This window comes from Buteo buteo, chromosome 1, assembly GCF_964188355.1.
Source record: "Buteo buteo chromosome 1, bButBut1.hap1.1, whole genome shotgun sequence".
Taxonomy (NCBI): Eukaryota; Metazoa; Chordata; class Aves; order Accipitriformes; family Accipitridae; genus Buteo; species Buteo buteo.
The window spans coordinates 27,493,783-27,565,871 of NC_134171.1; the positions used below are offsets into that span (position 1 = coordinate 27,493,783).

General features: G+C 38.9%; 1 protein-coding gene across 1 annotated transcript; it reads left to right on the forward strand.

The window, feature by feature from the left end:
• Nucleotides 1-9,638: 9,638 nt before the first annotated feature.
• On the forward strand, nucleotides 9,639-50,354 carry GRXCR1 (glutaredoxin and cysteine rich domain containing 1). Its single transcript, XM_075041300.1, has 6 exons — nucleotides 9,639-10,034; nucleotides 12,815-12,828; nucleotides 30,477-30,481; nucleotides 39,056-39,279; nucleotides 46,839-46,904; nucleotides 50,175-50,354. The coding sequence occupies exons 1-6, from the start codon at nucleotides 9,639-9,641 to the stop codon at nucleotides 50,352-50,354; spliced, it is 885 nt and encodes a 294-aa protein (XP_074897401.1).
• Nucleotides 50,355-72,089: the final 21,735 nt, after the last annotated feature.

Consider the following 72,089-nt stretch of genomic DNA (forward strand, 5'->3'; position numbering starts at 1 on the left):
GGGAGGAGGTGCTCCAGGCACTGGAGCAAAGATTCCCCTGCAGCCCGTGGGGAAGACCCTGGTGAGGCAGGCTGTCCCCCTGCAGCCCAGGGAGGTCCACGGTGGAGCAGATCTCCACCTGCAGCCCATGAAGGACCCCATGCTGGAGCAGGTGGGTGCCTGAAGGAGGCTGTGACCCCGTGGGAACCCTGCGCTGGAGCAGGTTCCTGGCAGGACCTGTGGATCTGTGGAGAGAGGAGCCCACGCTGGAGCAGGTTTTCTGGCAGGACTTGTGACCCTGTGGGGGACCCACGCTGGAGCAGTCTGTGACTGAAGGACTGCAGCCCGTGGAAGGGACCCACGCTGGAGCAGTTTGTGAAGAACTGCAGCCCGTGGGAAGGACCCGTGTTGGAGAAGTTCGTGGTGGACTGTCACCCATGGGAGGGACCCCACGCTGGAGCAGGGGAAGAGTGTGACGAGTCCTGCCCCTGAGGAGGATGAAGCGGCAGAAATAACGTGTGAAGAACTGACTGTAAACCCCATCCCTCTGTGCCACTGGGGGGTAGGTAGAGAATCCAGGAGTGAAGTTGTGCCTGGGAAGAAGGGAGGGGTGGAGGGAAGGTGTTCTGAGATTTGGTTTTACTTCTCATTACCCTCCTCTTGTTGATTGGTAACAAATTGAGTTAATTTTCCCCAAGTTGAGTCTGTTTTGCCCGTGACAGTAACTGGTGAGTGATCTCTTCTGTCCTTATCTTGACCCATGAGCCCTTTGTTATATTTTCTCTCCCCTGTCCAGCTGAGGAGGGGAGTGATAGAACGGCTTTGGTGGGCACCTGGTGTTCGGCCAGGGTCAACCCACCACAGGGAACTCATGGCTATTAAACTCTCCTCAGGGGCACACAAGACAAAGCTGATATGTTTCTGTTATCCTGAAGGCTGTATGAAATGCTACCCTTCTCTTTCCATCTAGGATTTAATACATTTGTATATACATAAATATTTCCTTCACCAAAACTGATATCCACCCTGTCTTAAATTAAAAATAGCACAGCAATCCAGGGATTGGATGACTTTTCTTATCAGCTAGTAGCCATAAGGGAAATCACAGTATATGCAGATCATCTTCCTTATACAGGAGTCAGTCTGCTGTTACATACATGAACAGCAGTTGGAAAAAACCCAACTTCACAAGATTTTGGAGTCTTTCTTTTCTCAGCAATGATCTAAAGACATGGAGAACAAAGAGCATCTAAGGATTTTTCAAGTTTTGAATAAAAGAAACCCACAGAAAGAATACTAGTGGTAACATTAGCCAGTAACAATGGAACTAAATGAAAGTCCTTTATCTTATTTTCATCACTTTTATTCCCATGTGTGAAATGAGAGCTAAGCTGCATTATTATATGTTATTATCTCTAGAGTATCTACTGTCTACAATAATGATGTGGTTTTCTAAGGAGAAAAAAAATGATAGGAAGAAAACACTGAATATGATTTTCTTCTGTGAAAGCCAGAGATGCAAAAAAAAAAAAAAAAAAAAATCACTAGTAGTCATATTTTTGGCTCAAAAATATATGTCAAAAATACTACATAGTGGAAAGTTTGAGACACACATGCAAGATCTGTGCTTCAAGTCAGATATAGGGTTTTGGTAGACATTTGCATGCTCAGCAGCAGAATTTCCATACAGTCTGCAAGCAGTAACTTGTATGTACTCCCACAAAAGAATAAATCTGACTAAAAAAGGGCTGCTTACATGTTGTTAGCATTGATTCCCTCAGAGCCAAAGTCCCAAAATAAATATCACCCATCCAAACCCCCAGGTTGGATATAAACAGACCTGAAAAACATTTTCATAATCTAAGAATAAAATTTAAAAAAACATAAGCCTACTCACAGTACTTATAAATTCTTTCTGTTTCTTTATAAGAGTCTCAGAGTAATTCCAGTAAAACTATATAATTAAATCTTTCTTGTCTCCAAGGAACATTTAAGAGATGTGTTTAAATAAGGTCACTTGCTAATGAAGTGTTGACAGCTCAGAAGTAGGACTCAGCAGCAGGACTCAGCAGCTGTTTAACAGAACGTAGCAACGCGAAGGGAAGACCACCACATCCAAAATTTAACAATGCAGCATTCAATGATCTAGTTGGGATTTGTCCAAAATATTGAAAGCAACATGCAGGCCTAACATACCTAGCTTTTAAAAAGGGCTATAAGGATTTTGTGTCTGGTATACATATGAATATAAGTATTTATGAGTCAGAAGATGACAGTAGTTTGATAGAATTTGTTTTAAACTTTATTTAGCTGATATTATCCAGAGATGCTATCTGTGAACATGGATTGGCTTGAAAGTGTACTTGGGGTACTTAACAAATCGTAATGAATCACATGAGGAAGAGCAGTACTAAAGTGAATTTCACTAGTGTGTTAGCTATTTCTACCCATTTTATTCCAATATAACTGAATGCCAGATCCTTTTAATCCCTATACTTGTGTTATTTTCATTTTTCAACAACAGGCTCAACACAGAAAGATGGCCTGTGTGTCTAGTGGGAGCTAAGAGAAATAGATGTATGAGGAATCTCAGGACAGGGTTCAGGTATCGCTGCTGCTGCTGAGGCTGTTCCATGTGGAACTCTGAGAATGGAAATGGCTCTCTGAAACTTTCATGTTGATTTTGTTATCTTTGTTCACAGTGAAGAGGGACTGTTTGCAGTCCCTGAAAATTAGCCTTGAAAACTATCATGAGTCTAAGTATCGTTTTTCTTTCCAAGTAAAGAACAAATCTCTTTTAAAAGTTCCGGGTTGTTCCTTTGTCACTGAAACAATGTTAAATGAAGTATGGGTGCAGGAAAGGATATTCTTCCTAGTGAATCAATGCTTACTGTAGCAGGTTCTTCTTCCAAATCTTTGGTAATATTTGGATTGTGACATTTGATGGAGAAGGACTATCAGATTTTAGACCAGAGTTCAAACAAATGTGTTATAAACCACACCAAAAAAAGATGGGAGCACATTTTCACATTTAGGAAGTTTAAGCAGAACTTACAAGAAATGTGTACAAATATTTTCCTCTACCATTAATGTCTTCTAATCTCCAGTTTTCTCTTTTGCAACACGGCCTCACGTACAGTTTCCAGTATTAAGGACAGTAAACCCGATCTGAGATGGGGTCAAGCAGAGCCATTGTGGAATCATCAGACAGAAAACAACATTTTTGTCATATTTTTTTCATGGTTGCTCCACAGTGTAGCAGCCCTTTAGTTGACAGTGACCCTCAAATGTGTTCTGTGCTAGATTCTGGCATCCAGACCTCCTTCCCTGGCACTTGTTTGTCATGTTCAGTTGGGAGGTGGCTTGGTGAAGAGGTGCACACTCTGTTCTTAATCCTACACCGAGTAGGACATGTCTGGACTGTATATGTGGCTCAAACTGGTAGGTTCACAATTCACTGTGGTATTACTTGGGTAGACAGAACTTAATGTCTAGCTTAATATCTAGCCAGTACACTAACGAGGGAACAGTCTGGCTGAGCAACTACCTCTTATGACATGCTGCTTTGTTCTCTGCTGAATTTGAGATTTTTTTTTTCCTGATGCATAGTATGTATAAAACAATTTTTTTTTCATAACACAGTTGTTCTTTCCTCTACAAATTGCTGCTATAATGGCAATATTTTTGTCTCACTGTTTTTACCTGTTGAACTAGAACATGGGAGAAAATATACCAAAGCTCTTAATGGAGATCAGCATATAAATTCAATCCTATTCTGGACTCTAAAATTTGTGGCCACCACAAATTTTGGTGGCCAACTACTGCCTAAGCTTCTGTAGAGACAGCTAACACACACATCCTATGATGACCACTTACATGACTAGAAAAAATGGAGCTACAAAGAATGAATTTTGAGACTGGCTGTGTAAGAGATGAAATAAACAATTATGCCTGTTATCAGCCATCTGACATGGATTAAAGTTTCCAGCCACTGTTCTTACTACTGTAGTCAGTAGGCTAGAAGTATTTGACAGGCTCTTCTGAAGAAGGAAAACTGGTCTGTGCCTCATATAACTCAGATATTTAACACATTTAAGAGCTGACCTTTTACTTTGTTGAGAGTAAATAAACAAAATAAGTTTTCAGCAGAGGCTGAACTACCACATAAAGACAGAAGCTCTTCATGAACCACTGCTTCTGCGTTTAGCTCAGCAGCTTGGCTCCTACAGAAACCTACTGTGGAAAAAGCAGAAAGGAAAGAACTATGCTGAAATGGCTGTGAGTTTCAAGTTAAACATAATCGTTGACTACCTTTCCAGATACAATGTAGAGCATTTCTCCCTGAAGAGTTTGGAAATGGAGGCTTTCTGCTACCCCTGGCAAAAAGGGTAGCAGAAAGATCCCATATGTCTTCTTACGTCCTTGTGCGCTTGTGTGCATGGCCTAGATATATGTGTTGATTTCCTCATTCATTTACCCTCTTCATTAAATAAATTGAAGAAATAATGCATTCAACTCACTAATGTAAGCAGAAACATAGGCACAGAAACCCTGCCATTCTGTCTAACAGTTGTTTAACAGAAGTTAAATGAAATCTACAAATGAAATGAAATGGCAGTGTCAAGCACTTGTCATATGAATAATTAGACATTATAATAGCAACAGTATGCTTGGTCTGTTCTCATCTGTAGTGTTTCTGTTTAGCAGCTGCTATGCCTGACAAACAACTGCCAGATGCAAGAGTTCCCTGATGGGTACCTGAACATGTTCTGTGTGTCCTCCTGAACTTCACTACAGTTAAAATGTTATTCTGGACCTGCAGAAAAGTAGATAGATGTTTTGCCAGCTTAGCAAATGGGACCATTCCTTCTCTGAGGAAGTGAGAAATGCACTAAATCTGTCTCAGCTAGAAGCAATTTTAGCATTTGCTGTTCAAATCATCTGCTTTTGTAATCTCTAAAGCATAGAGCATGTTCTTCACAAACTTTACTTACTTGTAACAGAATAAACAAACTCAACTTTCCACATGTGCTTTTACAAACCAAAGTACTTGTTTCCCAACAACAGATGGGAAATCTAGGGCTCTTGAATATCTGGGTCCTGATGATTGCTCTGCTAATTGTGCATTAACAATTAGAGATTACAGAATGTGCTTCTGATTACTACAAGTGTAATAAAGTCAGAGGCAGTTGCACACAGACTTTGTAGAGTGAAGAAAATTAGTATCACAAGACATGTCACTGTGAATTCATGCCATCTGTCTAATGATCAATGACACCAGTGTGAATGGTTTCAAGTCAACCTACAGATTTGCTATATATACTTAGTAACCTGCAAATACGTAAGGCAAAATGGCCCCACTTACACTGTGCATCAAAACAGAGAGTAACAGTTCGTCATAGGGTAAACTGCTCTACTAAAATTATCACATGTTCAGAAATGAACAAGGCAGTTGTTGCTTTCAACCTAGTTTATTTCTTTTTTGGACATCTATTTTCTTCCAAAAGTCTCATTTTCATGATTCAGGTTTCATTTCACTGCTACTTTAATACTACCAATTCTAACAGTTTTTTATACCTTTTATTCTCAGATCAATAGGAATGTCATGAGGTCCATTTTTACAGTAGTTTCAAATAGCCCACTCTACATTTCTTCAGCAAAATGCAAACAATCTTTGCTGCTTAATGCATATGGCTAGATACTCTTTCAAGCATTTTGCTACGGTTTAATATTATTGATTTGTAGTCCTTTCCAGAGGTGAAGCTGGTAGTGCTCCAAACTTACAGAAATGGAGTGCCTAGGACGGATTCTCTACTTGTATAAGCTGCTGAAATTGAAGCATATATAGGTTTATATATATATGATGAACTCTGACAGCTAGATCTCACCTACATATTAAAGAAATTGTGTCAGGGTTATAAATGAGACTAGAATTTCCTTCTATTCTCTACTGCTCTTTATTCTCTATAGCTCTGATACAGCTATAAAGGTCTCACTTGGCATAATGTGATTGCTACTTTAGCTTAGTTCAAACTTTTAATCTTAAAAGTATTAAAGAGTTTGACTCACCTGACCTAATTTCAGTCATTTAAAAGGTAAATATTCAGACTAAGCTTATTAGCTAGACTTTCCCTGCTTTCTCTGCCATGGAAGAAAGACGTGATGAATTGCCCTCTGCAGGCACCTTCTTGCATTGAGTGTGGAAGATTCTCAGATGTCTGTCTCAGAGCAGATGTTTGTCTTTCAGGCTGCACTGTACATACAGCATCTGTCCCCTGGGCTTCATCCAGTACTGTTATCTTGACTCTGTGTCAAGAAGAAGCATTAGAAGTCAAAAACTAGCAGAAGCATCATCTTCTTTGTTCCTTTCAACTTAGTGGTAAATTTGAATGTGATAAAATGTGACAATTTTACTGGAAACCATATTATTTAGCACAACATCAAGGTAATGGGTTGGTCCAGTTCCTTGAGAGATGAGACAGAGTCAAAGAAGAGGCAATGAATGTAATATCTTCTGTCCAGGTGTTTTTTTACAGAATGCTTCTCTATTCAGGAGAGATCTCTGTAGCGACAACTTTTTTCTCTGTGTGCTTCAACTTTATGCTTGATGGACCCTCTGGCCTTGAGTTAGTCAATGACAGAACATTAGAACCAAATTAAGCAGAAAAAAAATTAACAACAGCCAAACAATTCAGGAAGAGTCATAATTACAGGTAAGAAATAGCTCATTACTGCAAAACCCCACCACATTATGTTTTAATGGTTACTGCTCATTAAATGAAATAACCCTCTGAATGAAAAGGAGTTTGTTTAGAGAAGTTAGAAAATGATAAACACAAATATAACAGCTGACAGGGTGCAGCATCAAACTGGGTAGGTGGAGTTAGTGTCAACATTTACTAAAGATTTTATTCTACAGGAGGGACAGAGATGTTTAGTCAAGTTCCATCCTTTCTGCCTTTCTTGAGAACATGCACCCAGCAGATGGTACAAATATGTGCATTTCAGGTCTTTGAATTCTCAAATGTCTTATGTCATGAATACAACCAGTTTAGAGTCTGTAATCTGCTTCCTGCTGGCTATGTGCACTTGCCCCCAAAGTCACATGTTTGCTCAGAGAAGGTCCACAGCTGGAACATCAAGATGAAATCTTATGTGTGTAAATGCCTCTGTAAAGGGGCATGCTCCACTGTGCTTAACTATTTTTCTGCAGAGAAAACTGTGCATACAGTTTCTCACTTCTCATAACCAGACATAAAAATATTTCCCAGTGAATAACGGAATTGCCATGAAACTACACGATGAGCTAATTTCCTACTAACAGAGAACAAGATGCTAACAGTATTTGGAGTGTTTTTAAAATGTGGTACTGATTAATTCTGCATTTATTCAATGCTACATTAACTTTTTAAATCACTCAGTTTCATATCCTTTGCACTACAGGCAATACAAGCTTTCCCATTGCCTACAATAGGAGTAAAATGCTTTGTATGTTAAAAAATATATAACATCAATTGGAGGAGACAAAAATTATGAAAGTGTTGTGAAAAATATTTCTGTTATAGAAGCTCAGATTTTTTGATTTGTGGCAATTAATTGCAGAGCATTTAGGGTTTATTATTTAATTAAAAAAAGAATATGAACAAAGTTAATTACTGCAGGTTTCAAAGAGGAGATCACTCAGATAATCACGGAAACACTATGATACAGTTAACTTTGGGGTCGGTAGCAGGCTAAATGTTTTCACCAGGTATCTTGCAGCCCTGTTTGGACAATTCCATAAAAGATATTTTGAAATATTCATGCTGTTACAGAATGTTCTTAGTTCTAAGTCAGTTTTTAGTAATAATGAACTATATTTGTTATCAAAGCTTCTGTGGACAGGTGGCTATATCATAATCAGTGTGGTTCAACCCCCCCCCCAGTTGAATTTCACAGGGTGTCTTATAACTGTATTCAAAATTAGTAAAGACTTTGATACAAGCTGTTTTTCTTCTCTGAAAGATGAGAAGAAATGCATTTTAACTGTTGTAACTTCTTATTTTTACCTATTTTTTTTTCTGTGTGAATAATAGTAGTTGATAATACAGCAAATCACCTCATTTTAGAAAGAAGTGTGGCAACCACTAGTGCTATGAAATGCCACTAATCATTTGTGTTTCTGTTTTGTAGATGGAAAATAAGTAATTTTAGAGTTTAGTCACAAGAATTGTGATTTTACTTGGGCTGCAGAGCAGTATTTTCATGCCTGTTGTTCAAAAGAAAGTTGCAACAAGCCCCACCTAATTGCTGAAAGATTTGAGCCTGCGTTTCCAAAATGTTGGCCAGAAAGCCTCCTCAGATGCTTGAAGCTCTGCAGATACTTGTGACTGCAGGCATTACCATTCTGGTTTGGCTGAGCATCTAGGGACTCATTTCATGCCTACACCTGTTGGGGGGTCACAGGCTTCAGGAATAAATTCAGTATTGATGAGTCTAGAGAGAAAATGAAGCTTTAGAGAGTGTGTAGGGAGTGCTTGCTGGCAAAGTGAGACGGGGATGGAGTTCTCGATGCTGCTCTAAGGGATGCTTTGCATTTTACCGTAAATGAAGAAAATGCAGAAATAGCACTGTAAGTAGGGATCATCACGCAAACTCAGAACCAGCTTGGGGGTCTAAGGTGCTACTACATGATAGTGAGTAGACACAGCCAGAAACCTCAAGTGTGGGTTTGTTACTTTTACATCTAGAGCCGGGTGCCTAACACCTCTGCTTGTGATTTGCTGGGCTAGGGTACATTGCTTCCCCTGCGGTTGAAGCCACCTTACCCTACTTTTCTTTGTTTGATCCTTGTTGACTCAATTAATTAGCTTTCTCCTATTCCTTGTTCAGATTCCCTTGGCCCAGTCCTTGAATAATTGACAAAACAGAACAGAGGCTGTGGTTACTGTGTGGTACTAGCTATGGCTCCATTTTATTTAATAACACTGTGTTACCCTGTGCAACAAATTGTGACTAATTGCTTCTCCACCGCTCTGCCAGTCTGCGAAAAGGCCAGCATTGCAAAACACCGTCAGAGCTCCCTGCCAAATCTCTGTAAGATTACATAAAAAGCAAACTTTGGTGAATGAGGTCTGACTGGTAAGGGAATGAAGTGTTTTGATGGAAGAAACATGCCCGTCATTGACTCCTCTTCAGTGCTGAAGTTTGCGATTTTCCCCTCAGGTGTAATGTACATAAACAGTTTTGACTTTGCAAATCTTGTGAAAAACTCTTCCTCTTTGTCTTTCTCAGCAAACAAAAACTGCATTCATACAAACTCGTGTAATTTCTGTTATTGGGTTTATCATGTGTGGGTTTGAATTTTTATTTTAGTCAACGAATTTAATTTCTCCCTTTCTTGCTTTCTTCCTTAGTGCTAAAAAGTACACAATGGCTTTTTAATATTTAATTAATGAGATCCTTTTACGGGTTTTAGTTTAAAGGTAACCATAGCACAAATGCATCCATTATTAACTGCAGGATGGCAGTGTAGCTTCTTGGGAACCCTCTTTAGTTTAATATGAGAACCCCTGTGAACAGAAAACAGCGCTGATATTGTTGTTAAGTGTGACAAACTGGCAAATGCAATGGGCACCACCCTGGAACAATGCAAACTGCTTATATCAATGGAAGAGGCGATGTTTAAAAGTGAGATAAAGACGGACAGCGAGAGGCTGTCAAGGAAGGTTCGATTCCGTGTTGCGTCCTCGCACAGCGGGAGGGTGCTGAAGGAGGTGTACACCGACGGGGAGGCTGCCGACTCTCTGGACTCCGAGTACGCCAGTAGCTCGGAGACTGACCAAACCAGCCGGCTGAGTGAAGTGGAGGGACAGCAGAATGGACATGTAGGGTCCGAGTGCGATGAAAATGAGAACGAGCAGGATGACTTGCTCATTTTAGTCAGAGCCACTAAAGAGAGGGGGTTTGGTACAAAGCGAGTCAACATCCTCAGCAAAAACGGCACAGTCAGGGGAGTCAAGCATAAAGTCAGCGCTGGTCAAGCCCTCTTTGACAATTTGGCAAAAGTATTTCAGGTAGGTGATGCAGCTTTGCCGGCTCTAAGCCCCGTGTCTGTCCCTTTTAACTTGCCATGTTATTCTTCCCTTTTTCCAAACCTCTCTCATTTATGATCTCTCAATATTCTGCCTCATTCCCATTGCTATCCACTTGCTGTTGTTGCACAGGAAGGGCTCATTGCTCTTTCTGGTATACAACAGCTCCACACTCCAAATTGACTGAACTTTTTCTTTCAAAATTGACCTAATGTTTGCTGAGTAGAAATGTGTATGTTGTATATGGACCAGGAAAGACATGTAACAGAGGAATTAACTGAGGCTTTATTGGAGCTCTATACAGATCCACTGGACACGGACGTGTCATGTTTCCACTCCTATTATATTAGTTCTAATGAGTTTACGATGTTATCTGCTGTCCCCTACATCTAAGTATGTATACTTGCAAATTCCATTGTGTTTAATCTGCAAAGTAGATCAAATCAGGTGCAGGATGGCAGCCATGATGGTTTTCCCACATGAAAATTTCAGAGGAATGAAATCGTAGTCGGAGGTCTCTTTTATTAAGGTCTGTTTTCCATTTATTTTGTAGAAGGAGCAGAATATCTGTATTTGAAACAGTATATGCCACACTGATGCCTAAGGCAGAGAAACACAGTCCTCATAAAAATCAAGATAAAAGTTCTAAAAAATTTATCTCATATATATAATTTACCAATATATGTTATTCAAGCCTTCAAATCATTAATATTCAAACAGAATAGCAACAAGTATGCAACCAAACTCTTTCTAAAGGTTGTTGTAACCCATAATTATGATGGCCACTTAAATTAACCTAAAATTAGCTTCAGGGCATTGTTTTAAAAGCATTTATGCAGTCTTAAAGCATGGGGAATTTGATATTAGTAACGACTGTGGTTGTGTATTGAAATAAAACCTTTTAAAGTTCTTTCTTTGAAACTAAGTCATTTCATAATACATTTAGAAATGGCTATAGATTAACATTCTTTTGCTTCTGAATATGAAATTATCCCCTATGTTGTACCTAAATTATAACAATCTTTCTGTCAATACTGATGTTTCTGTGAAAGTTCGATGTTTCAAAGATGAATTAGCTGTTCATTTTTGTTCATTACATTACATAGCACTCAAGTAGCTTGCTTCCTTTCTTTCAAGCCACTCACTGAAGAGTTTGTCCTTGAGTTCCCTATTCTGATAAACTTGTAACAAACTCACTTTTCTAAGTAGATATGAGTTAGGAAGTGTGAACTGGGGCATGTCTGGGTTCTTCTCCAACCTCAATTCCAAATACTGTTCAGTGTTGTTTCACTGCATGGAGTATACCATTTCACCTCACTAGCCTCATTCCCTTCTAAAAGCTTTCTTCCACTGCATCAGTGACATCAAGCTAAGAAATTTGAGTCGGCTAAATAAATGGACCCATCTGAAGACATATGTACCTTAATTAGTGTCCCTGTCATCTTGCTGTTTCTATCTCCAGTTTTAGGTTGGAAGTTCTTCAGGAAAGGCTCGTGGACTGAAATCAATGCACTTCGATTGCAGTGAAGTTTCTTTTATTCCTAGCAGAGTTACAGCTAGGACCAGCATTATTTCCATAAGGTGTTTTGCTGGAAGAAAGTAATGCTTGAGAGGAGGCATATCCATCTGATAACTTCAGAAAATAATATGTAGCCAAGTCTACCACAGAAGTCCATATTTAAAACCTGTAAAATAATGAGTGGTTTAAAATGTGATAAGGTTCTTGTATTGACAATCTTTTACAGCAGAAGAAAGTGGAAAATTTAAATTATCAGGTGAAAACAAACTAAACAGTTTTTCATACAGCACATAATTAAATTTAAGAACTCTCTGCTACGGGCATTGTAAAGGCCAAAAGAATAGGCAGGTTTTGAAAGCAGGTGAGGAAAATATATGGGGAAATGAGCAGCTTCTGCTTAAGCAGGTCTAGATGACTAATTTCCAGAAATAACTGTATATTCTTACCTTAAGCATCTACCAGATCAAAGATATCTATTCAATAATACAGAGAACACCATGATTTGAGGTTTCTACACAAACAAGTTCCCATTTCCCCAGAGATAAAGTTTGAAGACTAGTGAAGAAGAATGATGGTTTGCATATCTTTTATGTCATACTGTGAGCTGATTTTCTATCCCACATGGTGAACACAGAGGAAAGCAAAGCACAAAGGTTGGCTTTGAGACTGATTTGGAACTGCTTGATCCCAATGTGAAATATGATTGAAATCCATCCGTTTGCAAATGAAGTAATGTCCTTTAGGATGAGATTAGAGGATGATTTCTAGTTTTCTGTAAGTATGTTCCAGACAATGAATTATGGAGTAATACCACATAGAGAACAACAGAAGTTCTTCATTCAAAGATATCATAAGATAGAAATATGTCTCTATTAGAAGATATAACTCAAAATCTCTTGATCTGGCCATTTTTGTAAGTTCCCCCCATGATTATGTGAGGTCATCTGCAGTTACATGTTTTGCTTCTCTTAGATAAGCAACAGCAGATGTATAACAATAGTTAAAATGTATACAAAGTCCCTTATCCCTGAGGAGAGCCCTTCTCCGCCCCTTTGATGATTCAGCAGCAGATGACCTCATTGTATATTTCTCAGAGTCAGTGTCAAAGCAGGTATTTGTAATCTCAGAGTCTGCACATGAACTCTTGACAGTCCTAAATCATGAGCACTGACAAATTCTTGAATGCAAACACTTCTTATTTAGTATTTGATGTATCACTTATTAACTAAAATGTGTATGCAAGAAGCCAAATACTGAGTATGTGTCAGCATCCTGTGACCCTGAAACTACTTTTTTTTTTTTTGAGATTTTCTGCAGTGTCAGCATTCTGATTCTTCAGGCTACATCTGCAAACTCCTCTACTATGCTCTTACCCCAAATCCCCAGATGCTCCCTGTGACAGAGAAGACATTCTTTAAAACAAATCACTTTGCTCAGATATTCTAGGGATAAGCAGAGATTCATTAACTGGGCCATGTTAAATCATGCAGTCAAGACCTTTGATGTTTTCTGTTCAAATACCTGTGCTAAAAGCACTCCTATGTATTTTAATGTTAGATGGAATGTTTGGGTTTTTGAATATTTTTCCACATTTTCTAACTACAGCCTTTCTGCAGAATTGGTTCAGTCAGTTGCTTCCCACAACAGACTCATCTGAAAAAAAAAAAATCACACCACCTGGAGTTTTTGGGGAATTTTAAAAGAGTGATGTAATACAGGAAGTATTTCTAGATGAAAAGGTGGTTTTGGCTGTTGTTGTTATATGAGACAAGCCTGGCCCGAGAATGTGTATCTAGTCCCAAGTAGACGCGCATCCCCTGCTACATCTTCCCACATCCACGCACCGAGCAGTTCCATCACCAGCACAACCAGCGACTTCCCGTTTCCACTGCTCTTTGAGAAGACAAACTAAGTCCCCCGGGTGTCTGTCCCATGTCCCCGGACGTGAGCTGCTCCAGTGCCCTGACAGTCAAAGGTCTCCCGTCAGGTCGGGCCTGCACGGCCGGCGGAGCCCGGCGGGAGGGCCGTGTCCACCTGGGGCCTGCACGGCCCTGGGGACGGGGCGGGACAGAGCAGGACATGTCCGGGGCTTATCTCAGCGTCATGGCGGGACGTTCTGGGGGCAGAAAGGCAGGGAAGAGTCCAGCCCTACTGACTGATGCTTCAGGGGAGCACGGTTTCCATGGCAACCCTTCCAGCCTTCCCCTCCCAGGGGTGGATGCCACAAGGAGAGCGTTGACATAGCAACCGCATCCTGGGGGGGGGAGGGGAGGGGAGGGGAGGGGGGGGGTGAGAGGGCGTTGCCATGGCAACGCCTCCCCAACCCCTGCTTGGCGGGGAAGGCCCGGTCACCCACGCACACCTAACCTGGGAGACGAGGGGTGGCCTTCCACGGGGCTGGCGATACAGCCGTCCAACGGTCCCGAATATTTTATTTGTGAGAAACATCCGCCACTGAGTATAAGTGAAATTATCCCCTGCTGAAGCACTAAAACTGATGGTGTCGGCAGCTCCAGAGCTGGGGACATAACCTGCTAATTGCACCAGAAGCATAAGCCCCTTCTCTGCGTATCCAAAGTAATTGTGGTCTTATTTCAGTACATTTTTGTTTTCTAATACTTAGAATACTGTTCAAATGCCAATGGGTATGAATATTTCCTATATTTTCCCATAGAAAGCAGTAGGGAAATGGTTCGTGTTACTTTGAAATAAATATAATTCTCTTCATGACCAATTTTTATGACCAGGCCATGCCTATGATGGCTTCCAGGTGACACAGAGCAAAAATCCTTGGGTTGTCTGGTATATTATGAACTAGTGCAACAATCGTTTCATGCCAGGCCGGGTTTCCATCCCAACGTGCAACGTAATAGAGCTCAGCCAAAGGTTTTAGACAGGTCTCCCCTCATTTCCACTGTTTCAGCACGGGCCCTTTCCTCCATTTCCATACTTACACACTTCACTGGCCTTCCAGCCTCCTCTGAAAGGTCACCTTCTGCACAATTAGCTACAGATCTCATTCTCAGGCAGGGCCTGCTGACGCCTATTACAAAAGGGCAGGCCTGGTTAACAAACCCGATTAATGCCTTTGTGAACATTGCCTCAGAGGGGATTCGGGTGAAGAGTCAGACATAATGTACTTGGTCTTCATGATATTTTCCAGCACGGTGTCTCACGTAGAGCTAACATTTAAGGTTGCAAAGTGCAAGTCAATATTTAGCCCAGTAAAGAATTAGCTTATTAATGTTTAGAGAGAGAGGTGGGAAATAGTTAAGAATCAGGTGGAAGTTTGTTAAGAGGAGAGCTTCTGGGGTGGTTAGGTTCACTTTCATCTTTCTTTACTTGTAGGTGACCTGGAAAAGTGAATACACAGCAGGACATGCACAGCTTACAAACCAGTAGGGCTAGCTAATACCGTAGAGAAGATAAAATGAAAGACAGCAGCAAAAACAACTGTCTTCCAAAGAAGGCTGTTAAGGAAAGTTTCTGGTACAATAGTACAAGCAAAAGTTTTAGGGGGGGTGGCATGTTGTATACCACTCCAGCCCCTGGAAAATGTATCACTACAATCCCCAAAACTCTGGGGAGAAGATAGAGAGAGCTCTGCACTTTCACAGGAGAAGTCATGACGTTTTCCTCCTCACTTCTTTGGCAGATGATCAGTGCTGACACTCCAGCATCATTGGAATCTTTGAACCCAAAGACCACTGCTAGGACTGGACTAAGATTGTAAAAACTTTCCTGAACTTCACTTCATATTCTTATCCATACACACTGCCCCATGACTCCCAAATGGGCATACCTTGCAAAATTAAAAGACGTGCTGGATTGCTTGTACTTAATAGTAGCAATGTTAGGGAAACCTGCTGATAACCTAAAGCCATGGTATTTGCTGTAGTAGTGCCACTTAAATGGATGGAGATAAATCCCAGTGAGCTGTAGGTACCTCCTCCAGGTATGAAGGTCCCATTTAAGTTCCTAGTGTTAGCAAGTCTGGAAAACTAATTATTGAACAGCATCACACTGAAATCCACTGAAGAATAGGAAAAACTGTAATGACACAGAGGATCAAGTGATTATGAAAAGTAGGTTTCTCTTCGTTACAGAAACTTCAGTGTTAGAGGGACAACTGGATCACCACTGGAACGGGCATAGTGTCCCTTCACCACTTCCTTTGTACCTTCCTAAGTGCTTTGATCTGCGACCACAGTGCATGGGACACTGATTCAGCTGATTAAGTCACAGTTAAAACAGATAGTTTCCAGAGCTGGTGGCTGAATAGCCACACTGATTTAAAAAGGAAGAAGTTCAGGTCTGTGAGCTTTTAACTGGAGCCTGGGGTTCACCAGTACTTAGGATATTGGTATTTATTGTTCTCATGTTCTCGTATAAATCAGCTGCAAAGCACTGAGCTCAGACAAGTCTATTATTAGACTGTTCATGATATTTTAGGGTTTGCTGCTACTGGGCTTGAAATACGTATTTGACATAGACTTGAAATGATCAGTAAATAGACTTTAAACTACCTAAACCTCTGAAAGTGATGTACAAGCTTTGAGTTAAAAAAGACTTTACTGTCTCATTTTTTAGAAATGTAGGTAAGGGATGTCTTGACTTTTCAATACCCTCAGCATTGGGGAAGCTTAGCAACAAAAACATGGTTAAATTTGTCACTTCTTCAAGACTGAATCAATAATTGAAGAAAAAAAAATTGTTAGACTTTTATGCAGGCAGTCTGATCAGCGTGTACTGTCCAACCTTCCAGATCACCACATGGCCTTAAAATTATCCTTGTTCTGATGTGTCTTGATCCTTCTAAAGGATCCATAAATGAGGACACTGTGAGACACTCAGGTGCACTGTATGGGGTCAAGCAGAGGCAAGTCCTGGGACAATAAACATTTCTGTTTGTGTTTACATGTGTTTCTGCTTCGGAGTATATAATAAGCAGGTACTTTGACTGCTTCTTGAATCACACCTACATGCAGGTGAGTGAAAATCGTTATGACAATGAATTAATATTTCCCCACTGGCTGCAATATTTTTATCTGTTTAGCACAGGTAATGACTACATAAAATGCAAGAGAGCTGAGAACTAACCTTTACACATTTTACAGTAGAGGTCAGGCATTAGTGGCATGAGTGGTGTGGTTTTGAATCTGTGTACACCAGCCTTCCCTGAGACAGAGACTGAACTAACGCACTTCCTAGCAAGAGTCTGTGAAACACACTGGAGTCTCATGTATAACCAAACTCTGGTAGATGCAGGATGGAAGCAGCAGTGAGGAAAAGATAATCTTGCACTTCATTAGCACCTTCTCTGTTCTGTTGATCGAAAACAACTTCTAACAACTGACTGGTACTGAATAGAGTTGTCTCAGGCTTAGCCCAGCTAGGGTCTAAGTGCCTGTGGTCCAAGCAGATTGTGCAGCCTGTAGGGAGAAGCAGAGCTGCTGCCCTGGGTTGTGAGGGAGAACAGAATTAAATTGTTCCCTATGTGAAGTCTGTGCTGTGTGGCTGCTTTCCCAGAGTGGTTTATTAATAAGCCACATCCCTTGGCTTTATCCTTTGCATGACAAAGGGCATAGCAAAGAAGCTATGGTAATACTGCAGTAAATGTGTCTATACAGCATATGTAGCACTAGAGTAAATCAAGACTTCAGGTATAGATTCAAAAACCCCATAGGCTTCTGAAGAAGGACTTGGACATCGAGCTCTAAAACTGTGACCCTCCAAACCTCTCTTTGGTGCCACCTTGTCTCAAAGGCAGCAAAAGCCTTTTATTAATGAAGATTTGACTAATGATCTGCCTTGGCCATGTGCCTCAGCATCTCAGTATTGACAGGCCATGACAGTTACCTCCTACTCACGTCCTATGGGAACCACAAAATAGGTGTTCCTTTGCCTGTCTCACCTGCAGGGCTTGATGTAGTAGGTGTCCTCTGAGCATGCCTACTGGATCAGATCCTACACAAACTGTACATAAGCAGATGCTGCTTTGTTACAAATCGTGTCTGCAGGAGGCAGTGGTGGGAGTTGTACTTTGAATTAGACAGTCACAAGACAGCATGAATAAGTTGCTGGAGCAGGAGCGGAACACAGGCTTGCTGATTCTCAACTTGGCATACCAAATACTACTATGCTTCAGCATCATGCTTGACTTCCATTTCTTTCTTTCTGACTCTTAAGCATTATAGTGATGGCATTGCTTTAGCATGGAGGTATCCTAGAAAAGCTTGTAGCCTGTGACTTGCTTGTTAGGAACAAGAGGTAGAGAGGAGACTGAATCCAGGTAGCCAAGACATGAGAGATTGCAAATAACCATGTTCTGTCACCTTGTTTCATCCTCTTTCTTTAAATCTAAAGATAAATTTGCTTTCTTTTTGAAAGAAACAACCGGTGTACTTGTTCTCAGGCAATGAATGTGAATGCCAAATGGAAAAAGATGCCTCCTGGTTGTACTAACTGGGATTCCTAAATCATATTGGCCTCAGGAAATTCTCTGAGCTGAAAATAGTCATAAAATGAGAGTATTAGGAGGAAATACTATATATGTTTGGCATCCTCTTATTTTTAACCATCTGTATGGTAGATGACCTGGAATACTAAATGAACTCTGGGTCTGAGCCTATGTACTGCTCTGGGACTCATATAATGTTCCTTTGTGGAACTGCTCAATAAGATGCTCAGCCTTTGAATTAACATCACAAATGCTTCATCTTCAAACTGACTTGAAAAAGAGTAATGGTATGTAAACAGCCTACCAAAAAAATCTTAGGATGCTACTGCAGAAAGTTTTTCTACTTATTCTAACAGTAGGAAATGATTATTTTTTTTTCTGAATTGGCCTTTTACAACAGAGATGAAAAAGATGAACTGATTAGTCTTAATCATTAATTAGTAGCAATAAGTCTTCACTTTTTCTAGCTGTGGAGCTTAACTCAGTAACTTAGCAGGACAATTAGGAGAAAATGTCTTTTGAAGTATTCTTAATACTAAGACTATCAAGAAAAGTTGGGGCTATTCCCTTTTCTTTGACATGGTACAACAGGCTGCCTGCTAGCTCATTTGCTGGGTCCTCTTGCCTCTGAATATCTGCATGCCTTTGATAAAGCAAACACAAATTTTGTGGAACACATAAAGCTGAAATTAATTGCCTACAAATATGAACCCTCCTATATGCTTCATTGCTAGCATCACTGTTGGTCACTGACCCCCAATTTTGTGTACAAATAAATTACTCTGCAACTGAATATTTAAGAGTCCTCATTGCCCCTGAGTGTCTTAGGTGAGGTATGTTTTAGTTAAATTTACAAACATGGAAGCAAATATTTGGCTACACTGGGCCAATTTGTCACCAGATTGCACAGCTGGGCAGTTGTGCAATTGCAAAAATATGGTAATAATGAGGTTAAAACAGAACCCCTTTCTTAAAAAAAAACATCAAAAAAGTGAAGAATTATCTTTACCTTAGTGGTATGATTCTCCAGGCATGTACTAATGCTTTTGATTTCATGCCATAGAAGGCATTATTAGCAAAAATACTTTCTAACAAGTTAATTACATTACAATTCCATTTAGTTTACAGATCTCAGAACTGTTTCAGTTCTGAACTAGGGTTTGCAAATACTTACACTAGTAAGCTTACACAAGCTAGACAAATATAAATGCCATACAGGTATTGTGTTACAATGACCCAGGAAAACTGTATTTTAGCAGTTGACCAAAACCACATTTCAGGAGTCACCTGGTGCCAATTTAATTGGACTGTGGGTGTCATTGAGGACTATTTCCTTCCCTAAGAAAGAAGAAATAAAATCATACATTATTTGCAGATAATGCTTGCTATTTTGCTCTGGTCTATCAGCAGCCTGCTCTGACATTTGTCTACTAGTGTTGGCAGTTTATTACACACTACACCAACTCAAGGTACATGATTAACAGCTTAAAAGAAAGAAATGTCAAAGAGATACTGCTTTTTGGGGCTGGAGCTTTAACCTGTGACTGCAACGTTTGGCAGCATCATAAGTTTGTAGCTTAAGTGCAATAAAACATGCTTCAGAGTGGAATTTGCAGCCAGAGAGAAAAGGGTGAGACTTTAATGCATTAAAAGCTCCCTCATTGCTGCAACATCCCATACTGGCTAGTACACACAAAGCATGAAACTCAAATCTCACTGAATTTTTCAAAAACTTGTAAGATAAATAGTAATTAGGATAGCATCCCCAGCCTGTTGATTTTGAAAAGGAGCTGGAAAAATACAACTCCCCATCCAAACAGGTGCTCTTGTGGTTTTGCTTGACAGAGTAGTTACGCTGTGGAGAGGCTGTCACAGCACAACTCTTTACAGCCTCCATCATACAAAGCAACAAAAATGGTCACAGGCGAGCAGCTGGAGTCAGTGAGGTAGAGACTCATTTCACACATGGCAAGAAAGAAGACAGAAAAACCATCACTCATTGCTAGTATGAATTGTGGAAAGCATTTTAACAACCTTAGTACAATTTTGCTTTGGAACTGTATCTAAAGACACCATCCATCAATAATGTCAGAGGAGTATGTCTTCTATACCACAGAAATACCACACACAGACAAGTTCTTTCTGCACTTCTCACAAAGAAGTATGGAAAAACTTACTAGCCAATATTTGCACACATTTATAACGACTTGCTCTGTTATGTTCTGCATTGACAAATCAACCAATGCTGGTGCAAAGGCAAAGAAATTTTTCTTTGGGATTGACTCCCAGTAGCCTTGTTTGGAATACTGCTGATTGCTAATTATCTATCAAGTCTTAAAAATATTAAGAATTGACAGCAGTCATACAGTATTATTTAAGAAAAATCTATTTCCCCAGGCAACTTCTGTAAGACAGAAAGCAGTCAGTTTCTAAACCTGCAATTGAAGTTACATCTTTTTAAAGAAAATGTGATCTTTCCCTGCCCAGCTGCTCATGTCCTGCTCTTGGTTTACTACCTCTAACTGCAAAGGACTCTCCCTCCTAGCCCCACAGGCAACTGTGAAGCACTTCATTGCTGTTCAAGTGGAGAATGTCATAAGAGAAAGACACAGTGAAAAATGAGACCTTTAAGCATTATCGCTAGAGTTCCTTCCACCTATCGCAGGTCTTACTCTGCATCTTGAGAACTTCCCTTTCCAGGTGTTGGCTGATGCTTTCAATTAGATTCCCAAACATGCAGTGGGTAAGTCCAGTTGTTCTTCCAAATCCCACCATGATCCAAAACCAGAACCACCTACTCAGTCCCTCCAAGTCCAAACTAAAGCTGTCAGGAAGATTTAAAAGAGACAGCAGTTTCTAAATGACTTGTTCAGGAAATAGCTTCTGTTCGTTTAAATCTGTCTGCAAAATTTTGCCATGGCAGCTGTTGGTTTTTTATCTGCTGGGTGGTCAGGCCTTGTGCAAACCTATCTGTCTGCTTGGTGCATGATGTTCTCATGGATCCTCACGCGAGAGACTGGGGTGGAAGGGCACTTTTACAGGCCAATATTTGCAGCTGGATACAGGTGACTAATGCTATCTTTTTTTTCTGCTGCCACTGACTGGGAGCAGCCTTGAACCATGTAGTTCCTTCAGCCAGGTAGTTTTATTCTCAGCTGTTCCAGCAGTTCTCTTTTGAAGTCACAACAGATAAGGGCAAGAGTTGTCAAAAAAGGAGAGATGTCTAGTGAACTTTCTGACCTGTCTTTCACGCTGTCTCAATTCTCATTTTGTCAGAAGGTTACACGACTGGCAGAAATGTAATCAGTATGGAGTTTCAGCATTGTTTGAAGACATGATATGATATTAGACTAAATGTTGTTATTGATTTTTCTCGCTACAGGGGATTAAATGATATCTATGCAAAAGAGCCACTGAAACGTTGCTCCAAAAGAAAAGCAGATAGCCAATTTAATCACCTCAGTACCTGCATTTGTAATCATATTCCTTGACCAGAACACAATTAACTCTATGACATAATATCGATTCTAGCCCTATTATAAGAACATTATTATATGAAAAGTATGATTATAAGAGTAACAATTTCTGTTTTCTTTAAAAAATACACATCTCTGGGCCAAATACCAAATTAGACTAGAGCTTAAAGCTGTTCACACTGAACTTGCTAAAAAATCACTCCAGCCACAGATGTGATATATACGGAATAACTAACTTGGCAGCTATTTTGACTAACAGGTTTAGGAACTTGTATAAATCATACAACCTGTTGCGTTCTGATTTTCAGACATTTTACCTGTTTTGTTAAAAAAGCCAAAAAAAAGCTTACAACTTAGATTTTTTCAGCAACAAAGTCTATAACTTTGCTCCATGGAGATGTATGCTATTTTGCTCACACAGAAATGGTGGATGAGTCATCTGTCCCCTTTCGTACATCAAGGCTAACAGCCACAGTATAGGCTATTGTAGGGCAGAGCTGGTTTATGTATGCTGTCTAGGAGTTGCATCCTCTGTATCTGTATAAAAATCTCAAGCTCTCTGCCTTTGGTTTTGGAATCTATTGCATAAGAAAAGGAATGAAGCACTGTGTGTGTGCAATGTAGATGGGTCTTTAATTTAAAGAAATGGAGATTGAGTGTATAACTAGTAATTAACTACTCAGGGTTTGAAGATGAAGGTACCAAAGTTCTAGGTATCATTAAGTAATGAGATAGCTGAGAGCATAGTTCCAATTAGGTTAAGTAATATAGCAGGGAAACAAGGTCCTTCATCACTCAGTGCTAATACAGAATAAAGTAGTGCTATAACTACAGGAGATTCCTTTTTATCATTTTCCTATATTGAGTGATAAGGTGCTCTCTCATTGAGGAGTAAGGACTGAATCAGCACTTCATCAGCACTTTGTTGCACTAAGCATAGCTTAACTTTGCTCTTTGCCTCTTTCAAAGACTTGTGCAAAATTCATTACCGGTTGCAGAGTGCTTTGTGATCCTATGCAAGAGAATGCTCTGTGTCCACCTGAAAAATGGTTGGCCTTTTCCTTAACTGTGCAGTACTGATGACAACTTCAACTTTTTACAGAATAGCCTGTTTTTATATCAGCCCAGATGAGTAACATTTTCAGGTAGATTTTAAATTGTATAAAGTGGCAGGAAAGAAAAAGTACATCATTTGCCAGATGTCTGGAAATTAAACCCAAACATACTGGGAGGCTGATGGTTTCCCAGTTTTATTCAACACTCCTTGGGAGTTTCAGGATCTCATTCCAGCTTCCATTCACAGGAATACAGTAAAAGATAAAATAACTTTTGACAGAAAGCTTGTTATCTGCCAAACATGAAAATTCCAGGGGGTATCCCAAATCAAAACCAGACTTCATTTAATTCTTTCCTCTGATTTTATTGCTTAGGAAGGTAAATTGTGAAGATCGTAATTTTGAATTTTCTCTGCTACTGAATGCAGTTGACAATGGCACCTTATTTCATTTATGCTATCACCTTCTTTAGCTGTTTTCTGAGTGAGCAGAAGTAGTTATGTTGTATAAGACAGACTGACTGTAGGGTGTAATTAATCCATGATGAAAGGCTGAAACATCTGCCAATGAGAATGCAGTAAATTTTCAACTCAGCTAAGTCTAACTGATAAGAGCTTTCCTGAATACCAGTTTTTACTTGCTGATTGTCTTTAACACTAGGAAAATCACCAGTTGCAGCACTGGTGCAAATAAGAAAGAAGTCATGGGCTGTTGTGCTGTTTCCTATGATATTCTGCTATATTGAAGGTAAGTCTTAGGAAAACAGATCCATTCACCACACAAAGCATAGCCTGGCAAAGAAGGAAGATCCGTGTAATATCACAAGCAGGATCTCACCAGCTAACCATTTTATTCTCCAGTCAGAAATATGGTGAATCACATTTGTAAGAAGCTCAACAGTCTAAAATTCATTTTCATAGACCACTAATGCCTTTTAATTAATCAAATTGTAATTGACATTTGTGAATTATAAAGGGGATCACTGCAGGAGTAAACTGTAAAATGACTGAGAGATCCATGTATGTATGTATGTATGTATTATTATCATGTTATTATTAGCATCTATCAGTCTTTCTAGAAGTCTAAGGATACAAAGGGAATACTTTAGAAAGGATGAGTAAGGCACTGGTGAAAGAGAGGTCAAAAGAGAAAGAGGGAAGGGATAGCAACCTTCTTTCTTTTTTTTTTTTTAAACTTCATCTGCCTGCCAGAGAACAGTAAACAGTTTTCCAAAGCTGATGCCAAGTTAAAAAGAAATGGGCCAGACATAGTAATTTTCATGACAGCCGTTTGCTGCTGATCAACACAAGTCTGTTTCTCTGCAGTATGAAATGTTCTACTGAGTGAAGCAGCAGTGATTACAGACAGATGGGGCCAGCATGCTCAAACCAGGACTCACTCAGATCCATGCTGTTTGCTAACTTTTCCACATGATCTGAGATATCAAACACCTTCATGTTTATCTGCCCACCCTCAGCAAGTCCTGCTCTAGTTCACTTCTGGCTAAAGCCATCCTTACTTACAGAATATTCTCAAATAGGACATGAGCTGCCCAGTGATCCTCCCTGGACAGGCAACTAAAGATTCAAACATCTTGAACAGTGTGATAAATAACAAGTAAAAGAAAAAGCTGCTTATGACAAAAGAAAATAGGATTTGGGCCCCACAGCTAAGGGTGCTGTTTAGGACAAATGTACTGTGGATTTTTTTTAATAATTCAGGGTGACATCATGGGAAATGGTACATAAGTAAATAGTAGAATTACAACCAAAGTGTGAGTAAGTAGCAAGACAAAACATTCCTTGACAAGACAATAAAGCATCTTTGAAAAATCCTACTCATATTATTAAAAAGCAAGCCCCAAAGTAACTTAAAATGTGAACTAAGGGTAAGAAAAATAACTACACAAGAAAATAACTTGTCATTTATTCAAGTATTTCATACAAACAACCAAATATAGGCAAGTCGATATATTTAAAAGTTCTTTTTGGGCAAGTGACCAAACATGAAGTGCTAGTCAAAACTCTTTCAAGTGGACCTACACGCTATCTTCCTTTATTTCCAGCCCTTCTTGTTTTGAGTAGAACCAGAAAACAGAAAAGCCCAGAAAAAATTAATGTAAAAATTGAATGTTTTTTAAACTTGAGAAAAAGTTCAATTATATTGAAATTTGATTCTCATTTTACGGTCTATTTCTCCCAGTTGCTAGCGATAAAGAGATAGAAGTGAAATAAACACTAATCAAGTGTTGAATAATACTTATTTTTCATGCTCCTACATATAACTGTTATCACCAAGTATTAACTCATGACTGTTAAGCAATAGGAAATTAAATGATGTAATCTAGGACAAATCTTCTTCTAAGAATAGATTTATTCTCAGATTTCCAGGCTTGCACATTGATTAGAATTATATAATTAATATTAACATTCTTTTCATGACCCATCTGTGGTCCATTGTTTCAGCTCTCTGGTCTTCCACACTATTTACAGACGTAGCTTTAGGCAGGCAGATGCTATGCAGCTCAAGCCATACATTTTTAATTTACTGATGGCAGTATTTCTTTAGGTGACATGTAGTAGACTTTTTTTTCTCTCTTACATTAATTAGTTTCTGTTTGCAAGGTACATTGGAGATGTAACAGTCACCTTCCAATTTGCCATAAACTGTGAATATACCATTTTTATTTTCACATTTTGTTTGAGTTCCCAATTTTCCAAACATTTTAAAATGCCTGTATCTTTCTCATGTCAAAGTCACATTGCATAAACTGTTATGCTGCTGTTCTGTGAGCAGAGTCTTAGAAAACTGTCTCCAGGTAAACAACTGCGAACAGCCAAAGTAGAAATTCAGCTCTTTTCCTTTTTTTTTTTTCATTGATGTAACACAATCATAAACCCTCACTGGGATAACTTAAAAGCTGTGTCCCCTTAGTTTTGCATAGATCAGACAAGCTGGAGCCAAAATAAGTCTAATATGCAATGAAAGTTCAGGCCAAAATTTAGACCTGAATTAAAAGACCTCCAAATGGTCACATAATTCATGCAACAACATAATGTACGTTTCTATAGACATCACAACTGTATTCAGACCTGTCACAACACAAGCCATATCTGCCAGAAATAATATTCTTCTTGCAGAAGTGGGAAGTTTCAGTCTGACCACAGATATGCCACTATGCTTTATAGCTGCCATGTTTTCTGTGGACTGGGTGTGAATTTTAGTGCAAATTATTTACACATAGTCAAATACCTCATTACTTTAGTAAATACTTAGTAAATCTGATGATTTTTAAAGGAATTCAATTTACATCAAGCAGTGCAGGAGGTGAGACAGAAAACTATGATTAGATACTCTGAGTAAATGGGTAAAACACAAGAGGTTATTGGTGGGTGAAGCAAAGGTCCTTCTCTTCTCTGGATGATAAAGGTAACTGAAGAGTCTTTGGAGAAACCTCTCTGATGAAATTATGTAGCATCCTTGTCAAGTTATTCTGTAGAGGTATTTGAAAAGATGAGGCTAACCAAAGAGCCAGAAGAACTAGTGGAAACCAAGATCATGGCAAATGAGACTGGCCGGGTTGTAGATACTGAAATAAAGTAATTAGTTTGAAGAAAATCTCAGGTGGTAGTTATGTAAGGTCTGTGACTGTGAATATATGGGATAGGCTGGAGAGGAATAAAAGAGGAACATTGATATTGTAGACAGAATTCAGGAGATAAATCACATACTTGTGAAGAAGAACTGAGTTTATCCATAGGATGCCTGAGAAAGCTCCCTGCTATCTGGATTCACAGAGACATCTTGGAGGGAAATGGAAGAGTTGTGATTGTCAGTGTTTGGAATGTTGTTTGGGAGCCTGAAAAGCTGGTGTGATGTCTGTGGAGATGCTCTGCAATGTTTTTAAGTACCCTGTGTTTTCAGTTTTTGTTAAGATGATTAGGTAAATACGTTCACTTGGATTCACAGAATTCCTCAAAGAACCTACGAGAGAGGGGAGCAATGCTTTGAATTAATCACATTTCAGGCACAAACTGCAACCAATACAAAGCTTTGAAGGTTTTGGCTCAGTCTTTTCCTGGCTTAGCTTGTGGCACTAGTTTGCACCAGAAAGGCAGAGTTCATCTGAAACGGTGGCATTATACATGCTCCATGGCAATGCATGGTGATGATCTTCATGTGAAAGGATAAGATATACATGACACTTTCAGTGAGTAAGACATGTCCAGACACCTGGAAACTGTGTTCACTGCAGATGCTCCTAGGTTTGATTTGGGGATGTCTATCTGCTTAGTGGTGTGAGTCCTCTCTGGTGGGCTTCTGTCCCATTTTGGCTGATTCATTATATGTTCAGCCCTACTGAAACGTAACAAGGAGGCACTGGCTACTTCTCAGCTGGTACTGTGGAAATCTCCAGTTCCCAGCCATTCTTGCAGCCTGCCTGCAGCACAGGCTTGTAATTTTGACCTTACGTAATTCTTATGAAAAGATATGGGCTTCACTTAAATCAGTCCCTCAATAGCTGCCAGAAATGTCAAGTGTGGCAGTGAAGTACTCTGTCTTGAGAGAATAAAGCAGAAAGAGAGAGGCAGGAGAAGAAAGGCTTCTGCATGCTGGCAGTGTTGGAGGAAGTACAAATCTCTCCTGGGGGCCTGGGGAGAACTGGGTGTTAAAGTCCTGAGAGATGACTTTGACTTGGAAGAGAGATGAAGAACAATCAGTCTTGCTGGAGGGGAAGGGAAGCTTAGTCTGCAATCTGGTCAGTTCTCTGAAGTAAAAAGAAAGAAAAAAGCACTAAGGAAATGTGAGTTTTTAATTATAGCTTGAATTCAGAAAGTTTGGCAAAGCCAGATGTATGGGAGGACATGGGTTGTTTTTTACAGTGTACTGCAACAACACCTGTTGGTGACCAACATTAAGAATAATCCTTTTGTTCATTCTTTTGAGTATGACTTACAAATACCTATATTTTAGCCACATCTATCGTGAATTTTCTTCCTAACTTTGTTTTAGCCAGAAGAAAAAACTGTAGTGTAATTTTCCACCAGAACTTCAGTCCTGACCACAAGAGTATTTGAAGTTTTGCAAATTTTTTGCAGTTTTTATCATTGAATTTTCCTGAATTTAGCTCCTCATCTGTATCTGACTGGCACAGCTTACTTCTTAAGAAGTGGTATTAAAATTTAATAAGCATTTCTAATTAGCTTTTTTTAATGCAGAGCCAAACAGCAAATCAGAGAGCTTATATCTCCTGTAACACAATTTTGCAGAAGTATAGGTTTCAATTTCCTGATCCAGCAATTACATCAAACAAAGAGAAATTGTTTATATCGCCACTCAGATTGTTCAGCTGAAAGCCATTTATCAAACATAGCAGATAATCAAACATTAGTAAAACTAGCTTACAAGTCTCCTACTAACACTGCACCTGTAGAAAACAATTATTTCCCTGGTTGGATGCCAGGTTACAGCACACTACAATCAGTCTTTTGACACAGAGTAGGCACAGAGGAGAAATATGGAATAACCCATTGCCAAAGAAAATTCATTGTTAGGGCAGGTGCTGGCTGGTTTGCATGATGTGTTCTGTATAGGTTAAGGTAGCTATTAAGCTTGTTCTTATTAAATATACTGTAAAACAGCTATGAAAAGTGAAAACTACCTATCAGAAACAGCAGCATTTCCCCACTGAAAAACTGAGTTTGTTTTGCTGGAAAGAAAGTCTTATAGATTAGTGTTGTTCATTGTCTCAAAAGAGCCATTTTGAAAATATTGTGTAAGTAAAGTAATCCCAGCACCTTTCCTCTTGTATCGGAAGGCTTGTTACTCTGAAATGAATTGATGAGGGAAGAGGAAGGTAATAGATGAACAGGCTGTTTGATGAGCAGCATCAGAGCAATTTCAAACTTTCTTTACTCTCCCCTTTACCAATCAGTTCATTTCAGAGCTGACATTACAGTTATCAAACTAACAGATGGAAGAACAAGGCTGGATTGTGCCGTGGCCCTGCCACTGAAGGCTGAGAAGCAATCAAGCTCTCAGTGAAGATGAAGATCAATATCAGAAAAAGCAAGTATACTTCCCATGTGGTTTGAGGCCACTTTGCTCACCTGACAAGCAAACACTGTATTTGGTAAAATGCATACACTGAGAAACTCCCACGGAACTTTAACAAGGTGAATCGACACTGACGTGTGCTCAAGGATTTGTGGTCTAAGAGCTAGGAAATCACTCAGTGAAATTTACTTCCAGTCAACCTTCTTAGTGACAAATATTTTCCCTTTACATAGTGTATTGTAGGAAATATTGCAGTTTCATTCACTTTCTATAGTGAATGGCTTGTGAATGGCAGAGCATTCCCTCCATCATGTTTACTTTTACAGGGCTGAATCTTGGTTATCTGTTTGAGCTGGCTAAAAACCTCCAAATGTATCTGTATCGTTAGTCAAACTAATTGTTATAAAATAATCATCCTAGAGTAATGCTTTCCATGCCTTATAATGATTGATATACTCAAAGAAACTAAAGCAATGGGACAACACCCAAATCCTGATTTTAAGTGCTACTTAATCCAGGAAATATCTGGCTCCAGAGTCCTGTTTTGTAGGTGAGATCATAATAAGGCTGAAAGATAGTATATCAGGTTTCAACTCTCTATTTTGGTGTAAGATCCCACAGCACTCTTTGCCAATGAAGAGGAAAGTTATCATATGCCTTGCTGAAACTTGGTTTAGATATTTCCTGACTGCTGCCTTAAAATTGCACTGAGAGTTTCCTGCTGTAAATGGCAAAGAACTGAATCTGTCTGTCCTAAAAAATAATTGCACATTATTTTTGCATGGTGATTGTGCTGGTTGATGAAAATTTTCTAAAATCAGGATCTCTGGCTAGTGCTGTTAAGAAAATTGCACTGTCCTGAATTATGTGTCAGATTTTTCTGATACAGATGAAGTCATAAAGATTTTCTTTATACTGGTAGTGGAAGTTTCAAAGTTATTGGCAGTCCAAAGTTTTTAGAGGCCAACTGTAAAAAGATTACCTGTGTGTCTATTTGTCTGGCTCTAATATTTTACCACTGTTTGCTTTGTGCTTCCTAACATTTCTTGGTGTCTTTATAAGGCTGATGAGAGGGGAGTAGGGTACTAGCAAATTGAATCACAGAGATCACTGCAACAATGAAGGGTTTTTAAAAAATGAAATAAAGTCAATTAAGTAAGAAATATACATGATTTGTTTCCTTCTACCATCACTGGATTATCTGAGAAAGATTTTTCAACTGCATTTTAAGGACAGTGTAACAGCATTTTGTCAATTAACACTGTAATTATATCTCACTTATAAGCAACATTTTAGGCAGTTACATTAATGCATACATAAACAGTATCTGATGAGGAGTGTATCATTTGAAGGTTTTTCACAACACACCAGGATTATGTTTGAGGGCTTTGCATGGAAATTGAAAAAGGGAAACCACATTTTGGCAATTTTGCGATATCTGTTGTTTCCAGGACAATATTTTGGCCATTATTACTCCTTGCTGTAAGAATTTCTTCTGTTATTATCCATGAATAGATACAATTGGCTGCTTCAAAAAAGGGGATATGAGAGATAATACTTTGGTGAGATGTGGTTTGATCCTCTAAATGCTTACATTTTATCAGCTGTAAAATACATTACGGTGCTGGCTATGCAGCATAAGATACTTCAGGGATCAAAAATACCCTACCATTCCTTTAAAGTTACTTTATTTCCTTTGAAAAGAAAAAGAAAGATGAGATCTACTAATTTGATAAGGACTGTAAGATGTAGAAGACAGAAACACTCAACTAGTGTAAACAGCTCAGCTATTACCTGTCTTAACCTATACCCATATGCCAGCCTACCACAAGTAGCTTCATTGATGTTACAGGACAGTCTAGGTACAACTTGTCTGGCTTCAGGCCTCTTCTGCTGAATACAGAAATAGTTCAAAGAACTGCAAGATGTGAAAGGGGATTGTTGGACACTCCTTTTTCAAACAGCTTCTGGTGCCTCATGTAAACTGCTGAGAACAAAACTATTTTCAGTATCTCTTCCTTCTTCTCTGTCAGTCTTCATGGGCAGTTTCCTTGTGCAACAAAGAAATCCTTCTCCTTTCTTACAAACCCATGTAACATTTGCAAGGGTCTTCCCAGAGATACTCTCATTTCTTTTCTCTGCAAAGAATTTCTTGGAGATATCAAATTGGTAAATATGAAGAGAGAGAAATAAGGAGTGAGCAAGCAAAAGAGAGAAACAAGCATTATATCACAGTCTTGTTTCTTCCTGGAAGAATTGCAGACCAGGTTAGAATTACTTACAGGATTATCTTTTGCTTCTGATTTTCAAAGGTTTCATTTATTCCTATCATATGCAGAATGGCATAAACGAACTAATAAAATACTGATAGCCCTTCCAGCGCTTGATAAATAAAATCCAATTCCTATCATATGCATAATGGCATAAATAAACTAATAAAATACTGATAGACCTTCCAATGCTTGATAAATAAAAGCCAATCAGGCATGGACGATAAGGATCTTCTTTCAACTGATTTGAACACTGTAATAAATTTTGCTCTGGCTGACTTCCACAGCATTGCTGCGCCTTGTTGAACAGGAGCTGCTTTTTTCCCCAGTGTCGGTGCCGCACCTGTAGCAGGCAGTTTGACTTTCAAAAGCCTACAGACGCAGAGGCATCAGGGTCTAGCAGAGACCATGAACCCTAGGGAGATAACCTGTTCTCTTATCTGAGCTCGGGTCACCTGAGAGCAGGCTGTAGCCTGCTTGTACGGGTGCATGCTGGATGAACCGTAATAAGGACACTCACCGTAATAAGGTGAGCTCAGTTGTAGTCTTTGTACCTTCTGAACCTGCCGATACCTGAAGCATTACAAAGAGCAGGGAGAGGCAGGGTCATGCCCTGTACTCCTTTGCTGTGGTATTGCAAGTATTTTTTCCGCTTTTAAATGAACACACTTTGACATCCCCTGAAGAGCGGTCTGTGCCAGAAGATATGTGGGGAAGCCTGCAGTGGCAGAAAAAAAGGTATGATGTTATATTGTATTATTTGAAGAACAGAAGGGGCAACAACACACATACAAATGGTGTCAGAGGATGGAAAACCCTCCTTTGTTTTTTTTAGTATTCAGTCAAGTGATTTTAGGATGAAAGGAACAGTATAAATGTCACATGCAATATTACTTTTACTTTTGTTATTTTCATCTGACATCCCCCAAACTGATATACAGCCTGAAAAGTACAAATGAATTAGAGACATAAATATACCAATGTTTTAGATATAATGATATAATGACATCCCATATCTGTATTACACTGCAGTGATGAACAATTTTGAGGATGCCAACCTTAAGAATGTAAAACCATGCTATTTTACAATCAGCAGTATGTGGCGGGTGTGTAGATAAGAGAGACAACAGTTGCCCAGGAGTTAGAAGATCAAAGAATTCAGGTTCTTGCTGGATCACAGCCCTTCTCTATAACTGTGACCAGCTCCTCAGAGTTACCTAGCCCTATGAAACTGAAACAGGGCAAAATGAGGTGTCTCATGCCCTGTGTTGGGACACTCAATCAGGCAGAGGAGCCTGCGCTCCTATACAGCTTGTGGAAATGGATATATCCCTAGGGCTGCTGTTTGTGGGGGAAGCGAGTGCCAGAATACAGGTAGACAAAAGACACACAAGTATTTGTGCTATTTTAAAAGCTGAGAAAAACAGTGACCTGACCACTTTCTTGGGGAAAGCAAAACTAGTATCTGTATTTGGGACTGTCCCAGACTCTCTGGCTACCTTGTTTAGGAGTGCAGCTCTTGATGTCCTCACTTGTAAGTTGGTATTGATAGTCCTTCCCAGCTTGCTGGTGGTTGTGAGTATGATAACTAGTGATATCATTCCACTGTCCCACAGGGTCACATACTCCAAATCCTACAGTTATAGTCCCTGTAATTACCAAAACTGGATAAGAAAAAGTGTAGCGGTTTTGAAGTGATGTATTTAAGAGAAGGTCAGTACATGCTTTGACTTGAGTATATCACTTGTACTGTTGCAGAAATTTAGTCTTTATTCTACTGAGCTTTACTAAAATGCACAGTTTTCTGAATTTAATAAAGTTCAAGTTCTGAATTTGCCCAAATATTGATATAGTGCCAGGTCCTTGAAGGCAGTGCAAACAGGACTACAGCCTTAATGTAATAAAACACTTAAGAGAGTGCTTAAATTTAAATTTAAGTATGCACTGTGCTTTGCTGTGTGAGAGCCCATGGAACTGCAATGAAGTGGAGGGGAATGTAATTTTGTACCAAGAGTGCACACTGCAGCTGGGGACCGCTTGCAATTCTTCCTGTATGTCTAAATAGATCTTACCTGCCAAAGAAAAACAGTTTACTTTGGTCGATGAGCTCTGTTTGTTGGAAGAGGTTGTCTGGCCAGTGAATAAATTCTTTCTGAAAAATACCATTAAATCGTTAATTTGAACCAGGCAACCAACAATGACAGTCAGAAGGGACTGGTTCACAACTCCATTAGCATTGTACTATGCTGTTGTGATGGCAAATATTGTAGTTTTCACTAGAACACAGACCTTCAATCTCCAGCCATCTCATTCAAAGAATGTTGCACATTTTCATCTAAACAGTGACATGATGAAAAGTATGCTTTTCATTAAATGCTATACATTTTGGAAAATATGTATGTTCTGATGAAGTGTCATGTAGAAAAAAATTGAAACATTTTGGTGATAGCTTTTTACTTTAAAATAATCTTTCAGAAAGTATTCATTAGTTTTAGTATACATTTTGAAAGCCTTTTAAAATTCAAAAGCTAGTAAAAGCTTTTTAATCTTGCAGAAATGAAATGTTTAAATTGATTTTTTTTTTCTGCAGCACTTCTTCAACAAGCAAGTCGTAGCTGTTTTCTTCCCTTCTGTTTCTGAGCTGAAAATAAAAACAAAAAGTCCAAAACAGATTGTGATCAGAAAATTAGTGTTAGACCATAATTCTTCTTGCCACTCAGTTACTGATACTAATTCAAGCTATAAGCTATGCAATACCAATTATGAAGTGAGCAGCTTAATTCAAAACTTCTAGATATGCAAGCATACTTAAAAATATATACATATTCACATATATGCATACATATATATATATTCATTTTCTCTTGCTCAACATTTTCTTTAGATCATGAATGCTGCATTTACTCACTGAAGCATCTCTGGTGCAGGGTTTGTAATGTGCTCTAGATTCCTGCCTCAGCTGACTTAGTGGACAGCAGATACTTCTGCCAGTCTGATAGTATCTAATTACAGAGCCGAGGGGTGCGTATTTCAGGAGAACACTCTGAGATGTTGAAAGATGATATTCTGAGACAGAGAAGGGCATATCAGCCATTGATTTAGGTCACAGAAGCAATTCACTACCGCATGAATAACATTAGTTGAATGTTATATCTGAACATAGTGAAAACCTTTAAAAATCTCATACGTGATAAAGGTTGGCATTAACATTTCAGCTTTTGCCAAAGTACCGTACCAGCCCATTAATCTTAGCAGAAAAATATTCTGCTTTTGCTAGAATACAGTTGCTCATATAATGCATATAATGCAAAGTATAGAGTGGGTTTGGTGAGGGTTTTTTTGTATTTGTTACTTGGTACTTTAAAGGAAGCAAGTGTAAATTTGTGGGTGACGCAATCATTGAAATAAATTATATATGGATATGAATGTAAATAGCTATTCTTTTCACGCCAGTGAGGTTAAACCACATGTTTATGCCTTCTGTCCAGAGAGAGGATTAAAAAAAATTAAAATCCCATGACTACATTTTTAGTATTGCTGTCACATTTTTCATTTGCAAACAAATAAAAATGAGGTTAATGTCATGAGTATTCCTCTTACTGCTGGGTTTGCCTGTTTATTTGCTTGCAGACATGGTCATATACAAAGGTTTTCAGAAAGAAAATGTTACCACTGTTTTACAAGCAATCACTTTGTGCTCCAAGGTGCAGCAGTGGTCCTCACACCACAAGTAGAAAAGCATTGCCTTGGACCCCTTCCTCTGCTCTGAATTTGGCCAGCTCTTAGCTGTGCTGCAAAAACATCCATGTTATGAGTTTTGGTCCAAAGATAAAGAGCCACTCAAAGTCAGCAAAGCAGACATAAAAAATGTCCTAAAAGATATTAAAGAAAATCTATAGCCTTGGGACAGCAATTCAAGGCAAATATGCTGAAGAAACAATCTAGTATTTTTATTCGGTAATCGTTTTATAAATTCCCCTCACAAATAAGTGTATGAGTGATATCTGCACAGACTGGGAGGACTGGTCAGGGCCAGGGTAGCTATGGAACCAGGAGAGAAACATGGACACTTTCTGCTGCTACTTCAGTTGCAGCTGGATCCAGAAGCCAGGGATAAGATACAGCAGGGAAGGTCTGAACCCAGAGACATCCATGGGAGTTTTATGGCATACATATTTAACTGGCTTTCAGAAGCACCATGGAAACTCCTGACTGTCATACTATATTTTCAGAGCTACTGAGAAGTATGTTGTTATTATTGTCATGGCAGCTATTATACAGAAAAGGTAAATTCTCAAACATATATTTTAGGAGTATGATTCCCAAATATTTCATATTTCTGCAGCTCCAGTAATATGCAAAGTCTAAAAAAAACCCACAAAAATATTGAAACAACCTGGAGATTCACATATTCTGTAAAACATTTGTCATTGTACACTTACACTGGCTACCAGGATTTCTTCTAAAAAAGTTCAGGATGTCATATTTCAGTCACCTTCTCTCTGTCTTTTCATTTACTTCGTTTTGTTTCACTGTCTGTCTCTTTTTTTGTCATATTTTTCATGTTTTTATCTCTACATTTAGTTTGTACTACTCTTCCTTTGTCAGTATCCTGACATTTTGGTTTTGGGGTTATTATCTATTTTTGGTTATTTCTGTCTTTTCAGCCCTTTTTCAGTGCCCTGCATTCCTCTGTTTTGTTGCTCATCTGCCTGCTCTATTAAGCCTTCTCTTTATCAGCAATTTCTTCCTCTGTCCTGTGTTCTCTCTTGATGCTAAACTCACATATTTAGCCTCATGGGATGACATCCGTCATGCTGTTTGCAGAAGACTTGCTCAGTTAATGATTACATTTAGCTGCAGCCATGTCAAATGGATGCCAGTGGGATGGCAGAGGGGTAGGTTTCCCCTGGCTGTACACCAAAGTGTAACTAACTCCTCATTTGCAAAAGCCTGAGCCATCTGGTAGAGAAGTCTGGGAAAAGACTGAGTCAGGCACAAAATAAGAAAGATCTTTTGTTTTTCTCATGTTCAACCATGAACAGGATTGAACTGGTGCAACAATTACTTTTTCTCTCTAGACTGAGAAAAAAAGGGCAGCTGTTCCTGACTCACTGGGAGTGGTGTCTGGGCCGTGAAGTGATGCAGGTCAGGCTACTGTTGTTGCTACCTGCTTGAAGCTCCCAAGCAAAATGCAAGTTCTTCAGGTTGATGCAGTAAAACAGATACTGCTTTTGGACCTTGGGGAGATGGTAGCACTGTGCTGTTAAACTAAGAGATGTAAATGATGTAAAGGATTGTTACCAAAGCAACTTTATTTCCCTCTGAAACCTTAAATCCCTTCCTTGGCAGTCTTTCTATGTGGACACTGTCTCTCAAGCACACTCTTGGCCCATGTGCATGGGGTTTTCTGAATCTGACACAAAAGTTGCCCCTCAGGTCATAAGATTTCCATAAGCTTCAGGTTTCAATGAGAATCCCACTCACAGGAAGTGCGAGAAATTGGTCAATGTAGGTTGCTCCAAATTGTTTGGTTTGTTAATCTACCCAACTTCCACAGCCTGAGTAAAGTTTTGTCATGCCCATTAACCAAAGAATTACCTTCTGTTTAACTTTAGCTAAAATTTTATGTGCATTTGTGAGTTATACGAGAAGATTCTAATTTGAAGTTTGTTATGTAAAATTGTAAGAGTTCATTTTCTAAAATGTCTTTCTATTCATTGGTTTACATTGCTTGTCATTTATTATGTTTTTTTGCCACAGTTCCAACCTGGGAAGGAAAAGCAGTTCAAACATTATTCTTCTGGTTTACTTCAAGAGCATATTCTAGTCACTGAATATTACAGGCTGTAGCCATTGAATGGGTAGCAAAATAAGAATTAGCACAGATTCTCATTAAGAAAAACCCTGTAAATCTCTCTGTCTTCACTCCTATTTTTAATAACCAGTGTGGTTCCAAGCAGGTGACAGGAAGGATTTTCCTGGTATGATGAAGTCCTGCCAAGGACAACTTCTGTGTGTGTTTGTAGCACAGAAAACAAGGTGTTTACTAAAATTTCCCTAAAGAATTATTTAGTCAATGCCCTTAATACTTCTTTGCAGGGCAAACAGGGGTATTTCTTCACTGCCACATTAGGAAAAAATGAAGGAATAAACATAAAAGTGACTCTGCGTACACACCTTCCACTTGATATCTTTCCAGATCACTTTACAACTTTCCATTTTTCCGTCTCTCCAGCTGCTTATTTGTATGCTGTAGGGACACCACAGCCCTGATGCTTCACTAGATAATGACTGTCTGTGTCTATACTGCCAGCCTCTGGTGTCTGGGAACAAACAGCATTAGAGATTAGAGCTATGAAGGAACAAGAATTTTCATCCTGTTGAATAGTTTTGCACTTCAAAATGTATTTTCACTCTAAAGACAAGGAAATAATGAGTATGTGAAATTGCCTTTTTAAGGAATATTTTAAGAACTCCTTTTGGTTACTTCTGAAAAGGATGAACTCCTCTTCCTTCCAGCAACCCATGTGCGGTTATTAAAATATTTGGCAGTGTTTATGTAGAGTACTTGTCTTTTAAGCAGAGGATGAGCTAATCCTCTCACTTGGAATGTGTGAACAATGTGCTGGAGAGGAGTCAATGCTGCAGTAGCAGTATAACAGATTTTCAACCTAGAAAACAGGCTGGAGAAAAGTAGCCACTATTTATAACATGTGTTCCTAAAATTGAATTTCTGACATCCATTCAAAGAGGAATAAATACTGACCTATCACAACATGTTTCCTTCCCACAATGGGAGATGGAAAATGGTTACATTACATATGTTTGCAATTACACTTCCAGTGATCTATAAGTGATCTGTAAAACGCAAGTGTTTTTCCCGAGAACCTTCACAGTACATTGAACCTTGTAAACACCTTTCTAAGCAGAATATGCTTTTTGCAATGACTTTTTTTTTGCATTTACGTAGTAAGATAAACCATGAGTTCATCATGTGGCAAAATCTGCAATGGCATCTGCCCAATTTTACAACTGTGTCTTTACAATTATTGCATGACATAGTCAAAAAATTATCTATTCACCCATCAAGGTTCATTTTCCATAGATTGCTACAGTGCATTACAGGCATCCTTGCTTTTTATTTTCTCACTTGTTTTTTTTACTCCTGGAATACTGCTGAAATAATTAAATATAATTTGCTGAATATAATGGATAGTTTGAAAAGTTTGGAAATGCCTTGCCACCTTTTTAAAAAAGCTAGGACTTCAGTTATTTATCTTTGTTTAGAGCAATGATTCTCAGGCTTTTTGAAAATGTACAACTCTCTCGGGCAAACTAATCCCTATAGTATTTACACTCCCTAATTGTTTTCACCCCAGAAAGGAAAGATGTGGCATAAACTTTTACGTACAAAGAAGTGGGGTAAAAAGTCAAATCTGAATTGTAGTATGAAACTTTTTACAGCCAAGGGAACTGCCTCCTCTAGCTGCAGTGGGCTTTGAATTGGACACTGAATACATACAAAATGTACGTTTTTATTGTTGGTTGGATGTTAGGGTAATATGACATGATTCCACCCTAAATGTTAGGGATACATCTATCACCCTCTATAGTCATAATCTAGTTCAGTGTGGAGAGACCTAAAGTATTCTAAGTTAATGTCGGTTCATCGATGTGATGAAGCTTAGCTTGGACTCCCATCCTTGCTTAAAGGAGGCTGTCAGCAACACCTGGGCTAGCAGGTTTAGACTTAGTCTGGGTACAACCACACTCCGTGTAAACATGAGTCACTGTTACAACAAATGAGACATCAACAAAACAGTGATGATTTATTCACATTTGGAAGTCCACCAGGATCTAAAATATATCTGTTTCTTGATAATGTTTAACTTGATTCAGCATCTCTAAAACCTTCCAGAAAAAGTGAAGTTGCACTTAGATCATCAGCTTAAATTGCCTTAAGTTGGTGCTTGCAAGAACTTAATTTCTCCCCTTCCATCTTTACATTTGAAAAAAGTAAAATGTTGGATTGTGTTTTCAAGGTAATATTTTTTTTCTCAAATAATAGTTTTAATGCAATTACTCAATACTTGGAAATTATTAACACCTTACTTAATTTAATGGGAACTAATTTTTTTTCTTTCCAGGCATCAACAGTGCCAGAGTTTGGCCGCATAGTAATTTATACTACTAGCCTTCGTGTGGTGAGAACCACTTTTGAAAGATGCGAACTGGTTAGAAAGATCTTTCAAAACCACAGAGTCAAATTTGAAGAAAAAAACATTGCTCTGAACAGCGATTATGGAAAAGAACTAGATGAAAGATGCAGGAGGGTCTGTGAAGTTCCCTCACTCCCTGTTGTGTTTATCGATGGCCATTATCTTGGGGTAAGTAAAGCATGAGCCTGTGTTTTATTCTGCAGTCTGGAAGAACAGATGACAATCTTGATGGATGAGAAGCGGGGTTTTTAGAAAATTGCTTGCAATGTTGGAATGATGGGAACAATCAAAGACAGATATCCCTTTGTGGTATGTGCTGCATAGATCCACACTGATAGGTTTGATCTGAAGATGCAAAAGATAACAAGGGAGAGGCTAGCAGGAGGGGAATAAGAGGCAGTAATACAATCTAAACTATCCCGCGTTTCTTAAAAAATAGCTTATATTTGTAGCTGAAACCATGAAAATCTAGAGAAATGGATTTTTTTTCCTCATGGGAACCTGTTTGTATGATTGACCCAGGAAGATGAATGCACATAGCATAAACCTGTCATTTAGTAATATCTGTGTTGAATATGAAACTAACAGCTTGGGGTATCAGACCTTAAACAGGCATTGAATTTTATATGATGTAGTTTGTACCAGGATCTGCAATCAACTGAACATTGTTTTAGGCACAGAATTGGTTAATACTTAATTTTAGAAAAGTCTATCTGTAAAAGAGAAAGAAAAACAGCCCAACTCTGCCCTGTCACAAGACACAATCTCCAAATGGAAAACTACAATCCAAATTTGTACTCTGGTACTCTGGGTCTAAAAGCTTGTTGATATTTGAAATCACCTTTTCATTAAGGCCAGCCTGTACTTTCCAAATGTATTTCTCAGAAACTGAAAAAATCAGAGTTTAAGAGAAAAAGGTTCTGGAAAGTGGCACAAAGAAAACAGTTTGAGAGCTCAGAGAAGGTATTTGTCTCAAGTGGTAAAGAGCTAGCAATTAGCACCAACAGTGAGACTGTGATTTGTGAAGGCAAACTATATTTAAGCACAGTGGGGTTATTGTGTTTGTATTGCTTAACACTTTCATTTTCACAAAAGTTTTAAGTAACAAAATCAAATGTAATCAACAATCAGGCATAACTGATACTGGGCCTGTAGAAACACTGGAATAGCCTTTCTCCCCATCCCCTTCCTAGCTCTCTGTGTGCCCTGCACGAGGCAGCCTTCCCCAAGCCCCATAACAAATGCATTTGCTGGCACAGGGCTCACCAGGCCACTACAGCAACTGCAAAATCGCCTGCGTGCAGAATATTAGCAGACAATGATTTTTACTTCATAGTAAAAATCAGCGTAGAAGATGCTTTTATCAAAAACTTGAGTCGGAGAGTTCTCCAGCCAGCCAGGAGCAGAAGTGCCTCATTCAAAAGCAACTTAAAATTCAACAGGATTCAGACTAAGTTTCGCTCACCTAATTATCATGTTAAAAGTAGTGAGTTATGACCGACTCCAAGAAAATCTCAGTCCGTGTGTGATCAATTTGTCAAAAGAATTCAGTTAAAATACTGAAATGGACTGAATAAATTATTTGCTCAGCTGTAGGTGAAGTCTGGTTGCAGTAATTTTGGTATGATGGATGGCCCATTAATTCACTGCTGCTTCATTTTTTGGAAGATCATGGGAAATGTGTCTTTTAACAGAGGAGCAACAGTGTAACAAGCAATACAATCTCATTAAAACTACTTAAGTATTGTCTGAGATACTTTGGGGAGGTATAGAAAAGAAGGCAAGTGAATTAGGAAGCTAGCTGTCTGCGGGAGAGGCAAATCTAGCTGTCCAACTACCTGCTGACAGGTAGTCAGCAGGTTTTACCTCCTGTAGGTAAAAAATGAAGATGGAATTTGATGTTCTGGTCTACAGACATTTATTACAGCATGGCAACTGCATTCACATTGTTTAACACAAGAAAACAGAAAGTATTGATCTGCTAAAAAGCAGAAAAAAATCAGACTTGGGGGATGTTTTCTTGCTTCTTTTTTCTTTTTTTAATTGAATTGATGAGGCACCATGTGGTTAAATGGAACAGACTTTAGCTCCAGGAGAGGATTAAAGTTATTCCACGTAAGAGCGATATTATTTGTGGACAATCTGCTTTGCAGACGCCTGCTCTGCTCACGGGGAGCATCGCGGCTGGCCAGGACTGGGGCAGCCCTTTGCTCCGCCAAAGTGGGTGCCCCTCACCTGCACTCACAGGCAAAGTTTCTGCCTTCCACTGCTCTCCACTGAAAACCATCATCTTGGGGGGCACTGCTGCTCGCTACAGAATCACTCTCGACTGTGCTTTAGTTGAAAGGAGAGCCCCAGGGCGAACCTGTCACTTGCGCTGGCAAGGGACCTGTGTCCACACACTCTCTTTGGTAAATGGGGCAAACCCTATTATTTTATGGCAGTTTTTATTCTTCTGTCTTAATATGGCTTCATAAGAGGGGTTGGCATTCGCTGATTTACAAAGAGAAATAAGGAGGGGGGCACTTTGTATATTGAGAAGGTCTGGCAATGAAGTGTTCACCCCCCAGCCTGGTGGATGTGGCACCTCAAGAAGACAATGCATCCGTGACTCCAAAGGCAGTAAGTTGGCTGGAACCTGTGCTGGGCTTATGTCTCATTAAAATGCGATCGAGAACTAATTACAGAATTTGGTCTTGTTGGTAACAGTGGACATTTCTATAATGCCTTTTATGATAATTATCTTCTGATATGCAAATGCAACATAGAAATTCAGAAGCCTGGTGTGTCAGTAAATTAATCATGCAATATTTTTTTTCTCACTCTTTTTCTGTCTCTCTTCTTCTTAAATTTTGAATATTTATTTCCTGGCAAATCCCTCCGTGAAGGAGATTGCATGTAGCAATACAAAGGAGAATCTATATAGAGCCATGCACCTTTCAATGAGTCATAAGGAGGAAAAAACCCAACAACTCTTAATTAAAATGTGAACAGTTTTGAAAGGGGACAAGATTCGTTTTAATGAGATAAATGTAACAAAAGCACCAGAACACAGCATATGTGCATCTGATAAAGTATACGGTATCCAAGCTGTTCAGAAGCACGGACAAGGTTGTTAGAGCACTGCAGGCTGTGTGGATAAATCTTCACAGCGCTGTGGAATTTATCATTGCCTGCACAGGGGGAATGACACAAACCCGCGACTTGGGCAGAAGCAATAGAAAAATCGTATTTAGCCCCTGTCAAGCAAAGTCCTGTGTGCTGCAGTGCAGCAGGTTTTTTAATCTTCTCATTTTTTCACGATTGAATCATTGTATTCCTTGACACACACTGTCTAAATATCAGTCTGTCAGGAAATTGCAGGTTCTTTCTGCAGCATGCTCTTTACCAGCTGATCTAATCCCTCTTTTTCACCTGAGGCTGCCTCCATCTGAAATGGAACTATGCCATCTGCTGGGACACCAAAGCAGAATAAAAAATGACTTCCAAAAAACAGAAAGCAACACAGAAGAAAAATTGGAGCATTCATTTACGCTTTTACAAAGGCACTCAGGGCCGTTAGGGGTTTATGTTATGCAAAGACCCACTCTGCTGGAAAAGGGATGCACATAAAAAAAGGCAAATAGAGTCATCCTTAGTAAACATGTTAGCTCGCTACATAATAGTTTTAAAATACATTTATTTTATTTTTCACTTTAAATACGTGATTGAATTCCAGTATTGACTTGCCATACAAACCTACCTGAATCTTTTTCAAAGATGTGAATTTAATATTTTTTTTCCTGAAGAAATTGTTTCCTGTTTAGCTTTCCCAGTTGTAATGAATCCACAACAGCGTGAGATTTAAAGTAAAATTTTTTTATTTGACTAATTGGTTATGATTATTTCCCAAGAATGTTGAGGCTATTTTTGTAACTGACTTCTAGAAAATACCTGTGTAACATTTTCTTTTTGTTACACAAGAATTAACAGTTGCTTCTTTCTTGTGGCCATATATGATTAGTAGCTCTCAATTGGCTCCATGTTTTGTCAGAGTAAACACATTCTCCTGGCATTCACTTGATGGGGTGGATATGAATGGCTCTGTGGCGGTAAAACTATGATGCAATTATTGCATCAAGTCACCTGGCATTTTACCACTTGTTTCCTCCATTTTGCAGTTTATAATATGCGGAACAGCAGGGTTCAATTAATCTGATAGCTCTTTAGACGTCAACCTTTCAGTTCTTTGCATATCAAATCCAGCATTTCTGGTGCTGGTACTATACTGCAGTGTCAATTTTCTCAGTTTATGGGCAGATTTCCAGGCATTTAATCATACCCCATGCTTGTCTGCTGCCAGGCGGCACCTCACTGTCAGAGGTGTCGTGTTGTAGGCTGAAGAGCGTGTGAGCTCTGGCCAAAGACAGGGGTAAATACAGCCTGTCTCCTTGGTAAGCCACAGTGAAAAAACATGGCAGGTCCAGTAACAGTGGGGCTTGTGATTGCATTCTGCTGCCTTAGCAAGAGGCCTCACCTATATTCTCAGCAAAATCAGTTTTTAAGGAAATAAGGGATGCAATTTATCTGGACAGCAAATGTGTTCACAAGCGAGATGTTGCAGTGCCATGCTAATTTTTCTCTGTACACAAGGAAGGATGTGGAAGAGAGGCTGCTTCCCAAAATCAGCAGGTATTGTAGTACAGCCAACTGCAGAGCCATATATCTATGTATATTCCTTTATGAATAATTACAGTGTGAAAATGGTAATGGGTTACATCCAAGATAGGCGACCAATAGATGGGTTTAGTGACAGGACAGAGCTGGGCCAGTAGGAAACAGTGGACCTTGGATTTGTCCTAGTTCTGCAGTTAGTGAGACAATACCTGAAATACAGTGTTAATTTCTGGATGTTCTCAAGAGAAAATTGGGAAAATATTCTGAAGAATGAACATGGTCTAGAAAACCCGTTGAGTGATTTAGCCAAGTCTGTGGCATTTCCTTGCCAAAAGAAGGGCAAAGACCTGACCGCAGCCCCTGGGCTCTTCCACCACAGTAGAGAGCTATTGAAGTCAGTAGATGAAGGATTCGCAGGCTGGTGCTTTGAAATTTAACTGGTGAAAAAGCCTGAAAACTCCCTTCTCCCAGCTGCTTCTTGAAACGTTATGGCCACTGTCCCTTGTGCTCCTTATGTGAGTCTTAGGAAGGACAGACTAATGTTTCACATCCCTTTGTGGGTAATTGTGAACTGAGCACAATCTAGGAAGAAAAAGAAAGGCATCACTTTCTGGTCAGAAAGCAGCTACTGGACTTATTTAACAGCTGCTTTAATTACTCTATTAATTAGAGACTCTGCGTGTTAAGATTCACAGATCCAAAGGGAAGTTTAACCTCTGCAAAGTATCTTTTAGTCAAATTTCACTTGAGGCAACCGTTAATCAGAAAAGACATGCCGAAACACTTAAAAACGTTGATAGCCATTTGGACGTTTGGTTTTTAATTTTAAAACCGTAGTAATGAGGCTTTCCACTTTGAAAGCAACACAGCTGGCCGACTGAATGTCATCTGAAATATAAATCCTTTAAAATATGAATCTATAATGGGAAACCTGTCAGACTTTTAATTATGCTGCTGTAAAAGCCAGTCAGCATTATCGTACAGCATCACTGTAACACGGACCAGAAGTCACAGGAAAGCTTTTGCCAACTGTTGTCGCAGAGAAGAGATCCTTTCCTAAATGGGGGCAAATTGGGGCTTGTCTAGCGTAGGGAATTTGCAGTGCTGCAATTACATCAATAAAGCTGCAAATCCTTAACGTCTCTGCATCAGACGGGCAGCGCAAGCTTTGTCTTAAGCCACTGCGGTGTATTCAGGCCCAGAGCTAATACTCCATGGGCCGCCTTGGCAAACCCTCGCTTTGTTGTGCCAATCACTCCTATTGCCCGTTCTGCGTGAAAGCAGAGAAAGATGAGAGGACGTGTGTGAAAGGGGCTGACAGGCTGCTAAGAGCTGCTCTGCTGGGGACACAGAGAGCCTAACACGTATGTTCAAGCTGGTTCACTCTGTGCCCATGGTCTAGAACAGATTTCAATAGAAGAGTCAGCACAAGTAAGGCTAGCTAATCTGAGTCTCCTGTCATCCTCTGTGACTAATTAATCACAACTAATTACCTTGTAGGTACTTTTAAAAAAAAATAAAATAAAAAAATCTCTCTGAAAGTGTAGCACTGTAAGAGTAGCATTCACTGAAAAAGTGGCACTCACATCCATTAAAATATTAATATTTTGCTTTTTAACTGAAATGAAAATCATCAAACACAGTCAGAAGTCCTTCTTTTTTTGTACAAAGCCAGAGCAAAAAGACTTTCTACAAAGAAACTAACCTTAGTAAGGTGTCACACAAAATCCTTTGCAATGTTTTGGTGGCCCTTAGTTGGCTTTTGAGCTACACACTTGTAGCCTCTGCAGTCCCCAGCAAGGCACTGTGAATGGTTGGACACTAACACGTACATTAGTGACCGGTATGTGTTCCCTGTGCTCCCCAGCAGCCTTTCCTGTACCTCCCAGCAACAAGGAGAGCGATGCTGGTGGGGAGCTGGGGCTGAGAGCCCCTTCAGCTGACCGTGGGCAGCTCAAAGTAATGGCACACCCGAGCCATGTGCTGGCATCCCACCGCACCTCAGCCCTGTGCCCCCAATCTACCACGCCTCAGCCCTGTACCAGCATCCCACCGCACCTCAGCCATCTGCTGGCATCCCACCACACCTCCCAGCTCATGCCAGAAGAAAATCCAAAGATGAAATGTAACAGTCCGGGCATGCAGGGACTAGCAAACTGGGGCAGCGTGATGGCGTGAACCCATCACCTGGTGTAGATGTGGCCAGTCGCCCTTAGCAGTGGGTAAGGGCTGTGCAGTTCCCTCCGTCTGTGCCTCGGTTTCCTCATGGTTTATTGGTTTCTTGTGGTCCACTGATTAAAAGTGTCTGTAAGTATTTGGTAATATTTAGTATTCAGTGAATTTGGTTACATAAGTGAAGTGTAAGCATTCAAACGTGGCCCTCTAATTAGAAGAAAGAGGAAAAAAAGTTTTACATCATCTTTGACACTTTAATTTTGTCTGCAATAATCTCTTAGCATTTATTTTCAGGAGGAAAAAAGAAAAAACACTTCAGCGCTGCCTTGGTTCAGATCACAGAACCCCTCAGAGGCCTAATGTACTCAGACTAAATTATTATTATTCATTGTTGTGTCTGACTTTAATGTTGTTACAGTATTTTCATTACCCTTTTTCTCCTTGTGTTATACATTAGGCATATTATGTCTTAATTCAACGCTCAACTGCCAGAATATTTGAAATACAATTTCCTCCTCTCATTTTGCTGCATTCTCTGATGTGTTGTATATTTATATAATTGTAATTTTTGACACCCTAACTAGACATATTTTTTATTCTGTCAGGAAACATACCCTGTAAAATAAAGGGAACACAATCAGAATTTCCAAGCTGTGTCACCTTTTACAAAAAGGCAATGTGATACGACACCTGGTAAAAAACTTCAGGTACTACTATCAGAACTGTGATTAGATTCTCCTCTCCCAGCTTTCCTAAGGTTGACCTAATTACAAAATACCTAATGTGAGTCAAATTTGTCCTCAGCCTGTTTAGATTTTCAAGACCAAATCTTCTAATAATCTGTGTTTTTTTCACGCCAAACTGGCTGACCTTTTTCTTCTTCTTCTTCCTAATAGGGTGCTGAGAAAATTTTACTAATGAATGAATCTGGGGAATTGCAGGATCTCTTAACCAAAATTGAGGTAATGGTATTTCTGCAGATAAATATAAGGAACGTACATTGCATATTTGCAATTGAGTAGTGGGTTTTTTTTCCAGTTCCTTTTCTTCTGTTGTAAACTGATGATCCCAAACGCTTTTTTTGTTTTTCTCTTCGGATGAATCATATCTAGTATCAGAGCCCATTAAGTCTGAGAGACTGTGAATGGCTATAACATCAAACCAAAAGGTCCATCTCTGTTTTCGCTTGATTTTGCCACAGCAGGAAAGACAAGTCATTTTCCCTTTCCCATAACTTTTGACATCGTCTTTGGTATTTAACCTTCACCATGCCCTGGGGGAGTCAGGCCTCTTGCATGGAAGCTGCACCGCGTCCCTGTGTACTGCAGTGAACACACTGGGAACCTACACATCTGCATTCTGGCTAGACCTAAAGCTGGATTTCTACAAAATCTGGACAAATGCTGGAAGTTTCCAATTACACCAATTTGCACAAATTTCAAACTACAGGTTATCATGCCTTTCTCCAGCTCTCAGTTTGCCTTGTCCATCAAAGTTCTGTGGTGCAAGTTTGCCTTTTATTGCGAACAGTGGATGCACGCTCCCTGAGGACACTTGAAATGTGGGTCTGCTCCCACAGCTTTGCTGTAAGCTGAGATCTCTGCTGGGCATCACTTCTCTGCTGGTCTTGTGCTATTGGCTGCTCAAGGCATTTTCTGTTTTCCTTTGGATAGCCTGCAACAAAGGACATTTTGGGGAGACCTGTGTCATAATGTCTGGGTTACGTGGATAGCTGTGTCCTTAGAAAAGGAGTGTATTGCTATTAATTATCTTGTTAGTTAGAAATTACCCCTAACCAAATTAAGAAAACACATAAACTTCAGAAGTATGTAACATCAACATTAAAAATAGATAATGAGGATATGATATTTGTAAAAGACACTGATGAAAGAGCAGAAGAAAGCTACATCTAGTTGATTTAACCCCAAGGTTTTTCTTTCCCTGCATTTAGTCAGACTACAGCATATGCTTTCCTAACATGCTCTCAGCAACTCTTTGTATACTATACATCTTTGAGTTTATCACAAAACGAGTATCTCTTTTTGTGAAGCATGTTGGTTTCTTATAGCTAGTGTCCTTCTTGAACTCCTCCAAAAGTTCCAGTCAGGCTGAGCCCGAGGGTTGTTCACCTCTATCTTATTCAGGAGGTAGATTCAACACTACCAGTAAATCATGAACTGCCTTGTCCTTTTGCAGTGCAGGTCATGCCTTCTGCATTTGTCTGGCCTGTTCCTTAACTCAGCAAAACTTTCCTTGCCTTGTGACTCAGTGTATGTATTTCTGTATAAAATGTTTGCCGTATTGAACCACATTGAATAGCTAACCATAAACTATCAAACAAAAGCGTACATATGATTAAAGCATGCAACATTTTTGCTGTCTGACTAGAAAGGTTAGCTAATACACGCCCTTAACATTTTTCATTACTTTGGAATGAAATGTCCCCAGATCCTGCTTGTGGGGGTCCTATAATGTTATTCCCTAGCTCAATGTGTGTCCTAATCTTGGGACAGAAAGTACATCTATAAGACAAACAGTGCCAGACTACAGCAGACTGATAACTGCTTACTGAATACAATCACTGCTTTGCTGCCTTTTGGTGGTTTGTTTGTTGGTTTTTTTTTTATTATTTTCTTTTTTTTTTTTCCAAAAATGGATTTGCTACAATTGCAAGGGGCAGTCAGGTTTCTTCATCACTGAAGATGCAGAAAATGGTTACACAAACTGTCATCTGTTCGAGAAGGAAATGGCCATTGTTCAAGGAACTGAGCTAAAGCAATTTTGCATTTGTTTTTTGTTAGTTATCTTAACTACATGGAAAGACAGTTATTTACAAGTCTACCAAGCGATAATGAATGTAAAGATTAAAAATACTATTCTTTTAAAATTTTGAGATTATTTGCAATAATGTTCAATGAAGTAAACTGCCATTGTAAATTATGAAAGATGTAGCTAGTCCCAAGATAAAAAGAATGCTAATTTTGCATTAAATATTTCCAAATATTGTCCCTGGAGAGGTTAATAGTAATAGGAGTTGTTTGCCAAGTGAAGAAGAGTGGCAAGCTTATGAGCTACAGGACAAAAAGAAAAAGTGCCTTTGTTGCATTTTCATCTGAGTTGTCAATAGATGAATGCTATTATTAATGGTTTTGCAGAAACGTCTTCAGTTTTCTCGACGAAGCTACAAGAACGACTACGTTATCTGTACATATTTTAGTACACTCTGGTAATAATTTATGACTAATTTTTTAGCGGCGTATAACTCCGCAGACTAACACTAGCAGGAATTGTACGGATTTTTGTTCTTCCTTTGTAAATAAATCTGTAAAGTCTTTACTCAACAGTGAGATGTTAAAGCCACATATCTGTGCTGTGGTAAGTACCCAACATGGTGTACCTTTTATTTCTCTGATATAGAAGTTTAAGGCAATCATTCAACAAACTAGCAACATTTTCATCAAGTGAAACTTAAAAATGTCTTTGAAATCTCTTCTTGTGTTCTCCATTGTCTTTAATTCAATACAAAATAGAGTAAAATTATTGTTTTACTCAGGAATTAGGACAATTCAGATAGCCCAAACCTTGCTTGCAGCAATTTTCTTCAGGTATAACCATTGAATATTGATGATCTTTCTTCTTCACACTTAAAGCTTCAGCATTCTACATCCATAAATTTGAATACACCACTTATTTCCTCAAGCAATACTTGTCAGAAGCTATGAATTGCTTTTTGATATGATCAACTCTAACTGTAATAGGAACAATATGTTCAACACGAGCATGCAAATGCTAAAAGTCATAATAACTTAACATACAGGATAGGAAATATAGCGTTAACATAAACTGCCTGGAGTTTAGATTCAATCAATTGCAATACCTTCTAGAATTGATCTAGACCTAAACTACATCAGAGTAATGTGTGCAAGCTATCCTTTAGGTAGCTATTTTGACAAGTATAAACACAGGCTACTAAGGTATAGTATGTATGTATATATGTATGTGACTGATGAATCTGCCGTGAGCCTCTGACCATTGCATGTGGATCTGACCAAAGGAAAAGGCAGATGTACTGCCTTTGTAAATGGGGTATACCTTGGGATAGGGTGCTGGGTATTGCTCAAGATGGGAACCAGAATGTGTATTCTCAGCTGTCCTGGAGCCCTCCTTGTCCTAGAGCTTATGGCGGTTGGTGAGGTAACATTTTTGTCTTTCTCTCATTCTTCTTTGAGCAGAGAGTCCAGCATCCCCACGAGTGCCCCTCTTGTGGGGGCTTTGGTTTCCTGCCGTGCTCAGCGTGCCATGGGAGCAAGATGTCTGTGTTTCGGAACTGCTTTACGGACTCATTCAAAGCCCTCAAGTGTACTGCTTGCAATGAGAACGGGCTACAGCGCTGCAGGAGCTGTGCAGGCTAAGAATGGCATCTCCACATGTACAAAACTGATTTTATGGTACTGCACCAGTTTGTAATATGATTTTTTAAAATTAATCCGTTTATCCAATTCAGTCAATAAAAATCCATTTGTAGTATACTTCTGCTGGTTTGATCATTTGAGCTGTTTAAACTTAGGTCGCTGACCATATCATGAACTCTGAAATATATTTTTCTACTTTCTTTATAGAGAGATTTGTAGTCTGCAAATCTTGTATCATCAGTCCTTTGGATGTGAAGTCTTCCCTTTTTCTATAGGGGATCATCAGCAATAGTAGGTGTTTCCGAATCATGCCCTCAAGATTACAGCAAAACGAAACTTAACCTTCAGATTATTGAGTAGCTGCTGCTTTCAAGATCAGTGAGAATAAAGATTTTGTGATGTGGACTAGCCCAAGACCATTCCACTTAGCACTTCCCTGAAAAGTCACTATGGCTGAATTCTGGCCTGAATTCTAAGTGGCAACAGAAGAACAGAAACATTTCTTAAAGGTCTCATGAATCTGCTTTCTCTTTTAGTACTGCTTTGCATTTGGTACTAAATTAATGTTGTTAGACAAAGTAACATAAACATTTAACAGAGTAGATGTTGATAACTATTGTCGGACTATCTCAGAGCTTTATGATGCTACATATCACAGCAGAACTTATAGTGATCAAGTGAGAACACCAGATAGCTTTATAAATTGCATATAAAGTAATCGAGGATGAGATTTGTGCTTTTTCAGCTTAGTAAGTGTTGTGGTTTGACAACTAGCCTGGCGCGAGTGTTTTAGGGTATCTGCTCTCTCCAGAAGGGCCACTGGTCTATGCCCAGACAACTCCAGCACTGTATATAGCTTTGTCATTTTTGGTGGGTTTCTCCAAGACAAGCACAAGAAAATTACCTAGTAATTAGTCTGAATGGTCTGTGGGCTCTCCACTTTGAATATATTCCAGTTTGGAAGTGCATTAGTATTGATGCACTTCCACAGAGTATTTTTAACAGGGTACTTTAGTGCACCACCACCTTCTGCTTACGTTGACATTGCACATCTGCTCCTGCTGTCAGTCTGTACTGGCACAAGCAATACAGAGGTTTAGCAGCTCGTTGAAATTGGTGTTGGCTAGAAAATGCTTCCACAGTAGGCATTTCATCCTGCCCAAACTGCTTTAACAAATGTTAAGCCATGTCACTTTTTGCCCTTTGCCTCATTCCTTGTAAAGCCGTGCTGACTGGGGTTAGGTAAGGGCGGTTGGCTTTACTAGACACTGCTTACTCTGGTGGGGGACGCCATTCCTCTTCCCTCTTCCCTGTACAACCTTCCTTTATTTGTCTGTGATGAAAAACTCAGCTTTCCTTTCAGTGTTTTGGGCACAGCACAGCTGTGGCATAAAGCAGGATAGCTACAGCTGCAGAAAGTGTGGCTTGCAAAAAAGCTCCTTCTGACAACATTTGTGTTTCCTCATGCCTTATTTCCCTCACCTGAATCAACAGACAACAACCTTTCCTCCACCTCCATTCCACTTGCTATGTCTAGAGGTGGTAGCTGGTACTGAAGAGTTGGACAAGTTGGGCTAATTTATCTTTTTGAACATTTGAATCTAAGGGACTTATGCATATTCTATGAGATATTGAATGCGCAGTCTTGAACGTGCTTCTAAGCTACTACTGCTCCTACAGCTTCCACAGTGAGGCTCAGAGGGAGTGTCTGGATTTTCTGCATAACATGAGAGAGATTAAATTTTCTACAAAGGCCATCCACAATGCTTAGCAGCACCCCAGCTATAAAACTCTGAATTGCAGATGTGCTTAACTTATTACTGCATGGGCAAGAAGAAAAGAAAGAAAATACAGTTCCCTTCTTTTATTTAATACACTCATGTAACCTCCATTTCTGTCTAATATTGTAGCCCAGACTGGTATGATAGGGATTGAAATGTAGCATAAAGCAGAATACCGTCACTTGGAATGTCATTATTTCTGATGCGTGAAAACTTACTTTTTAGTTGTTAACAAGCTATGGAACTAAGGGGTGAGCACATTCACGGTAGTGAATACTGCACTTAAGATGGCATAAGCAAACTTGTCCTTGAGGGAAATTGCTATTGAAGAAAATGCCAATGTATTTGTGATAGTGTAATTCCACAGTCTTCACACCCCCCAAAGACATTTTGCTTGATGAGATAGTCCATATCACCATTCTTCCACTGAAGCACCGTGTGGCCAAAGAACTATAACTTGTCAAAGTATGTTAAACATTTTCAGTGAAACTGAAAACGTCCTTCATTGAGCTGGAATAAGGGTTTGAAGCTGGTTTTCCCACCTCTCAGGCAATCAGAAAATTACTTCTCTTCAGAGTGAGACAAATATACTAAATCCAGTTTCTTTCCTGATTTATCTCCAGGGGCCATGCAAGAAATCTAGAGAGACTGTCCTAGCCAAGGCACTACCCTTCTAACAGAGGCACTGAACTCCTACAAGCAAAGATGAGGCAAAATCTTCTTACTTTTCTTTTTAGAAGGAGAAAGGATGAAAGCAAAAGGTCACATTTTGTAGAATCTTCTTGTCAGAGGGTTTTTATGGGAGACTAGAAGATAATGAAGTAAAACAAAACACAAGACACATAACGCTCACAAATAGAGCATTCTCCAGGCACTATATATTTTTCAAGAATTTTATGACAAATTTCTCCTCTGTCATCAACTGAGTTACCACCTTTTGCTCTCCAGCTATATTTTCCTTCTAACAGCCTGCATGAAAAACAAAAACAAAACCAAATTTTTTTGCAGGAATATGTTTTTACTGCATGGTTTACCATCTTTGCTAGGGTTTTGGGTCTGGCTTCTCAGATCACTCCAACCATCCTAGAAGCACTGCAGGTGACAGAATGACAGTATTACTAATGCAAACCCAGGAGCCAGTTCAGGGATATGACACTTTCTGATATAAGAGATATATCAGGCAGCTAGCAATACAACTTTTAAGCCAGTCTGAGAACAGACGAGGAATACAGCTCTGTTCTGATTTACACCAGTATTGCATCTTTACTTTCAAGGAGTTGGCAGTGATTTCCTCTGATATGACAAATAAGACTCATTCAGCAGCATCTTTGTACAGGAAGTTTTCTATTTCTAAATACATCAAGCTCTGCTCCTCTTGTTTCTAGCCCTCATCACTACACTGAAGTAAGGATCCAAGTAGATGTTCTCTGGCTGACAGATCAGCATATTAACATATATAAGAGCAAGTATCAGAGAGCAAAGTAATCCTTAGGCTGTCTGCTTTGCAAAATAATCTTTTTGATCCTGAGAGAGAGAATGGCTAGGAATTCTCAGTCCTGTAGCTCGCCACATGCTTTCCACTGGGCTATGTATTCCCCATACCGATATGCTACAGCCATTGGGTAGCTTGGCTTTACCAGGATTCATGTCCTAGGACATGACATGATGCAACTCGTTCTCTGATTTTTCTGTAAATTTAATTTTTCATGGGCTGTAGCTACTGCTTACTTTCATGAAAAAGAACTGAAAAGTAGAAACTGAAATGTTGCAGGGAACTGGCTTCCACATCAGGGCCATCTGAGGTCTCTCATACTTGAAACTTCATGGATGAAGGCAGGCCCTCTCATGGCAAAGGCTCCTACTGACTGACAAATAAAGGAATCATTTCACGTATAAGCCACAAAGACTCTGTGGCTATTGCTCTGGGGATTGTATATATCACCCTAACTGACTGGCTAGACAAATATGATGTTGCAGTATATAACGACCTGCAGAATACCCATGCTTTAGTGACTTCAGGACAATTTTGAAAGGAGAAAACTTTTGAACTAATCTTGCCTAACTGGAGACACTTAAAAAGAAATAGAAAGAGTGTTTAGAACAGAGGGGGAAATGAAGCAAAGTAAGACAGAAAATACTAGACTGCTATGGATAACTTCTTCTGGTTAATTTTTGGAAAGGGAACAACTGCCCGTTGTGAGGCAGAGGAAGACGTATATGAGTTACTTTCTAAAACAAAATCAAATGTCAATGTGGTAGGGACTAGCAACCGAATTCACACCTGGCCTGAGACCTCTGCAGAAGTCAGATGCCTGTTCAGCATCTACATACATTCACTCATGTGAGTTCAGACCCATCTGAGATGAACAAGTACTGTGAGAAGTTGTGCATGCAAATTTTCAGTGACCAGATGGTGATTAGGAGCTTTTGAGCTTTCTTTTCTGCCTTCCTGCCTGAAGTTTGGCTTCAAGGCCGCAATATCAGGTTTTCCTCTACAAGTTTTGACCTGAAACCTTCTTCTTTTCCTGTTATCAGTATTGATCTGATGAGTTTTAAGAAAGTGATGAATGTCCTTAAAACATTCGGCCCTTCTTTCCAAGTAAAAAGCCATGTCATACAGAAGAAACTAATCATATATTAAATTTCAACAGATGATCGCACGTTGACAAACCTACTTGTACTTTCATTTTACATAGTCTCAGGTTGGTATCTGAGCAAATGACCGGTCTTCTACTCCGTAGAGGATTTGCCTGTTCATGAGAGTAAAGTGTAAGAAAATTCGTTACTCTAAATAGGGAGGACCACTTTCAGCAGGGTGTTCATCCTCCTCACTTTGTTTTCTTTGTAATAACATTGGGGTATTTCAGAGTAATGTGTTTCTCACTTGCAGGGTTTAAGAGCCTAGGGATTGTTAACTTTATTTAATATTACACTATTTCATATACATTTTCGGTTTTGCTCTGTTAGGGAGTAGCTTGCTCTTTTAACACACCAATAGGTATTCATTTGCTGTGGGTAAAATCCAGCCATTTTCAGTATGAAATAGTGTATCTGGGAGTTGATTTCCCTTCAACTTCTGGTTGCTTCCTTGGTGTACTAGTTCTAAAGATACATGAAACAGATTGACTGTCTTACCTGTCAGCAGCCTACTGTAATAAAATATTTTATATTACTTTAGAATAATGAGAGTTTCTGCAGGCAATGCTGTATGATTCATATCTAAAACCAATATCAGACATACAGCTTACTGACCTCTGTACCTAATTCTAAAGTTTGCCGATCTCAAACACAGTCCTCTTAAATCAATGAGAACAATTCTAGTGATTTAAATTCTTGGTTGATTGGGTCTAGCCTATCTTACCTTTACAAATGAAGCAACTGAATACAGAGTTATGTAATTAATGCTATATAGTGTATAGTATAAATACCCCTTTTAAAATAAGAATGCAGTGTGGCTTGAAGGCCTCCAAGATGTTCACTCACTCTGTGAGTTAATTTGTCACACCTGGGAACTGATAATTATGAATTAAAAGAACTTAATATGTCTTGAAAGAAGAGAAGTTAATTCTGCTGGAAGTAAACACTTATTGGAAGAAAACTTACTACTTTTGACTTCAGTGTCTTGTGCAAAAAGTAACAGAAAATTCTTGAGAGTTTTGGGGTTTCATTAATAAAAGTAAGAAATTAATTTTAGTGAGCTGAGTTTTACAATTTGCATGAGTAAATACATAATGGAAGACCCATCAGGTACTTTTCCTAGCTATTGCTTTTGTCTTATTGCATTAAAATTAATTTTATTCACTTAGCCTGACATACATTATTTGACCACAAAAGCATTCAACAGGAAACATTTATGCCCTAAATAATTTAGTAAGGAGAGGAATTTAGATTGCTTGGCTTACTTTAAATAATTTAGAGATGATAGTAAAGGACATTGTAATCCAACAATAATTGAAAAGTAAAAATTATTAGAAATAAATCTTTATATTTAATCCTATTTTTCTTTCTTGCATTAATTTGCTTAGGGGTGATGAATCAGGAAATAATTGCATTAGAAGGAAATGGCTGTGAAAAAAACTTGCAGTTTAAGCTTCTTCTAGCTTATCAGCTCTGCTTTGAAAAATTGGTTTCAAATGAGTTAAAAGATTTATGAAATCCAATAAGTTTTCTGCTCAAGAAAAGCCACACTGCAATAAGACATATACTGCCTGTCTCTCTTTGAGGCACTTTTTTTCCACTGGTGGAAGTATCATCTTACTGAAAACAAAGTTTTATTCAAAAACACACTCCCACCCCACCCCACCCCAATCAGATATTAAGTTCAACAAAAATAATTATCCTTTAGTGACCTGAAATTTGAAACTATATAAAAGAAATATGCTGCAGGGTAATGGTCTCTGGTAGCTGACAGAGTTACATTTCGATCTGGAGGAAAAAACCTGTTGTGACTATGCAAAACAAGGAAGGGTTATATGACCAGTCAGATGGGTTAACTACAAGTTGTTATTTTTATTATCGATCATGATCTGTTCAAAGTAGGCAAATAATGATCAATAGAAAGTAATCAAATGTCATCATTTAAAGGTGAACCCTCATCAAATTACCACTTGAAAGTGGCTATTTTACTTTATAAGTATTAAATCTGGTGGAGGGATTCTTGTCTGTCAGATATGGGAGAAATTCCTCTCTGATCTCAAGTCAGGTAAATTATAAATGAGTGAGGATGACAAAACTATGAAGCATCATGTAAATCTGAGTACTGTCTGAGGTAACTCCCAGTAACAACTTTATACTGTTTCTGTTTGGGGATCTGCCCCTGATTTGAGCCAAAGTCTGAGACTTTGAAGAACATCTAGACTCTGTCTTACCCCCAAAGTTCATTTGCATTTTAATTTTCCCCATCATATGACACATGGAAGTAGCACACAGCAGGACAGAGGTGGTGTACTCCAGCAAAAAGCCTCCAAACCTCTGGGATGACATATTTATGTTAAACCTTATGCATCAGTAGAGCTGCACTGGCAATGAGTGCTTTATACTGCCTCAGGGATCTAATCAGACAGACAGGACATAAGATCAATACCTTAGTCTGCAAAATCAAAGGACTCAGTAAAAACTTGACATTTTTTTGTTAAATATAAGCACAAAAATAATAAACAATCATCATCATTAATCAAATATTTGAGATATTACAATCATTGCTTTTAGTATTATAGGAAAATCAAGCTTCTTCTCATTACAGCTTGATGGTAATAGCTGATGCTGATAAGTTTTCCTTTTCATCATAAACACAGAATAAAATCTACTAGACTACTATCAAGCAACAGAACTGTACTTTTAAACATAAGTAGAATATTACTATCATTATTATTCCCTCCATCAGTTAGGAACTCAGGAGAAGCAAGAATAACTAAAGCAAGATTAAGACAAACCTATCACAAAGTTTATTCTGTAATCCTCTTCCTCAGTGTTTTAGAGAAACCCATTAACATGCTTTCTGCGGGATGTAGATTTTCACAATAGGGCTCCTTGCTATTTGGTGTCGTATTCTTGCACGGCTGCTGGCAGTGCACACAGTGCACCGAGATGACTGGTGCTGCGCTGCCTTTTTCCACATCCCACATTCTTTTACCAGTTTGAGACATAATGATCCTAAATCTGTCAGCATTTTCTCACATTCTTGATCAAATATTCACATCCTGTATCAAAGAAAAGTTAACAATAAAATCCTCTCCTCTTTTTATAGCCACCATATCTGATCTTCCAGGACATACTTCATAAGCAACATAGTTCGAAAAACCTTATAATATTTTTCCGCATTTATCCTCCACTCCTTTATCAGGTCTATGATGGCAATAAGTCTTTCCTATTGCAGCCTATACTTCTTGCAGAGTACCTAATGCTCAATAATGCCAAATATGTCATGCTACCCTTTACACTTACCTTCAGCCAACTTGGTATATCTACTTATTGTAGGATTTATAGCCTCAGGGCCTAGCCACAAATCCTATTGTCCTGTCTTGGAGATTTCTTACCATCTGTCTTTGCTGTACTATAACTTGTGGTCCAGAATACCTTGCTATACCATAACCTGGTTTTAGAATTTGATCCCAGATTCACTCATTTCATCTTCTTTCCCTCACAGAGTTTATCTGCCCTGCTTAATAGAGGTATTTTATTCCACTCTGCTCTCCTAAATCCTCAGCTGGTGTCAGCCTGTGTCCTCCGCTCCTCCTGACAGCCAGCTTGAGTGGGACTATTAACCTCCTGGAATGAACTGTCTTCATCCAATGTACACCTGCAGAGAAACAGCATAAAGCCAAAGTAGTCAATATATATATATGTTTTGGTTTTTTTTTTTGGCTTAGATACATAGTGAGCTTTATTTTCAAGAGTTTTACTAAATCCCCAAAGCACTTTTTCCCCAACATGACATTTCATATTGATAATAACAGTAATAATTACAAACTGATAAAGGACTTCTTGGCTGTGAATCTGAAAGTGTTTCATAAACAGTGAAGATCAGCACAGCAATTCTGAATGGTAAGCCAGATTTAACATCGCTGTTTTAACATCGCTGCTTGCCTCAGAGGCACAGAAGGAGAGAAAATTAATCCAAACCTCCAGACAAAAACAATCTTTGCTGATGCCTGGATTCCTGTAGATGTTATCAGGGAGAAATTGGAATACACTAAGTCTTCCCCCCTAAAAAAAATTCTTTGAAGTTTTTCCCCCCCTTTTTTAAGTATAAAGTTTTTCCAAAAGCTTTATATCTGAAAAACTAGCAATTTCTGACTTTCCTTCTTTCCTTCATCAGTTGATGTTATTAGATACCTAGAAATAATTAAATGGTTAAACATAGCTATAACATGTCTGTTTTAACTTTTTAAATCTGATTGTGCCTAAAAATCTAATATGTTTTAAAGTAAATTGAAAATTTGAGCTTCCTGTTGTAAATTTGCTACCCAACACTGAGCAGTATATTCACCGTGTCATCACCGTTCATGAGAGATAGATGTCAATAGTGACATGGTGGTAGCAACTTTGGTAACATTTTTTTTTAATCTTTATCAGCATTTGATTCTCTGACATTAAAATACTATTAATATTTTCAGCAGTCATTACATTCTGAGTGTTTTTTACATGACAGCTCAAAAGGATCATATCATGTCTGCAGAAGCAAGGATTTATGTTTCATACTAAGAGAGGTTGTCACAAGTTTTTGGAAAACTTTTTCAGTTTTGAGCATTTGTGCTTAGTGATACTTTTTTCTCCTGTAAGATGCAGTTGGAACTGGCTGCAAGTATTTTGTCATTTCACACAAGGATATAAGAATTTTAAAGTGCTGTTTCTATTGAACAAATACTGGGAAATGTCTTATCCATGAAGGACCACTATTACCTTAACTGCAAGAGAAAGACCTTAATGATGACATATGCATTAGCTGGATACTTTGTCTAATTGAAGGAAAAATAACAACCACCCTTCATGGATGAAATAGTTTATGTGTTTTGCTATTAAATGAAATCAACCAAATTAAGATTATTAACTAACTCCATTTTACCTTCCTACTCTCATGCACTTTTGTTCTAGAGTTTGATATGTGTGCAATCTGTTCAGAATGTTTTCTTTCATCTGAAGGGAGATTTAGGAAAAAACAGAAGTATTATTTATCACAAGTGACATCAGTTATTGGCTAAAACCCCACATAGCTAAAAACAAAGCGTGGAATAATAAAGCCCCATTTTCCTTCATTTGTTTCTGAAGAAAATAATAGAAATGCTTGTCCCATCATCCTCAGCAATTTGATTTGCTAGTCTCACAGTGCCATCTGGCATTCTTATTTCTATTGCAATATTCTCAGAGGTGGGCCCAAAGCCATGTTTAGAAGGACGCTTTCCTGGCACAATACTTATGACTTGCTCTAGACTTTACTGGACCAGACCAGTTAATATTCTTCATGAGCACTTTCAGTCCTGCATGAGACATCGTGCAAGACTGCAGCACTTCAGCAGAGGCTTTGGATATCACATTATGCCCCACATACAACCATGCCTTCTCCAGCCCGCTTGCGGGAGGACACAGTGAGTGTCTTTGATGTAGCACCTATTGCTACAAATCCTCATGTACCTCCACGAATCAGCCAAAATCTGTGCCATAACTAGAAAAACACATCAGATCTTAGATAATGCTTCTGCGTTTCACAAAATAAACAACTACCTGTCATATTACTCATGATTACCATGATTTTTTGTTACAGTTTTGAATTAACTTTTAGCATTTTACTTTATATGATCAATTTAAAGCTTAGAAATTCTTACTGGTAAGACCTACAGCTTATACAAAGTATTTCAAATAAGATACAAACATTTCTGTTCACAGCTAAAAATTTATAGGCATTTATAGGCAAAGGAAATTTATAAGCATTCTGTGTAGAATGAGAGACTGGCTGTCTTCAGTTATGTTTTCTCGGTAACAGCTTCTTTATTTCAGAAAAAAACTGAGCTGAAGAACTTTGTCATCTATACAAAATATACATTTAACCAGCAGCAGTGTTTATATTTAGTAATTAACAGATGTCTAGTATGCTGGAGAGAGAAGTCTCTGTCAGTATAGTTCAGTGTGCAATAAAAAAACCTAAGGTGGACTGTTTAAGTTATTCTAATACCCAAATGATCAATAGCATAGCAAGTGCAGATAAATTAATTCTATTAACTTAGGTCATATAGTATAGAATGTAATCTAGTATTCATGCCTCTGTAGAGGGGTGTGTGTGTGTGTGTGTGTGTGTATATATATACCTATCTTTAATTTTATTCAAATAACAGTTATGTTGTTCTCTGACTCCTGCTCCAACAACTTTAGATACCATAACCCAGAAATAACACCTGAATTTGAAAACTCCTTTCGCTTCTGGGAAAATTCCTCTACTTCAGACCCCAGATCCCAGTAGAGCAGCTGGATAAACCTCAGATTTCTTATTCTTTTGTTCTCCTATGCTAAGAGCTGTTCAGGGACTGCTGATTTTTAATGACTTATCTACTTATTGAAAGAGGCTGAGTGCCTCCTCATCATCTCTTCGGCAAAGATGTACATGGCAGAACATTATGAGCATGTCTAGCCTGACTTTTGGGGATCTCTCCAAAGCTGCCCTCAACATCAGACGCAAGCTCTGTCCTGACAGTGGTCTGAAAGTGTGACCCCATGCAGGGGTGGAGACTGTCCGCTAAGACATGGTTTGTCGTATGCCCGACACATGCTTGTTGTCAGTATAGCCTTAGTGTAATGAACACATGTTCTGCTGTATGGTCTAAAAATATAAGCAACAAAAGCCTGGAGGGAGAGTTTGCATTTTTTATATAACTTGTATCTCGTAAAAAGAGGCAGCTTTCCAATACGCAGCTCCTTCTTTAGGTCTGAAAAAAAAGCCCAACCAATTTCAGAGCTAAATATGAGTTGAAACCAATTGATTCAGGTTTATTTAGATATGCCTCAGACCAGAGGTATCTGGTTTCTGAGGAGTGGAGGCAGTATCAGGAGGTGAAAGTGTGGGAACAGGAAAAGGTGGGATGATAAGGTAGTTATCTCTCAGGGGTAAGAGGGACAGAAGTAGCACATAGCCTGCTATGGACACAGACAGATAGGAACAAGGGATAATATAATATCATATGTGTCATAAAAACAGTACCACGTTCGACTTGATGGTTTTGGTGTCCAGTAGAATTAAGAATTTTAAATTACGAGTTTGTCTTCACAAGGTCTTTTACAGATTTTTCTTGAGGAGCAGGATACAACCAATCCTCCATTGCAATTGAATTGTTTAGCTTCTTTTTGTCTCAAAAAGCAATGAGGTAAACTGGAAAACTTGTATTCTTGCAGTGCTTGAACACAGCAAGCACAGTCAGGGTGATTTATCCTGGACCATATACGTTCATGGAGATTGTAGGACAATCCTTCTCACAAGGTCGCATGTTCAGCCTCTTACTCACCTCTAGTGCTTTCCAATAACACTCCACCTAGTGAATGTCTTAATGCCAATTCTTACACACGAGAAAGATTATACCAATTCAGCACTTAAATTAGTGAAATCTAGCATGTTAAGTAAAATTTTAACAGGAAACAGTGCTTGCCCGTAACAAGCAGAAGCTGTGTATTCAGTTATCTGTCAGATGTCTTTAAAATAACCACAAATAAAAATCCCTCCACAAATGAGTATGTTCACATCAGTCATTTAATTTTAGTTTTTTTGCTATATCCAAAGCAATTTTGAAAGAACCAATAAATTATTGTCCTAAATCATGCTGTTTCAAACATTTCCCATATATTTAGCTGGATGCTTTATAGCCTTTCAGTCACTGCACAAAGGACAGAGCCTTCACCGCTTTTCTTCTCTTTTGCCCATATTTATCTCATCTCAAGGACAATGGGAGTTTGCAAACTGTGTTCTCTTTCAGTGTGTTCTCAGAGGCACAACCTAAGGGTGTCCTACATAGACCTCACATCTTCCTCTCTACAACCCTGGAAGGCTCCTTGCTACGTTTTACTGTGTCTGCTAACTTCTCAGATTTTCTTTCTGTTATGGAAATTCTTCAGTCATTTTCTTTCTTTTGTACCAAAGAACCTTGAATTGTTCACAGAGATCTGGGTTTTCCCTTATTGAAAGAGGATAAAAAGAAACAGCCACCCTTCTAGTCTGAGCCAGGGCAGAGTAACTTCACACAGACTCATTACTCCTTGGATTGGGAATTACATGAAATTTTGAGATCTAATTTGTTGTTTGCTGGACATTTTTGTGTTCTGGAAGGCAACTGCTCATATTGCTATGCTGAACAGTGTCCCTCTGAAGTACATGATGAAAGTTAAATCTTATCCCTTGGCTTCTTGACCAAGATACCTTTTAGGTATCCTTGATTCATGTCTAATTTCTACTGTGTCAGTAATCCAGCTAAGATGATTAAATAAGCAAAATTTGTGCATCCTTTATAGAAGTTATATTATGTAACAGTTAAATTCCTAATCATTTGAATAGTGAAAAAGTATTTTGGCACAGAACATTACTGGAATCACAGTCTCCTAGTGTAACTGAGGAGGGATTTTTTCTTTCTTTTAGAATTAATTGATTTTTTTTAATAGCAGAGAAAATTAACCTGATTAAATCTATCAGAGCCTTATAACAAATGGAAATTGCTGTCTCAGTCCGAAGTCAATGATCATATTAAATGCACATTGAAACTAAAAGCAATCCCAAAAATGGTATTTAAGTAATGCTGATGTGTAACTTCACTAAAGAAGTCAGTTCTCTGATGACACTGTGGTCTTAAGTTGCCTGTAATTAAGAAACAATGAGTTGACTTGCATTCTAGCATTAACTGTGAATGTCCTTGCTGTGAAATTATTATGTTCCTGTTTTTTAATTTTTTTTTATGATATTGGAAAAAATCACCATCCTGTACAAACAAATTCGTAATAGCTACACAAAAGCCATGTCCTTTCTTCTTAATATAACATAATTTATGCATAAATTTTATTTCTGAGAAGCAAAAGGACAAAGCAGAATAGCCCTAACCAAGAAGTAGTCTGTTAGGCAAACCAGATTAGACAGTGAGACTGTGAGAACTGTAACAGGAAAAAATAATGATACATAATACTGTAGTTTCTTTTACTTATGCCATGTGGCCTTTTATGGAGTTTCTAGCAAGTTTAGGATTTTTAGCACTGTACCTTCTGCTGCAAACTATTCTTTGTATTACTGAAGGAGATCCTCTACAGCAATTGAACTCGTAAATGCATTTTTAGGATAGATTTTTGGCAGCACTGGTTTCTTTAAAAAAAGAAAGTATTTGAGACTTGTACACAGTAAGAGCTGTAGATAAGACAGAAAGTGGGCAGAAATGTTGCCTAGATGTGTTCAAAGTTATTTGATCTGGAGGTAGTAATTTGTTGTTCTATTTTTATTTCATTGGGAAAGGTCATGGAATACTGAAAAATATTTCTGGAAAATGACAGACTGCCTGTAGTAATCATGCAAAGAGGAGATGTCTTCCTGACTGAATGGAACAGAAATTGTGGCACAGCAAAAGGGATGTTGAAGGATTTTTAGAGCAATCCTAAAGTAATTGGTATTAGAAACAGAGGGGCAGAAGTATTATTTAATTCTAGGGAAAGTAGAGATACCTTTGAGAAATGAAGATCAGTCAAGAGTTGTCATTGCTTCTCTCTAACCTTGCTTAATGATGTATCAATATGAATGATCTAAGTAAGATGGAGATTGTTGTAAACGAGAAGTATGATGAGCAGGACTGAACAAGCAGCAAAACCACTCCTGTTTCAGAAAAGTTGTTGATTTCCTTTGGATTTGAAGTTCCTGCTGAAAAATAGATGCTCGTTGTTAATGTACCTCTCTTACTCCAGGGGTTTACTCAATCTAAATTAAGCTGCTCTAAGCTCATGACTTAAGTGCATATCATATATCACAAGAGATCAGTTAGATGAGTTGGCTGAATTTTAATGAAGTGGTGGAAGAAATCCCCTTTGTGAGGGTGCCTGGTGACCCAGTGCAATAGCTCAGATGCCAAAGCTGCACAAATATTCCTTAGCATCACTTGGCCCTAAATCCATCTACTTGGAAGAAAATACTTTCTGCTTAGATCTTTCACACCTAATGTCACACGTGGCCATAGTATCTGCAGTGAGAACAGGCCTTGCCCTATTATGTTACCCAGTATATCAATCTGAAATTTGACACAAGGGAACTATGTAACCTCTGCAATATGACACACATTGGAACCATTACCTCAGCAACTCATGATCTCTGTGGAAGGTGAAAAAAATATTGACTCTCAAAAAAAAAATGCTGATGCTGATCTCAGTTTGGAAGGTACCTTAACAACTTTGGCACACATTTATTATAGACCTGGAAGTCAACAAGACCGTTTTAGCGTATACTAGGGATTGGCTAGTTCTCCATCCTCAGAGATAAGATGGTATCAGTGAGGGAATGAAGATAAATAATTTGTCTATTGCTAAATCCTTGAAAAATTGTGAAAGAACCAGGTTTTCAAAGTAAAGTCTGCTTCTTCCCATTTTTAACTGAGGAATAATAACAAACAAATAGATAGGATTTTACTAGTAGGGCAATACAAGATATTGGCTGCTCACAGGAAACAGGAAAGGGTATATATTCTGCCACTAATTCCAAAAGATCAGATTTCATTTTGTAATTAGAATGTTCATTTGTGTCCTGGTTTCAGCTGGGATAGAGTTAACTGTCTTCCTAGTAGCTGGTACGGTGCTATGTTTTGAGTTCAGTATCAGAAGAATGTTGATAACACACTGATGTTTTCAGTTGTTGCTCAGCAGTGTTTAGACTAAAGTCAAGGATTTTTCAGCTTCTCATGCCCAGCCAGGGCACAAGAAGTTGGCACAGGACACAGCCAGGGCACCTGACCCAAACTGGCCAACGGTGTATTCCATACCATGTGATGTCACATCTAGTTTAGGAACTGGGAAGTGGGGGCGGGGAATCGCCGCTTGGGGACTGGCTGGGTGTCGGTTGGCAAGTGGTGAGCAATTGCACTGCGCATCATTTGTACATTTCAATCCCTTCATTATTGCTGTTGTCATTTTATTAGTTTTATCATTATCATTATTAGTTTCTTCTTTTCTGTTCTATTAAATCGTTCTTATCTCAACCCACGAGTTTTACTTCTTTTTCTGATTTTCTCCCCCATCCCACTGGGTGGGTGGGTGGGTGGGGGGAAGTGAGTGGCTGCGTGGTGCTTAGTTGCTGGCTGGGGTTAAACCACGACAATTTGTAATATACCGCGTAAGTTAACAGGCTTGAAGAAAGTGAGAAATAAAGAAAATACCTAAGAAACTCCAAACGCCCAAAGCTGGGGCTGCTATTTCCTTCTCACTTTTTCAGCCTCGTTTGACAAAACCAGCCCTACCGGCAGAGCTGCTGAGTGCCTTTAGCTCGAGCACCTCTTGGAGGACCTCTTGAAGCACCTCCCAGAAGAGGTCCAAAGTGAGGGCGTAAGAGAGCTGAAGTGCTTTGCTTTCTTACCGCTGTGCTGAATCATGGTTAAGGTGGACAGAAGACAGGAAAGAACCTACCTTTGGCAGGATGGAGCCTAATGCCTCTGTTAGATCTGCACCGTTCCTTACGAGTGCCGCGTGCTTGGTGTTCCTCACTGAGAAAGCATGCACTCATGTGTAGGTGGAGTTACAGTCAAAACCCGCTACGTATGGTTTGTGCTCTGAACTTTCACGTCACAATTTCTGGAAGTATGAAATACACTGTGTGTAATATTGACAATGAACTGCAGGGATTAGAAGAAATATTGCCAACAATATACTAGAAAACAGTGATATCACAACTTTGATGAAAATGATGGAAACAGCGTCTGGAGCACAGCAGAGGAAAATGCTCTTCCTAACACTGTTGTAAATAAGAACCCAGCAGAATAGGTAGAAGTCCATGTGGGTTATGCTATATATTATCAGTGAACTTCTGTCCCGAAAGCATTTTGTTGTCAGCAGTTTTACAAGATACCAGAAGTAATTCAAAACACTTAGGAAGCTCCTTAATGACCATATTGTTCACGTGTTGGGCAAAATTTGTAGTCACACTGAGACAGCTAGTGATACCATGGACATGGCATTACACAGTGTTAAAATACACTTTCGTCATATTGTTGCCTTTTCTGATAATAAAAAAGTGCACAAGAACAAAAGAAACCCAAGAAGCTGTCTGAAATTGCTGGTTGGTTGGGAGTGTTTTCAGCAGTCCCAGTTGTTTCTGTCCCAGGGAATGCAGCTCTGCAAGCTCAGCCTCAAGCCCTCTTTTATCACGATGGCATAAGTCTCACTGCTTTTCCCAGAGCTGCTCTTGCTTCTTCAGGGCTCACAGCTAACGCTGTGTACCGCGATGTAAGAGGGAAGGATCTGTTTACTTGCCTGCTGTTTTCTCTGCTGGCAGCACAATTCCCTGTTTCCCTATTCTGTTGCTCAGAAAGCGTGTGTTGCTTTGATCAAAAATGAATTGTAAGAAAGAGACACAGTAATATCAGAGAAACAATTTCTGTTTGAATAAGAAACAGAATCACTATAGTTCCTGAAATCTTCAGGATAGTGTAAGGTTAAAAGCGAAGGACAAAGCCTCCAGCTCTGGAACAGTGGGTTTATGTTGTCACAAGAATAATTAGTTGCCTGTGGAAAAGGGTTGCTTTTTTTCATAGGAAATACATTGCACAGAGACAATCCAAACCACACTACTGGTGGACAAGGAGATGTCTGGTGAGCATCAGCAGAAGCTGAGGGCCTTCATTCACAAGCGGTTACAGAGGGGCACCCCAGGCAGAGATTAAAGGGACAAATAGCGAACTAACACAAAAGGGAGCCACTTATTTTGCTCTAATGTCTCCAAATCATAGCTTAAAAGAATCTTCTTCAAAGAAATAGTCTTCTTCAGCAAGTCAGTGTTTTCCAACCCAGAGGAACAAAAATAGATAGTTGCTGTGGTGTTGTCTGACCCATGCAAATACTATGGCATTTAAGCTAGCAAAAATACATTAAACCACATTTTTAAAATGCTCGTGATTATTTGGATGATATAAACAGGTTTGAAAACATAAGAGTGGATCCATAGTGTTTGGACAACTGTAAATATATGTGGAAAATCTCTTCCAAAATGAAACCATGCCTCAGAGTATTTTAAGTAGGTCATGGGCGTGTTAATTATACACAAATATGTATATATATATAGCATATACTATCGATATAGCATCTATATGTATAGTCACATATATAAACAATAATGTTTACACCATGAGCAACCATATGGGCCTCTTTAAGCCTTCCCTTTCATGCCTTGATATGCATCACTGACTATTCATCATGCTAGTATTTAGAGTGCATGCTTTTCAGGACACTGAATCATCCTTTCTGCTTTCTGTGAAATATGTTTATTGAGGAAAATGCAATAAATAACAAGCGTGTTTACAAACAACATGATTTTTATATGAGCTTATCATTTTTCTGAGGTCTTCCAGCACCTCCCAGAGTTCAATAAGCAAGACTGATCGTGATTTAGTAAGACAGAGATTATTTTCCCTTCAGACTTGGCTCTGAAACAGAACCAAACTAAAAAATTATCTTTACAGGGCATTTCTGCACTCTGGCAAGAGATGGCAAATTATAAAGCTGTCGATAAGTTCATGTAGGAAGTTATCAAGGTAGAACTGTTTCTATATGAAAAATCATTCTTGTCATACAGAGAAAGCATGAAAATGTATTGATCACTGATGATGTTATGAACAGTGGATGAAAAGGTAAAATAAAGTGTGCTTGTATGGAATAAAAAAGAATTTACAGTAATTTATATTTTCTCCTGTAAAACCAAATCCTGCTACTACAGTTTTCATTTGGCAATGATGATAAATTCATATCAAATAAATGTTTTAATAGTAATTACTCATCTTGGGGGTATATAAAGATTTTAGGCTGGGTTATAGAGAGGCAAAAAGCTTTCAGTTCCTAATTTCAAAACAATGTTGTTTCTCATGTTCCTTTTCTTTCCTTCCTCCATCCCCTAACCCCACACTGACTAGGCACAGCACTTCAAATCTGAGATAAAAAGTATTGTATGGCATCTTGGGCTCCTGTAATTCCCACTGAAACACCATTAAGTAAAGGAGAGCTGTTGGGTATAAAACCTGCTGATCCTTAGGGATGACTTGGAGGACATTTTGCCTTTAATAGCTTCATCCCTTGCCAGACTATAATTCACTTATATTTCTGTCAACAGCCTCATCAATGTATGACTATGACTTTCATGAAAATTACGGTACTATAAAACTTCCTTTACTGTGTGATCTTAATTGATTGATACACATGAGCAGAAAGACAACAGAACAATGATACCATATTATTTTGCCCTCTGCTCTCAATAACTCTGTCTGCTAGGAAATAAAATGACAGGCAGCACCTTTGCAAATGATTTTTACATGCCTTTGAAAAGACAATAAGCCAAAGGGCAAGTGACCTTAGCCAGCAGAAATCTACAAAGAGATCTTAGAAAGGCACCCTAAGTGAAACGTGTCGGTCGGGCTGGGGCTGATCAGTCGGTCCAGCCCTTGCTTTTGTGAGTAGGAGGGTTTGTATGCCAGGGACTGCTTTAAAAAATAAGGCTTTGCAGGCTCTGAGCACTGGGAAAGCCTCGCATTTACTGGGGGACACTGACACCAGTATGACAACCATAACTGCAACACAGGAAGAACCAGGTATTTTTGGCTGTGTACATGAGGTTATCTGGATCACACAGTAAAACACAAATGAAGACCAAAGACATTTTGAGGATGGCTTTGGCCTTACCCTGAAGGTAATGGCATTTTGGTGAAGGAAGCCCTTGGGACCAAGACTGAGGCTGCCATGCACAAGTTGTGCAAGAGAGGTGGAAATGAAAGCTGCCTTGCCCCAGTGTGGAAAGCTCAGCTTGCACTGACTGAGTCAGTGTGTGGTCACATTGGGACCAGCTGGTTATGAGGGAATTTAATTGGCTTCGGCAAAATTTGGGAAAAGACAGATGTTGCAGGGCTGGCTGTGTTCCTGCAACGTGATTGTCATAGTGTAATTTCCCGCTAGTATGTTTCGCATCCTCGGAAGCCCAATTAACCAACTAAGCTTTGCTTGCAGCAAGCAGAACTAGGAATGCACTGGTTTTCCCTGGGGCAGCTACTTTCTTGTTTTGTGCATGGAAGGAAAATTAAAAAGTTGTCTTTTTTAGTTAACTGAACCAGAGCACCAGAACTTTATACTAGCAAGGCTTTAAAAAGAGGCTATTCTGTATATTCACAATGTCTTACATCTTCAGTGCACTCTAATGCTTTCCTTTCAAAATGACACACTTGGGATTTTTCATCCCTTTTGCTGGGCAGCACATGGCTTTATATCTGACTCACTCAACCACCTCCCCCCCAAGTCATTTCCAAAACACAGTTTCTTTAGCTGTACAGCAGTATGATCACCCTTTTCAGGACCTTAGACCTCTCATCTGGGTGATTCTGCTTACTTGTCTTCCCTGAATTCTTCTATTCCCCTTATATCTACGAAGATCAGCTGTACTACAGCCAACTCCACATGCACAGCATTCTTTCAATTCTTTAAAGAGTTCAGGGAAGACACCAGACAGAGGTGCTCTGCCCCACACAAGCCGGTCTGTGTACTTTACCTCTTTCACATGGAGACAAATGCGTTGAACACTGCATCTATTAAAGAATGAATCTGACAGTACAGATTTAGATTCTTCCTCTTATTGTCAAAAAAACGGTCTCCCAGTTTTCTCTTACCTTTCTCTAAGACAAGCTGTGTAGTTGAATTTCTTGCCAATGGTGGTCTGAAGGAAGGTGATGGTTCTCGTTTGTATCAGCTACATCATATTTAGTCCAGCCATCAGCATTTCTTTTCTATGTAAGCCTTGTTCATTGCCAAAGATACTGCGAAGATACTTCCCGTTCAAGTGACTGGAGTGTTTTAGAGAATGCTGTCCCTTAACACAGCATCCAGGATCCATGCTGGAAATGAATTTAATAACCCTTATTCTATGGTAACAAGATGTGAAGATCAGGATTTGCAGACTGATTACCAACACACAGTCAACATCAAGAGTTTCCAGTGGAGCTCTGGATGACTTGAAAATGCACATGAGTAGCACCAACTTCTTCATCTGCAGAATCCAGACGTCTCAAGGGAGCAGAATGGTTCCTGGGCTTTGCAGCAACCCTAGAGCAAGGCTCCACTGTGAAATAGAAGAAATGCATACACATAAAAATGAAAGTTATAAGGGACAGTTGCTAACTCTCTGTAAAATTCATGTAGCCAGGAAAGAAGGCATTTTATTTTTTATGATCTATCACCATCTGTTGAGGTTCAAGGCTTACTAAAACTCCAAACAGTTCTGGTATGATAAGCAGTGAGAGTTGGAGACTCACAAATGGAAGAGGGGACTTCGCTCTAATACGAAATGTAACATTGGTACTTATGTGAATTGTTAGCATTGCCAGGTGTTCTTGGACATCCCCAAAGAAGCATGAATATAACCATATACATCCTTTCACGTAGGTTAATAGGTTCAGGGAAGAAAACAGTTACTTTTGCAATGCATAAAGAACTCTTCTTTGTGCCCGAGAGACATTGCACAGGTCTTGCCCTGGTGTATAGATCTGCAGGATTTATAGACATTATGGGATCTTGAATAATTTTCTTTCACCTAGTTAACACCAAACAGGTTGCATTTAACAAATGTATATCTCCAGGAGAGACATTTAATCTTGATACAAAGACATGAAACAATTACAAATTCACCATTTCCCTTAGGATTTCCCTATAATGATTAATCATCGGCATTGCTGGAAAAATGTCATGCCAGAAATGTCTGGCATTACTTTCTGTCCATATGTTCTTATTATGACTCTACTATATTAAATATCCCCTTAATACATAATTTATTGCTGTGAAGGCACTTGCAAGCAGTAATCAAGCCACCTCTCAAGCCCCTGTTTTTGGGCTGAACAGATTGGGCTCTCAAACTCTCACTGCAAGGCAATTTCTCCAGCCTTTAAATTGTTTACGTGGCTTTCATTTAGAGATTTCCTAGATACCTTTTTACTATGCAGACACTTAAAGTGTACACAGTTTCATAATATTAGTGTCAGTCTTGGCATAGCTAAAAATAAATTAATTTCTTTTCTCATACACCTATTACTAATTTAAGTATCACATGACTGCCAGCCCTTTTTAGTGCTGCATGATATGGGAGTTTATGTGGAGTTGTTTTTTTATTAGGAACGAGATACCAGGTCCTTTATTCCTTTGAAGCCTGCACTTGGTTTCTAGCAGTAAAACCTTGCTTAGATGTTTTATTGGAGTGTTCACACAAATACTAATCTAATTTGCT

Excerpts from the sequence above, each read along its gene's own strand:
- GRXCR1 (XM_075041300.1), top strand. The coding sequence starts at position 9,639 with ATGTTTAAAAGTGAGATAAAGACGGACAGCGAGAGGCTGTCAAGGAAG. Across the intron at positions 39,280-46,838 it reads TCGATGGCCATTATCTTGGG|GGTGCTGAGAAAATTTTACT; the intron begins GTAAGTAAAGCA and ends TCTTCCTAATAG. Across the intron at positions 46,905-50,174 it reads ATCTCTTAACCAAAATTGAG|AGAGTCCAGCATCCCCACGA; the intron begins GTAATGGTATTT and ends TTCTTTGAGCAG.